General features: G+C 32.5%; 3 protein-coding genes across 4 annotated transcripts; 2 read left to right on the top strand and 1 right to left on the bottom strand.

The window, feature by feature from the left end:
• The first annotated feature begins 18,750 nt into the window (after positions 1-18,750).
• Positions 18,751-45,122, top strand: LOC111631237 (60S ribosomal protein L23). Its single transcript, XM_023375441.1, has 4 exons — positions 18,751-18,835; positions 31,965-32,177; positions 37,668-37,781; positions 44,982-45,122. The coding sequence occupies exons 1-4, from the start codon at positions 18,823-18,825 to the stop codon at positions 45,062-45,064; spliced, it is 423 nt and encodes a 140-aa protein (XP_023231209.1). The 5' UTR covers positions 18,751-18,822; the 3' UTR covers positions 45,065-45,122.
• Positions 45,123-49,606: 4,484 nt separating this feature from the next.
• LOC111631279 lies at positions 49,607-54,600 on the bottom strand. 2 transcript variants are annotated; one of them, XM_023375496.1, is made up of 7 exons: positions 54,460-54,600; positions 51,928-53,278; positions 51,655-51,846; positions 51,395-51,565; positions 51,133-51,321; positions 50,914-51,071; positions 49,607-50,084 (listed from the first exon to the last, which is right to left on the bottom strand). In XM_023375496.1, the coding sequence occupies exons 2-7, from the start codon at positions 53,270-53,272 to the stop codon at positions 49,929-49,931; spliced, it is 2,211 nt and encodes a 736-aa protein (XP_023231264.1). In that variant the 5' UTR covers positions 53,273-53,278; positions 54,460-54,600; the 3' UTR covers positions 49,607-49,928. The 2 variants fall into 2 exon arrangements, with proteins under 2 accessions (XP_023231264.1, XP_023231265.1); XM_023375497.1 differs by having other exon boundaries at positions 49,611-50,084; positions 51,395-51,538.
• A 2,630-nt stretch (positions 54,601-57,230) lies between these two features.
• On the top strand, positions 57,231-60,142 carry LOC111631252 (protein PTHB1-like). The gene has a single exon (XM_023375472.1). It carries the CDS (start codon positions 57,372-57,374, stop codon positions 60,108-60,110), a length of 2,739 nt encoding a protein of 912 aa, XP_023231240.1. The 5' UTR covers positions 57,231-57,371; the 3' UTR covers positions 60,111-60,142.
• The last annotated feature ends 11,947 nt before the right edge of the window (positions 60,143-72,089 follow it).

The raw sequence follows: 72,089 nt of genomic DNA, 5'->3' as shown, positions 1-72,089 counted from the left end.
TAAATAAAAAAAAAATACTTTTTTGAGTTATGACTTGTTTCTATTCATATCTACTTATATTTCATATAAATAGATATTAATATATTTACTTATTTATAGCAGATATATAATAGGCAGTAAAAACTTGATAATAAAAATTATAATTTTTAAAAACATACAACAGAATCAATGTAATATTACTTAACACTTTCACATATACTAAAACCTATTTAAATCATTATTTTATTTCATGAAAGCAAACATTATATAATCTCCCAATTATGAAATCTTTTCTTATTAATTCATATATTTTACTACAATAAAGATTTGATAATAAAAAACAGCAAATTATATAAATTTTAACAAAAAAAAACCAATATAACTGTTTAATTACAACTTTAAAAAAAAAGAAAATAAAAAGAGAAATTTCTATTCAAAAGCACCCAAATTTAAATGTCTTAAGTATTTTCTATGATATTGAAAGATAAATAAATTTATTTATCAATTCAGATACCGCATAAAAATGATTTAAAAATTAATTTCCTTAATTAAAATTTTGTTTAAAGTGTAAAATAATCCTCCGTTTAATTACGATTGATACCATTCATTTAAACCAATAATGAACATGGGTTTAAATAAATAGTAACAATCGTAACTAAACAGAATTTTTGATTTACTATGAAGATCAGAAAACGAACACCGAAATCGATATCATATTCATCAACAAATGAACATATTCAAATAAAGCTAAGGAAAACAGTCGATGATATCTTCTACTCAAATACATCGTACAATTTAATGTTCTTTGAGCAAATAGTAAAATGCCATCGTCACTCGACCTGTCGTTATTTTACGCGTTTAGATGAAGATTTCATATTACGATTCATTTCGTAAGATGATTGTTGAAAAGAATAACAAATTTACCTTATAATATACAAGCGATTAGGCTTAGGAAGTCGCCATTTTCCTATGCGTGAAAAACAAAACACGTTCTCTCAATACTTACTGATTATTCCCTGTATCTATTCAAATAAATTTTCCGTATGCACAAAATTTAATATTCTTTCGGGAATCTTTTCCGCCGAATGTTTGTGAATTTTTAGGAACTTTTACATATATAAATATATATATATATATATCCCAACGTTTTGTGGTTCCCTATACAAAATTCACGTTGCCCGAACTCTTGCGTTTCACCAACGGATAATATCATATCCCTACGCTATGCACTATTTACAATCAGATGTAATTCGTCTGTTCATATATCAAAAAAACTTATTCCCAAATAAAAAGTGAATAATTCGATATCGTCTATATTTGAAAAATCAGTTTCTATATTTAAAAAATATTTTTAGTTATCACTTGTAAAAAATATAGTGTAAATGTTTATAAACTTTTTATAAAATCGTAACACATATGTACACACGTTTATTTACAATATGTATTGTTTATGTAGCCATGCAACATAAAATATATAGGAAAAGTTGGAGTTTAAAATATATTATTTGCGTTTTTGTTTCCGATATATGTTTACATTTTTATATATATGGCCTATATATAAATTCATTCTAATTTTATATTGCGTTCGTCTACTTTAATTATATAACTATCGTTAAAAACTCCATTCTTCTTGTAATTTGGTGTTAAAAATATGTTATCTTTTTACTATACAAAAATGTTTCTTTCTTCTCCGTATGGAGTGAAGATTAGAGCATTGTGTCTTTTCCTGCAATCGCGAAAAAGATGAACATTGGCTTCAGGAAAAAAAATATGACGTAAAGAATCCGTTTCCTGACTGGTCATATCCATATTAGGATGTTTGATCGTCTATTGTATAAACATTTCATCGCAGATTTAGAGTTTCTATGATTTGAAACACTAAAATATTTTCGCAGTTTTTTATAATAATTAAATGATTGTACGTAAATTGTTTTTAAAAATTTATTTGAATGTTTACAGATTTATAATTAGCTTTTGGCTATGATAAAATTTTATGCATTTCCAAAACTTTTAAATTTTACACAAAACACCGAATTTTCTAGAGAGCATCTCTTAAATATATACACTCGTTGAAAAAGTTACGCACAAATAAAGCAAGCATTTTAACCGAACGAAATTTTGTTAGTGAAAACGTAATGACGATGGTAAGGAGTAATTACAATATCATTTGCAGTTCCATTAGCAATTGTCAATATTAATTTCCTGTACAATTTAAATGAACTTATAGTACCTTATAAGACTTCTTGCTTGTATACTTGCGGCAATACGGTCGGGCATGAAGAAAACAGGAAACGTATGCTAGCTATTCTGCGATAGATTTGCCCACAGATATATAGGCTAGTCTCCATATCTTTTAGACTCGTAAATGGCCGAAGTTGGCATCCCATCTGGTTGCACAAATGATCAATGAGCGACAAATCTGAAGACCGGGCGAGACAAGAAAGTATATAGTAACGTGAAGAAACTATTCCTAGAAAATTCTAATTGTGTGCTGCTGAGCTTTGTTTTGATGGAAAATGGCTGAAGCCAGTCTATGAATGGCAACAAACAAAGATAGAGGATTTCCTAAACATAAAGCTTTGTCGTTAATGTTCTTTGTACCACTGATAGAGATACCAACCTTCATATGATATGGCTTCGCAGACCAGCATATCAGCAGTGGAAGCAGTATGCAGCTAACTCAGTCTTTATTCTAAAATGTTTTTCCTACTGCACAAATTTCAGTTTTGTTTTGTTCAAGCCGATAGCGTTAGTAAGCTGTTCTAAAAGACATAAACGGAAAATAAGAACAATAACATAAATCTTATATCTGTATAATTATTCATTTCAATCGCCATTCAACCTTAATCCTTAGACATGTGCAGTATGCACTGTAAGCTTGATTGGGATATAATTTACTACAATGTGAATAATACAGTCAAACCTCGGGTTTCGAACAATACAGTTTACAAACCCTTTGTCATCAAGTTGCCCAAGGAAGCCCTAAGGTTTCATTTTATTTTTGAATTAGTTACTCATTTTTATCACAGAAAACTTTTTCACGGATGACAAAATAAAGATAAAACTTTAATATAATTGAAGTAATACAAGTATATAATTTTTGTTTTAAAGAAGAAGAAAATTTTTTTGCTTTTTCACCCAACTTTGCTGCTTNATGGAAAATGGCTGAAGCCAGTCTATGAATGGCAACAAACAAAGATAGAGGATTTCCTAAACATAAAGCTTTGTCGTTAATGTTCTTTGTACCACTGATAGAGATACCAACCTTCATATGATATGGCTTCGCAGACCAGCATATCAGCAGTGGAAGCAGTATGCAGCTAACTCAGTCTTTATTCTAAAATGTTTTTCCTACTGCACAAATTTCAGTTTTGTTTTGTTCAAGCCGATAGCGTTAGTAAGCTGTTCTAAAAGACATAAACGGAAAATAAGAACAATAACATAAATCTTATATCTGTATAATTATTCATTTCAATCGCCATTCAACCTTAATCCTTAGACATGTGCAGTATGCACTGTAAGCTTGATTGGGATATAATTTACTACAATGTGAATAATACAGTCAAACCTCGGGTTTCGAACAATACAGTTTACAAACCCTTTGTCATCAAGTTGCCCAAGGAAGCCCTAAGGTTTCATTTTATTTTTGAATTAGTTACTCATTTTTATCACAGAAAACTTTTTCACGGATGACAAAATAAAGATAAAACTTTAATATACAATAAAATATAAATACAACTATAAAAATAAAATATTTAAAGTAAAATAAAAATATTTGTTATTAACCGAAAATTTGTTCTAGCAGGTTGTTTTTTTTATACTCTTTCTGCTTTGTGGGCACTAAGAGGGCCTTTTATAGCAGGCCCATTATGGGTTCGGCCAGGCCCACAATGGGGCGGCCGGGTAGTGAGGGACGGGGCCCGACATATCCGAACGGACCACCCCCGAAAAATTCCTGGAGAATCCTGGACCCGTCCGGAATCGATCATGGGTCTCCCAGAACAGTAGGCTGCCACCTTGGCCGTTCGGCCATCTGGCCAATTATTCTAGCATGTGATGATTGTTAGGTCGAGTACCGAAATATCACTGTACTTTATTTGATTAACGCGATTTTGATATACACGGTAGCATCGATGGGTTAACTGTGTTAATCAAGGGATACTNTGTAATCGACACTCTCACCTGTAAACAAAGAAACGACATTTAAAGTTTATTCTTCACTATATCAATTCCTTTTTATTATTTATCTTTTCCCGCTTCACCATGTATCGATTACGCCATATTGTTTTTTCTTATGTCTCATGTCGATGACAGCGCGACGCTGGATAAAGTTGTTTTTTTAATTGAAAAAGAGATTTTTCTCTTTACATATATATATACGAGCCATAGGCGTAGCTACCGTGGAGCAATTGGAGTAAACTGCTCCAGGCGCACGAATCACGAGGAAGTTAGAAAGAGCAAAATAAAAACTTATAAAAACATTTGTAAAAAAATTTTTGGATTTAATAATTAATCAATTAACAATTAGATTTGAATCCGTTGGACAATTATGTACACTTTTCAAGTGCTTATCGCCTGCATATCCTGTCGCGTCATCTGATAAAAAATTTTCTGGAACAATCAGAATTGTTACAATCGGCATATCCCTTTGACATTTGTCTAGTTTTGGACTTCAACTGCTTCGATTTAAAATGTGTTTTTATAGTCAGGTAAAAGAAATTACTTCTATAAGCCAAGTTGCTGAACTACAGTATTATCTTGTCAACTTGATCTGAAGAAAGTGATCGACCGATTTGCAAATGAAAAAGCGAGAAAACAATGCTGAAGTTTTTTGTGTATTATTACGTATTTGTTATTAAACTAAACTTTAACATTAAATTAAACTTGCTTACAGTTTGCCAATACAGTTTATATAATATGTAGTAAATATTATTAGGTACTCTGTACTTAAAGAATTATATGTATTTTGTTTTATTATTATACACCTCGTACTTACAACTGTACTAGCAGATGAGCCCGGCGTTGCTCGGGTAAAAAGTCCCCCTCTTCCGAGGCTAATAAGAGAATTTTTAGATGGATTTAAAAATATGTACGCTCTATTTCTCTCAAAAACGCAAAATACCGCATCTAAAATAGTACAGTAGAAACTAAGCTCGTCAGGGTAATCTTTGGGTGCGTTCGTTAATAGCGGTCGCTCTGTGTCTCTGCTACTATGGAAGTGCGCCACTGACTTCTAACCGTTTGGGCTCTGCGCTTATTATTATTATCAGGGCCGGATCATCGCATAGACAAATGAGACAAATGTCTAGGGCCCAGTTTTTAGAACGGCCCGGTCAAGCTGTCTATTTTGAAAAGATTTGTAAATAAGATAGTTTACTTTTCTGTTGGACAACAGTATATAATAAACAAATAAACAAAAATATATTGTTTTTATATGGTTATTGTGAATTCTAAAATCTAAAGAAAATGTACGTGGGTTGTTCAAAAAGTTCCCGAACTTTTTGAATAAAGCGCCTCCAGTTGGTTATTTTTTAATTCGCTTGGAGGCGTTGTGTCCGCGGAAACCTCCCGAGTAACCTCCTTTAACCCGTTTCTTGATATCTTGTTTTGGTGAAAGCTCGACAAGTTCGTTCAAATGTTAAGGTGATGTTGACTGTTTTTTTCGATACAAAGGGGGTTGTGCATCACGAATACCTACCTACAGGCCAGACAGTCAACACGGAGTACTACCTGGTGTTATGAATCACCTAAGAGACAAAATCAAGTGAAAACAGCCCGAACTTTGGAGGAGTGGCGAGTGGTTCTTTCACCACGACAACGCGCCGGCTCATTTGTCCCTCAGAACACATGAGTTTTTGGCCAAAAACAAGACCGCTGTGCTTCCCCACCCACCCTACTCACCTGACCTGGTCTCATGCGACTTTTTCCTGTTCTCCAACAAACTAAAAAACGCGCTCAAAGGAAAAACATTTGCCATCATTCCAGAGATAGAAAAAAAAAGACGGAGGAGCTTATGAGCATTACGGAAAAAGCGTTCCAGGACTATTTCAAAAAGTGGAAGTGTATATGCTGCGGAGGAGACTACTTTGAAGGGGACCCCGACAAATAAATTGTATGTGAAGTATTTTTTTTTGTTGTAAATAAAGTTCGGGAACTTTTTGAACAACCCTCGTATTCTTATGTTTCTTCTTATTGAAAGTAAAACTCCCAATAATCTAGAATATTCTTTATAGCGATAAGAATAATATTAACTATATGTGTTCTTAAATATCCTGTGAAATATTGTTAAATAATTTTGCTTTTATTTTTTATAAAGCAGCTGCAGTGTCCATATGCAAATTAATAGAAATAATAGTAACTGAAAGAGCCGGAAGGGGACCCGGAAGAAGAAAATGTCTAGGGCCCCAAAGTGGGTTAATCCGGCCCTGATTATTATCATTATCAACCCATCTCGATTATATTATAAGATTTATTAAATTGAATATCTTATTGTTGAAATGCCTTGAATCTCAAATAAATTGTTATTAAGTAAGGTTTTGAATCGAAATAATTAGATATGTTTTTAAATTAAATGTTCAAAATAAATTTCGCGAGATCTCTTCTGAGGAACAAAGGGCGCACCGATTCGACTTGCTCCAGGGCGCTGAATACTTTTTCATGTTTCTGTTTTGAAGAGGTTCTTTTTTAACATAGAAAATCGCTCCTTTCTGAAGAATGTTTTCTATTTAGGTTGGTTTACTTTTTATTTGTGTTCCGTTTTGGACAGGTTTTAACGTACACTTTGTAATTTACGTAAATATTTTAATTTTACATAACCAAAAGAAAGAAATACTTATAAAACCCTGCATAGAACAATTAACTACTGCACAAATATGGGATTCCCACTGCACGATTCAAAATTTCCATTACGCACTTTGTGCCTGGTTCCACGTTAGAATATGCTTTGGTTCGGTGGGTACGCTACCGAACCAAAGCATAAGATAAGATAGAGCGTTTGAAAAATTTGAAAAATATTGAAAAATATTGAAAAATAAGATATAGATCAAAAAAATATTTGAAAAATAAGATAGAGCGTTATTTTTCAAAATAAGATAGAGCGTTTCCACCGAAGGTGGAAACGCTCTATCTTATTTTGAAAAATCTATCTTATTTTGAATTATCTATCTTATTTAACGCTCTATCTTATTTTTCAATTACATTAGACGATACTCAAACACTTTTAATTTCTGATGACGATTAAAATCATAATTTTTAAAAATATTAGTCTAAAAAGTTAGTTTTATCCGATTCGTATTGACTAATGATATTCAACCAGATAATATGACGACCAGAATTAAGCTTCGCCTATCAGCGGAAAGTGGATATCAAAAGTAGTGACACAGAGTCAACTACTCGTTATCAGGGCCGGATTAACCCACTTTGGAGCCCTAGACATTTTCTTCTTCCGAGTCCCCTCCCGGCTCTTTCAATTAATAAATCTTGTTACTATTATTTCTATTAAATTGCATATAAACAGCTGCTTTATAAAAAATAAAAGCAAAATTATTTAACAATATTTTCACAGGATTTAAGAATACAGTGGTACCTCAGGATACGAAATTAATTCGTTCCGAAACTGAGATCGTATCATGAAAATGTCGTAAGGTGAATCATTTTTCCCCATACGATTACATGTAAAACCAAATAATTCGTTCCAACACCAAAACACACTCAAATTAAAGCTAAGCAGTGCATTAAAAAAATATATGTATAGTAAGGAAAACAATGAAAAATGCATTTTGTACTTCTAAATATATAAATAACCATAATAGAATAATAATTGATTAAAAAAATGTAGTTTTATTTGCACTTTACCTTTGACATAGACGACGGTGAAGGTGTAAACTGGTGGCGGAAGAGGGAGAAGGGAAATGATACTAAAAACTTAACTTTTTTTTACATAACATAATGTAACAATAACTTAAAAATAACTTATAAAACAACAGTAATTTTTTTATTATTTTTTTTCTTTTTTAATTTTTATTCACTGCTTTTTGTTTTCTTTCCTTCACTTCCACCAGCACTTAAACTGGATAGAGGTCGCTTGGTAAAATATCTATCCATAAAGGTTTGGCTTTGCCTACTTTTTAAAATGTTTCTAAAATGACTTAGGCAAATGTTATTACTCCGAGCAGCAATACGGCCAGTGTGAACCTTTTTGGAATGTTTCTTTTGAATAAAATCAGTCACTTTCTGATAATACCTCAAGATTTCCTTTATCGAGCGAGATCCTTCCACGACGAAGCAAACACGCGGACTGAGACCAATGAACAGAAGTGAATAAAAAGTGACGCTGCGAACTAATGTAATGTCGTATGGTGAGTTTTTGTTCGTATCGTGGAACAAAAATANTTTCACTGGATATTTAAGAACACATATAGTTAATATTATTCTTATCGCTATAAAGAATATTCTAGATTATTGGGAGTTTTACTTTCAATAAGAAGAAACATAAGAATACGAGGGTTGTTCAAAAAGTTCCTGAACTTTATTTATTACAACAAAAAAAAATACTTCACATACAATTTATTTGTCGGGGTCCCCTTCAAAGTAATCTCCTCCGCAGCATATACACTTCCACTTTTTGAAATAGTCCTGGAACGCTTTTTCCGTAATGCTCATTAGCTCCTCCGTCGTTTTTTCTATCCCTGGAATGGTGGCAAATGTTTTTCCTTTGAGCGCGTTTTTTAGTTTGTTGGAGAACAGGAAAAAGCCGCATGAGACCAGGTCAGGTGAGTAGGGTGGGTGGGGAAGCACAGCGGTCTTGTTTTTGGCCTCAACTCATGTGTCCTGAGGGACAAATGAGCCGGCGCGTTGTCGTGGTGAAAAAACCACTCGCCGCTCCTCCAAAGTTCGGACCGTTTTCGCCTGATTTTGTCTCTTAGGCGATTCATAACACCAGGTAGTACTCCGTGTTGACTGTCTGGTCTGTAGGTAAATATTCGTGATGCACAACCCCTTTGCATCGAAAAAAAACAGTCAACATCACCTTAACATTTGAGCGAACTTGTCGAGCTTTTTGGGGCGGGGGCTGTTTCATCCACCTGTGGGAAGTTTTCGTGAAGGATTTTCCGAGTTTCACACAGAATTTCACAGAACAACGCTGTTCTTTCAAAGAGCTGATTTCCGCGGATCCGATTTTTCTCCGAACCCCACAAACACCATTTCACATAAACGGCCGTAACTAATCACCAAAACAAGATATCAACAAACGGGTTGAAGGAAGTTACTCGAGAGGTTTCCGCGGACACAACGCCTCCAAGCGAATTAAAAAATAACCAACTGGAGGCGCGCTATTCAAAAAGTTCGGGAACTTTTTGAACAACCCACGTACATTTTCTTTAGATTTTAGAATTCACAATAAAAAGCAATATATTTTTGTTTATTATATACTGTTGTCCAACAGAAAAGTAAACTATCTTATTTACAAATCTTTTCAAAATAGACAGTTTGACCGGGCCGTTCTAAAAACTGGGCCCTAGACATTTGTCTCATTTTTCTATGCGATGATCCGGCCCTGCTCGTTATATGTATACCTGCTTAATCGTACACACTGGAAACATGTTAAGGAATGCTCAATGTGCATGCGCAGTATAAACGAGAACTTCAAATAGCGATAAAATCAGAGCTAAATATCTGCAAGAATGCGATTTTCTTTCCCGCAAGCGAGAGATTCTATTGATATTTCTCGCTTGTGCATGATTTTGCTTCGCGAGAATGATATCGCTACAAATTTTTCTCTCGCAACTCCAACCGAAAAACGTAGACTAAGAAGAATAACTCAAAAACACAGAACGTCCAGGTCTCTAGGAAGAGATCGAAGGTAAGCAAGGCCGGAGAAGAAGATCCAAATTAAAAAAGAGAGTGAGGAGTTAAAAAGGAGAAGGATCCAGAGGGAGAAAGGAAAGAAGAGATAGGAGATCTCGTAGAAGGTGTAGTCACAGCAGAAAAAGGATACGGCGTCGATAGAACCGTAATCTTCAGAAATGTCCTCGAGAACTGAAGATGAAATTGTTAGATTTCTGTTAATGTAGCAATCAAACGGCTCTTTTTAGAGCCATTCTTTTATTGGTAAAGAGTAGCCAAGTCGATTTTAATAAACAATACATTATATGTCATTAAATTCAGTTTTATTTTAAATTTTGAAGCGTTTCGAAAAAAGAAATTCGAAGTCGTTCAGAGTGAAAATTAGCTTTTAGATTATTTAATAATTTAATTTTTATATAAATCTCAAATAAGATTTTACTAATTAAAGTTGTCTTGTGGATATATATAAATTGCTTTTGTGTTTACTTAAACATAAAAAATGTTATGTTTAATAGAGAAGATGCAAATCTTAAATAAATGTACAATATATTGCTTAGAGAAGTGAAGGATTTAAGACAGAAGACATTTCGGACTAGATTAATATTTATGAAATAACTTTAAGCTTCAAAGTCGGTGAACAAAAGCGTGTCCTTCCCACACATACTAACATTCATACATACAGAAAAACATCCATACCTTTCGCATTTCTCGACGTTTCAATGGTCCACGACTGTAAAAATGTAAAAATCTTGGCGGTCATTTTTTGACCGATTGCCATATTTTCTCTCGCTTATAGAGTATACGAGTATAACAGAGCCGGGAAATTAATTACGTGTTCAATAAAATTTTATTACTTTCTACGCAATCTAATCAACTATAATTAAACTTATTTCTATATATACAGCTGTTGGCATGATGCTTGGGAACACTGATTTAACCTAGTTTTTCTCATCCTCTAGTTACTGTCACTGATAGTCGTATATTTTTTATTACTGCCTTGTAAATCATTTATCCTCATATGTATCATTTTATCATTATCATTTTTCATCATTTTCTAAATATGATGAAAAATGATTAAACGCTCTTATTGGTTTGCAATTTGAAAAAAAAGTGTAGACCTATAAATTCCCATTGTCGTGCGACTGTCCGTCTGTCCCTCCATCTGTCTTTCTTTAATCTCGAGAACGGAGTTAGATGAAAAACGAGACCAGATATGGAGTCCTTAAGGGCAGAAAGCCCCGATTAACTATGTGCAAACTTCTGATGCAAACCCGAAGTCACGTTATTTCAATTTAAAAATTTTTCCCTGAAAGGTGTTGGATAGATGACCGGTACGACTCTACTGCTAACAGAAAAAGTATGATGTACAGTGGCAAGTTGTACTATCTAAACGGGCCAGTTTCCCAAATGAATTCCTCCCGGGAATCATCTTTTTGTAGCGGATCATCAAGGGATTGCATTGCGATATCCCATTAAACCAAACTAACATCCAAAAGATGGAGAGTTATAACTTTAGAATATCTGCAATTATTTTCAAATGTAATTGGGACGAACATTGCTCAATTGTATACAAATTGATTAATAAAAAAAAATTTTATAAACAACAAACACATCAAGATCAAATACTGAATACTGAACACAATTTTATTTCTTTACATGATTAAAAAATTTGGAAAGAAAATAATTAATAGTTTATATCACCATCGGAGCCATGATTTTTAAGAATTTGTTAGGCTAGGACTCCACTACCGTAAAAACAACGTAAAAACCCCTCGACGTAAAAGCTTTTAACCACGTGACCCTGATATCTTACGCTTGAGCAGGCCGTAAAACCAGCGTAAAAGCGAGTTGAGCTATGTTCAACTTTCGACAGGATTACGACCGTAAAACAGTACCTTCAACCAATCAGAAGTCAGTGGAACTACGTCATCGCAACACGAAGCTAAAATGGCGGAAAACGAGCTTTTGTGTACGTGCCCCCGTGGCTACTGTAGAATAGATCCAGAAAGATATATCGAAAACATCCGAAAGTATTCGTGTATATACGACAAGAGGTAACTCGATTATAATAATGGATATCAAAGGAAATCCTTCAATTTAGAGGCGTATATAATAAAAAAGCTAAGCTTATAAGTGCTGTATATTATCTTAATAATACGATAATAAAAGTTAGTATATGAAAGTAACGATATTATTTTTATTACATTTGTAATTATAGTAAAGAAAATACTCGTAGAATATAATCGTTGTCTTTATATCGATATATCACGTAAACAACCATCTTCCGTTTCTACCAATTCACGTGCGAAGAAGTATTTACTTTCGACACTTGGAGCAGCACCGTCGCCGTAAAAACTTCACGCTAGCCGGACCTCCACCGTAATCCGAGCGCAAACGCAAATAGGTCACGTGATTAAAAGCTTTTACGGCGAGGGGATTTTACGCCGTTTTTACGGTAGTGGAGTCCTAGCCTTAAAGAAAAAGCTAGCACGCTTTACAGCAGCTGTCACGAAATTTTCACTTTTATACAGCTTATACAGATTTCAACCGCACAATGCCCACCAGTGGCCAAACGGTTCCGTTCCCTGAACATAGGGAGTTCGATCGTGGGTCCGTGCTTCGCCTCGGCCCAGTGGCGTACCGTAGTGGGGGCGGCAAAATGTCACAATAAATAATAATAATATCTTGAAAAATTTGAAACATCCTAATCTATACTTGCATCGCGCCTACGATAGTGCTATCGTCCGGGAATCGGCTCGCCGGGTGAACTAGTAACTTTTTCATCCAATAGCTCCTACGAAGCCTGTTGACCATTTTTTTTACTTGTACGATTCATTCGCGTTCATATACACCACTAATATCCAGTAGAACTATTTTAAACAGGTCGCTGCACTACCACCGAATTTTTCATTACTTGTTCTGTGACAAAACTGAACTTTGGTCTTTTAAATTGAAATACCTAAATAAGGGGAGGGCGAAATTTTCCTCCGCCCCGGGCGGCTGACATCCACGGTATGCCACTGCCTTGGCCACGTGGAGTTTTCCAGGTTGCCTTGCCGTAACTTAACTAAACAAACAAGCCAAGTGCACAAACCAATTGCAGAAACTGTAATAAGGATGTTTTCAAATAGAAGAATTTTTTAGTTAAAATAGTATGGCATTTCATTGACACGGAGTGAAGCGAAGGATTCGATCTGTTCACAAGATTTTCTACTTTGTATTTGCTGCAAGGATCAAATTGCCAAGCAAATCCGTACATTGCAGTGCATGAGAAGATAAAAGTACCGGGAGAACCGTACAAAAATGGCGGCTCCGGCCAATAGTACGCCATTGCGAGGGTATTTAAACTGGATGCTATGATCAAATTGAGCAAGAAGCTTCCAAAAACGATCCAAACCGACGCCATTTTGCCAATATCCTGCGGTTCTATGATTATGGTTCTTTGCTTTGGATTTCATTGCTTTCTCCTGTTTGTAACCGCCGTTTCGGATGTTCCGTCCCAATTTACGTGATCAGAGAAGACTATGAAGATCCCTTGTTGTTTCAGCTTGTCTCTAAACAAAGAATTTTATGTTTTAAAATAAGAATTGTTGCAAAGTATGCTTTTAATCCTTGCAAATTTACTTTATCCCTTCGATACTTGTACCAGGAATACTTTTAGAAGCAACTCTCTTTCATCTGCGTGTCCTCTCCATTAAAATCTTGAATGAAACCAAAAAAAATTGTAAATTCATGAAGACATTTTTACATAAAAAGTCTAGAATTGTTGGGTTTTTAACGACTGATGAAACAATTGCTTGTCAGCTAAATGTAACAATGTCGCATATCATAATGATCGTAAAAATCTTTATTTTTACGATCTTCAATTTACGATAAAGATTTTCAAAAAGATCTTTTTCGTTACTCAAATTTCAAAAAATTCTATAATTAAGTATTACAAGTCATAAACAAATATAATTTATTATATAAGTAGCTTATTTTAAAACAAATTTTATAGACAAAATTTTTTCGTTTATAATATAAAATTTAAGAATTCAGTTATCGATACATTTTACACTGATATCAGATAAAGAATAAAAAAGAAAATAACTTTATTTGTTTTTAAGATATATTTTGATGTTTGGGATTCTTTTACCGAAGTTATATTCAACGAGAGTCATGTGTGCTCTGCAATAAGGGCATTTGTCCCAATCCATTAAAAACAAAATTATTGGATGAATTTCACACGTTTTTCAATCTTCCATTTTCTACCATTCCACAAAATATAAAATGATCCCTTTCGGTCTGTGGCATATGTAAACCTAAAACACACAAACAAATTAGCATGATTCATACTTAATAAACAGTTACTATATATACTATACCAGTGTTTCTCAACCTGTAACGAATCGTCGTCCCCTTCAAAAAAAAAACCGTTACGTAGTATCGCCCCCTTCACTTCAAAATTCCGATGCCCAGGGCCAAGGCTAACACCAAATTCGTACTGCATTGAATAGACTAGTGACTAGTATAATGTTATTTGTTTAATTATTGTACGATATAACGAATAAAATATCCAATTATTCTTAATATAATGTTTTACTATTTTGCCTAGAAAATTGTTTTTCGCCCCCCAAAATATAAATTGTTACTAATCGCTCCCTCAACATGGAAAAACGACCACATGGGAGCGATATCGCCCCGTTGAAAAACATTGTACTATACTATATACATTTTTTTTTCATTTTTGACTATTTCCGTTCTATGGGCTCTAAGAAAGCTTTTTTCCAATGCCAATCGTCAGTTGGGCCAGGTCTAAACAGGGATAGGTGGTGAGGGACAAACCCTCAATATATCTGAGACAGACTACATGTAAAAAAGCTAGGAATTGCTCGTCCAGATTCGACAACGGGTCTCCCACAGTAATAGGCTATCGCCTTAATTGCCTCGGCTATCTCACTATTCTATTTTGACTTTAAACAATGTTCTTCCTCTAATCAAATACCCCACTATACAACTCTATTCAATTATAATCAAAAATATTGATATTTTCCTTTTCAGAATAATCTTTACCCTATTCGCAATTTTTTGTGTGGTAAACCTAGGTCTAAGCCAGTATTTTCGGCTGAAAACATTGACATCAATTTATACGCCGGTGTAATACGTTAAATGACCGAGAAGACATTTTAGACTGTTAAAGTATCCGGCGGATACTGTAGCATTGATATTAATTAATGTATCCGATCTTGTGTAGATTGATCCACCCTGAAAAAGTAGTTTTGGTTTTAGTACACATCATGAAGTAAAACTTAGTTTTGGACTTGGAGGAACATGACAGAGTATTAACATATTTAGAAGATAGGCATGGTGGCACTTGTATAAGGCCAGAAGTAGAGCGGGATCCCTTTATCCATTTGCTTCTTTTTTGAAGAAATGAAATACGCAGAATGTTTCTTTATTAATAAAAAGCAGTCTTAAAGATTTTATTTTCGGTTAGTAAAAAAAGGTCTAGCAACAAGTTGCTTAACTTTCCCGGCAACATTTAAAACTGTGTGGCGCCATCTGTTTTGATATCTTACTAAAAAAAACTTTTTATATTTTTAATTATTATAAAATGGCAAAAGGCTTAATTTCGGAGATAGGAATGAGTTTTATAAAAACTTGTAAATGCTAATAAAGAGTAAAATATGACAGTAAAATAAAATAGCAAGGGATATGACACACTATCCCCTCTATCTCCCACCAAGAAAATAATATTATCGATTAATGGTTATACAGAGTATTATAAAATTTGAAATCCCTAACAAAACAATGTCCACAATGGCCGAGTGGATTAAATTACTGAACATTCCACGGCTGTGGAGTCGCGTAAAAATCTACCGACTCCGACTAGGGGCAGACTTGTTACCGAAAGAGACCCGGAAATTCTTATGTCATCACGTGACCTCAGAATAAAATATTCAATAAATAGAGTTGTAATAAAAATAGAGCGTAGAAACTTTTTATTCCAAAGTTAAAAGACTTCTCTAAGTAATATATAAATATGTATTCGATATATGTGCTGCCATGTTGTTGTACTGTACATTCGATCGCGCGCTTTCGGGTAGAGTGGACGTACGTTGGCCGAAATGGAGAACGATCATTTCGATACCGATCTATTTACTGATGAAATCTGAAAGAGACCAACCATCGGCAAATGATTTTATAGATATTCTAAAAGAATTAAACAATTTGGGTTCATATTGCCTTAGTTTTGGATACAACGTCAGAAACATTCCATGCGTCAGTCTATCTCGTAATATTGGGTGCACTCAAAATTCTCTTTGCCTCTGCCATCGTCTTTTATAGCGACGATGGAGGAGGCACACACAAGCAATTACTTTCACGTCCATTTCCAAACTGAGCCAGTGCTAACGCTTCACTAAACGCTCTATTCTATTCGATTGATTAATATGGAGATTACTGCCTTAAATGCTTTTTCTCCGAGAGACTTTTATTGATCGCTATGCGACCGAAGAGCCAGCCGTATCGAACGGCCTATATATGCGCGCGGGAAACAATGCCTTCCGGGAGGACTTTTATGGGGAATGGCCCACTAAACGCTCGTCGAACGCCGAGCTAACGCGCGGTGTGTACGCTGCTAACGCGCGTTTAACGCAACGCAAAACGCCTAATGTGTACATAGCCTTACTTTTCCGGCTGTTATATATAACAGAGGAAAAGTGTAGCGCTCGGTCAAAAAACGACCCCGCCCAAATTTTTACATTTTTGGACTCAGGACACCTTGAAATTTCGAGACATGCAAAATATTCGAGGTTTTTTTTATATGTGTGGATGTTAGACTGTGTGTGGGGGGCATGATTTCGTTCACCCTGTTTGAAGCCTAATAATTTCTGTGGTCAGAGTGGTCAGAATCGGAGTCAGATGGTTTAAATTAACACAGGAGTTAGTTATTTAGCGTCAAAGTGGTTGAACTAAATCTTGTCCCCATATACATTCTAACATCTTAAGCGAGAACATTTTAACGGGTTTTACTGTACTATTATAAAATGGCAAAAAAAGCTTACTTTGAGAGTAAAGACGAGTTTTATTTTATTTTATTAAATTTTGAACGCTAATAACGAGTAAAATATTCATTAAGAGATATGACACATGACCACTTTTATGTCTTCACCCTGTCGACCTTTAATTAAGAACCAAAATTGAATAGTAGTGTATTAATGCCCATTTATACGCAAGCTACAGTGCCATATTTCGTTTCTTAAACTTTACCCGTTCTGAGATATTGTTTAATATCTCAGAACAGAAAATAAAAAAATTAAACAAATTAGACGCCAACACACACACGCGCGAATTTTTCCCCTTTATTGACTTTTTTGAAGGGTTCGGGAGGTCTCCAAATGTGTAGATTTGCAAAAAAAAAAAAAAACTTGGAGGGTCAAATTAGACACGAATTCCAATACTTTTCCGTTTTATATACATAACAAGTTGGTAAGTAAAAAGAAGTCGGAGTCGGCGGATATTTTGACGACTCCGACTCCGGCTAAAACATCAAAACTCCACGACTCCGACTCCACAGCCCTGGAACATTCATAATTGGTTCTGGATTCCTCACTGATCAACAGGTTGATGGCCTGTAAAGTTCACACAGTCATTTGGGTTTTTTCTTCTTCGTATCCAACGGTAAGAGCGTACTTGATCTGTGGACGTGTAGCGTACGGAGAAAGTGAGTATATCGGTATATGCTCACTTATAGTTGCACTGCAATGGCGGATCAAGCGGAATTTACAGCAAAAGAATGAAAGTATTCAGACAAGGCATTTTTTCAGTATAAGTAACGTCCGTGAAGAATTAGTGTTACCTAGCTGATTATTATTAGAAGTGAATGTTGTAAACTATATAATTTTTCGTAGCTTTGCACTACAGAAATTAAATTTGCGCATGCCATGATAAAAGAAATGGCATAAATGACAAAGCTCAAAAAAGCTCAAATCTCAAAAAAGAGATTTAATGAATGGAGATTTTTAAAACTCTTTACTCTCTGTGGGCGCAAAGAGGCACTTTTAGAAAGCCCATTTTGGATTCGGCCAAGTACATAATGGGCATCTGGGTGGTGAGAAACGGGGCTCGATTTATCCGGACGAACTACCATAAAAATTCGTGGGGTTTTTCGACTCCTCTGGATCCGATCTCTGGTCCCCAAGAGCAGTAGATTGCCACCTTAACCACTCGGCTTACCGCCCGTCAAAAGTGCCAAGAGGTTTCGACAGCCGGTAACCTGGATATTGACCTTGTCGATTCGAAGCAGACGGACTTGTCTGCTCGAGAATTTGAGACGGATTTTTTTCTATGCAATCCATCCGCCCTTCCACCTAGTTTCTATACGTCCATAACTTATAATGCAGGCCGCATTTTTGTTCCGTTCTCTCTACCCATTTTGTTTGTCCGTCCGTTCAAGTGTGCCCTTAACCTTAACATCTAAGAAGGGACTAGTTTCTCATAAAAAGAAGTTTGCCAGAGAAGCGTTCTTTCGGCAGATCGCTCGTGTATTGCGTTGTCTTGTATAAATAATAGCGAGGTTGAGACCAAAGTTTTAAACGCTAAAACGTGTACGTCGGACGTTTAGCGCCGCTTTCCTGTAAGCTTAGAAGTTTGACAATGGTGTTTGGATAGTCAGTAGAATCAAGCTCGACTAACACCATTGTCAAACTTCTAGACTTACAGGAAAGCGGCGCTAAACGTCCGACGTACACGTTTTCGCGTTTAAAACTTCTGTCTCCTATTGTATAAATAGCAAAACTTTAAAAAAAAAGAATTAAATTTATTTTAATTATTTACAAATCAAATTATTTATATTTAGTACTAAAATTACTTTTTATTAGCTGATAAAATGTCTTTAATAAAATAGGATAATATTTGGCTATTTATTTTCTCAACGTTGGCTATATTTTGGCGAAAATTGAGAATTGTTTAACGTCGTGTCGTTGCGCGTGGATTGGTCTTGCTTTAACCTGAAAGATGTCTAAACGAGGTAATTATTAATCTTATTAATCCTGTTTTAACATATATAATACATTGAAAATAACTGAAGAATTTTATTATATAAATTCTAGATAACGTTTTTATAATTTTAGTTTTTACGGAATTAGGCTGATCCATTGCTATCAGTCATATGTTTGGTTCTATGTTTGAATGACGATATAAATTTCGTAAAATTTAAAAAGTATGGATTATCGGATATGATGCGATTGATTAAATTATTTGTTTTAAATAGTAAAGTTTTTCATTAATTAGGTATTGATACTAGTATACTGCTATTAACAAGACGTGTTTCTTTTGTTAACAATGATTTGTAATGTTAATTAACATCATTGTAAATTGATTTTTTTAAAGGAAATGTAAAAAGGAAGTACAAAATAGGACAAAATAATAAGATGGGCTCAATTCAAGCCGTGATGGATACGTTTGGGATCTTAACAGATCTATAGAGTATACTCATGGAACAAAAAAGTCAAAAGAACAATACTCTACATGTGACCCTTCGCGAGATATACTCCCACAAATTACTCTGACATATACCTATGCATTTTTTTTCTCAAATTTGGACAATTTTGAAAAAATACAACAGAAAATAAATTGGTATTATTAAAATATGACAATAGAGAGGTTGAGGCAGACGTTTTAAACGTGTAGGACGGACATTCGGTGCCGCTTTCCTGTAAGCCTAGAAGTTTGACGATGGTGTTTGGAATGTCGAGCGTGATTCCACCGACTATCCAAACACCATTGTCAAACTTTTAGGCTTACTGGAAAGCGGCGCCGAACGTCCGACCTACACGTTTACACGTTTAAAACGTCTGCCTCAACCTCTCTAATATAATTGAGGAAGTTACTTCTGCTGTTACTAGGCTTGCCTTGTGTTTTGCACATTTCAAGTGATTTTTAATATCTGAACACCCACCACGAGTTCCTGAAAAGCACAGTTCACATTTCACTTTGTAATACGATTAGAAACTTTTTTCAGAAATGTATAATCCATTTTTAATTCATCAGTAAACACACGATTTCTTTTTGGCATTTTGGAGATTAAATTGATTTAATGTACAATACAAAATACAGTAGAGCATCGTTTATCCGAATCAATTGGGGACTGGAGTTGTTCAGATAACTTATTTTTCGGATAATCGACTATGTGCGAAAAAATATATTAACCTATCCCATCCTGAAATTTTTCTCTGTTGCGTGTCGCTTTGCGTTGAATTTTCGTCAATGTTAAGCCTAACGTAAACTTTTTTAAATAATAATCGATACAATACAATAATAACGATACAATAGTCATATTGTATTGTTATTATCGTTAAAAAATTTTTTCTTTATTTTGTACAAACAAATTAAATATATTGAAAAATATAAAAACAACAAAAAATTATACTTCAGAAGTTAATTTAGTATCAAAAACGTAAAACATTTTAGTAGCCCAAGACATAGCCAAAGATTGCAGTGCCATGGCACTAGCAAAAATTTAAATTTGCCAACTGGAATTCTTTCGGATAAACGACACTACTGTAATTGCAAATGCTGACTAGCAATTTGAACTCGTCTATGATAGGACATGTGCAAAAATGACGTGGTTAGTGTAAAGCCCTGGTCACACTATGCGATTTCCAGCCATGCAGGTGACTACAACTGTGATGGCTGTTCCCGTTAACTAGTAATCCCCTCAAAAACCAGCACGACTGTAACCGCAACTAGAAACAAAAAGTTTCTTCTAACTCGTGACAATTTCAAACACACATCCAATCAATGAACACTTTTGTGCCACGTCATACAGTGACAACATTGAAAATAGTTCATCATCATGGCGGATAGTTAGAGGATTAATACTTTTACAGAATTGAGATTAATTGAGCTTATTCAGGCTCACGAATACCTGTGGGATTTTAATTCTTCATTTTATCGGAGATTTTATATTTTCGTGTATTCTTGCCAGCTTTATCAAAATAATTGCCTTTTCTCTTTTATTCATTCCAGAAAAGGAACTGCATATCCCTTGCTATTTTAATAAGAAAAGTGGCTAAAATTCTGTAAATACTCTGAAGTAGAACATAAAATGTTGGCAAACTCATGAAAGTTGTCAAAAACAAGCTACTTCTTCTTGTAATGTTTATATGGAGAGACTAGCACTAATAGGCTCTTTCTCTAACGAGCTGTCACTCATTGGTCACTGGAAATGTCCAGTTTGAGTGACGTAGGTCTCTAGTTGAAGAAGTTCCTTCTGCTGCTACTAGGCTTGCCTTGTGTTTTGCGCATTTCAAGTGATTTTTAATATCCGAACACCCACCACGAGTTCCTGAAAAGCACAGTTCACATTTCACTTTGTAATACGATTAGAAACTTTTTTAAAAAATGTATAATTCATTTTTAATTCATCAGTAAACACACAATTTCTTTTTGGCATTTTGGCATCCTAACACAAGGTGGCAGGGAGTGATGTTAGTTGATGGTTCATATATAGGAAGCAGTGTACTAATGTTATCTAGGTTAACATTCAATGCCATGCCCAGATTGTGGTGGGCAGTGGCATAATGGGGGCATTTTAGCCAGAAATGGATACAAGCTACTGTAATTTTATTGGTTTATTACAGGGTCGTGTGTTTCAGAGTTGCATTGTCAACAAACAGTGTGTGATCACGAGAAGACATGAACGACTCACACTTGTTGCAGTTGCAGTCACCTGTGCTGCTAGAAATTGCATAGTGTGACCAGGGCTTGAGTTTCAGTGTTGCCTACTCTAATTGAAACAAAATATGTAAAAGATGAAATAAAAATATCTGGATTTTATAGGCTACATACTGCTATAAATTTTGGGGGAACATCTAGACAACATTAAAAAGTATTTTTATTTTTTTTTAAGAAGCAGTAAGATAGTCTCTCTTAGCAAGACCATTATTGGTTCAGCCAGGCCCACAAAGGGGTGACCGGGTGGTGAGGAATTGAGGCCAACATATTGTGTTTATTATTGTTAATTCTTTTATTTTTTAGTCAATCTAGTCACTTCATTTCCTAAATTCAAAAATGCCTAAATGTCTTTCAAATGACAAAATATATTCAGAACTTTAATATTATTATTGAAGCTAAGGATGAAGATTAGAAGTGTGCCATTGGCACAGGTGGACCTAAAAAATTTTAAAAATGCAGCTATTGCAACAAAAAATAATGTGCCCTGTGGCTCCCTGTGTGAAGTTAGATTTGCAAAAGCACCAGAAGGGAGATGAAGTACACAATGCAAATGATCAGCCTAGAAATATCTTGCAACTTTCTAAAGAAAACAGTTAACAAGCTTCTGAAATGGTATACTACAGAAAGGTGCATTTTGAAGGAGGAAATCATGGATGGATAGTCAGGTGTTGTATCTTTTTATGGGAGTCAGAGTCAGTTTTAAAAAATACTGAATCAGGAGTCATGTATTTTTCTGCTGACTCCTCATCTCTAGAAAAAAACATTATTTTTTGACAGCTTGTTGACAGGATTTCTTCTAATCGTTGAATATTTGGGCAAAATTTGCTAGAATCTGAACACAGCCAAGATCTCTTTAATTCGATGGAGGTGTATGAACAGTGTTTTCATGAGTTAACTACTGTAAGGTGTAAACAGTAACGAATTTATTTATGATCTGATTTTTTTATACATATGGATATAGGCAATTATAAATAAGTGTAAGTCTAAGGAGATGAACAACTGGGTTGTGGCAGTGTGAGGAGGGAACACCCACCTACCCTATCTCCAGGCTCCACGTGACTTGTTGAAACTAAGTGGACACTGTTGAGGGCACTGACAGCATTGCCAGCAAATTAATAATGCTGTCTTTCTATTCAAACTGCCTAATTTCCGTAAATAATACCTGAAAATTTAAAAAGAGAAGACTAACAAAAATTAGGGCAAAAGACATTAACTGCAAAAAATAATTTAATTTTTTCTGCCTTTAGCAGGTTGAATAAATGTCCTAACCGATAATGCATTGACCACTTAAAAATGTAATGTTTACCTGTACAGAAAATATAAGAAATTTTGCTTATCTTTAGGGATACATAATACATTGCTTCAACAAAGTATTTTATTTTATGAAATTTGTAATTTTTTTAATACCATTTATAAAAAACTGTCCTAATTCAAGTTTTACTTTTGGGAGTTAATATCATCTGCATTTTTATGGCCATGCATCTTCTGTTATCAAAGCTACATGGAGAATTGTCCAAAATTTATATTTTAATAAACAAATTAGTTTAATAAAATATAAATTTTGGACAATTCTCCATGTAGCTTTGATAACAGAAGATGCATGGCCATAAAAATGCAGATGATATTAACTCCCAAAAGTAAAACTTGAATTAGGACAGTTTTTTATAAATGGTATTAAAAAAATTACAAATTTCATAAAATAAAATACTTTGTTGAAGCAATGTATTATGTATCCCTAAAGATAAGCAAAATTTCTTATATTTTCTGTACAGGTAAACATTACATTTTTAAGTGGTCAATGCATTATCGGTTAGGACATTTATTCAACCTGCTAAAGGCAGAAAAAATTAAATTAATCTGCTTGCAACCAAATCTTCTAAAGTTGTTAACTTATCTTAGTCTTCCAGATTTATATAAAAGAATAAATTATTTTAACAAAATTTATACTTAAAAATATTTTAATTGTCTTTTATAATCTTATTTGTCTTGCCTGCTTGGTCTTTTGTATTTGCCATGCCTCTGCATATTTGAGGTGTCTCTTGTCTTGAATCTTTTGTATTATTTTTGCTTGTTCCCATTTCACTATAACCTCTGTTGGGTCTGCTATAATATACGTTGCTAGTGCAGTGGCTGGTTGCTTGTTCTTACTTTTCTTTTATGTTCTTTTAATCTTCCTTTTAATGACCTCCCTGTGGCTCCGATGTAGTAAAGCTCTTTTTGTCTTGGTACAGGAATTCTATACACTCTGGGAATAAGGATCTGGTCTGTCTTTCTTGTCCATACATAACATCTTGTATACTGTTGGATTCCTTTTGAAAATTATCTTTTTGTTTGTTGCTGTTCCTATTTCTTTGTAAATATTACTTAGGGGAGCCGTGTATTCCATCACTGTAATCTATTTTTCCCTGTTCATTAACTTTGCTATTGTCCATTTTTATTTTATTGATTGTTACCTTTATTGCATTCAGGTTGACTCCGAATTGCCATGCTAGCTCTTTGATATGCTGTAATTCTTTAATTCTGTCCTACACTTTGCTGCAGTGTGTGTACACTGTCTTTATAAGTACCTGGAATGCTGCCAGTTTATAACTTGCTGGGTCGTAAAAAAGTCCATGGTATTAACAGCAGGTTATATGTCAGCTTTCTGTAAACTTTTATAGTAATTTCCCCTTCTCTCTTTACTTCTATTTATTATATCCAGAAAATGTACAGTTTTATCATTCTCTTGTTCTAGCTCAATCTCTAGGACAAAGTTGTTGGAGTTGATGTCTCTTATAAATTGCTGTGTGTCTGGTTTTTCCTTCCAGATAACCAAGACATCATCAATGTAACATGTGAATATTTTGACTTGTACTGCGTATTTCAGTATGGTGGCATTCTCTAATGCCCTTAAGACCATCTCTTGTTATGCACTGGATACAGGACTTTCCATTGCTGCTCCTCTATGTTGAGCATATGTTATTCCTTTAAAATTAAAGATTGTTGAAAATGTGGCTTGATGCATCAGTTCTAGTATCTGATTTTTTTTATCTTCTGCATTTCTGATCCTGCTTATTATTTAAGAAGTCTCTCAGATGGCATAAACATGTCTCTAGTTTGATTGAGGGGTATAAGGCCTTGAAATCTAGTACAGTCATGTAACCTCCTTTTTAATTTCACATTTTTCATTTTCTGGAGCAATTCTAGCAGCTGTTTATGCTGTATTTGGAGGCATGTGCATGTTAATAAAGCCTTTGAATAATTGTTCTGGTATTATTGTAGGTGAGCAGCATTTATCAATCAATGGTCTTATGCTTTTTTCCAGTTTGTGTGTTTGTCTTGGCAAATCCTAACAGTCTAGGAACTGATGGGGAGGTGGCTACTATTTTCTTCATTCCAAGTTCTTTTGCAAGGGTCGTGTTAGAAAAATGTTTTAAGTTAGCCCTTCTGTTGCTTGTTCTACGACAGGAATGATCTTTTTGTATGTGAGTTTAGGCTGTGGTACATATTTCAGGCCAAATTTGCAGACTTTTTTAATACATGGTGGTGGTACAATGTTGTCCCAGCATATGATTGAGGGGGGTCACCTGCAGCCTTATACTGCTTTGTTGATGGAGGAGAGTGAAAACCAAATGACTCTTCAAAAAGCTAATTGAAAATTATTGTTCCTGGAAATTTCCAGGAACAATAATTTAGCTTTCCATTGTAAGCTATGTATATCCATTGTATGCTCACCAGTTGGCTCAAAATGGTGGCATCATGTTTTGACCTTGGGTGGATTCTGAATAACTCTGTGCCAAAAAGAAAATGTGCAAGATGACTGATTTTCTCCCTGCTTATTCATTGTGTGTGCTTATCATGCCACATGTGACACCATTCCCCTTTCCTTGCACTGGACCATGTGACACAGCATGAATGGGTTTCATTTGATCAATCCTAATACAGGTAACCCCCGTATAACACGGCACTTCTATAGCACGGATTCACTCTAACATGGTTCGAGAATTGATACCATCCCCTGTATAACACGGTACCTTTATAACACGGATTCACTCTGGCACAGTTCAAGAAATGGGTAAAATCCTGGTACAACATAAAATGTAATAAATTTTTACATACTTAAGGCCCTGTACACACTAGGCGTTTTTCAACGCGCATTAGCTCGGCGTTCGACGAGCGTTAGTTCGGCGTTTAGCACTGGCTCAGTTTGGATGAGAAAGTAATTGATTGTGTGTGCTCCTCCATCGTCGCTATAAGGCAGCACATATATCGTAAAGTGCCCGCAAAACGCGCGTTTTAACAAAAATCTATAAACGCGCGTTTAACGCGTGCTTGTCGTTTGAGTGTGTACGGCTACATAGAACTCTTGGTTCTTTAAAACGCGCGTTGAAAAACGCCTAGTGTGTACAGGGCCTAAGTACTAACAGTTCACAAAAATAATAATTGTCTAAACTATTAGTACTTCAGTGTGTAAATTTTCTTTTCTCGTCTCCATAAACATGGTTTTTCGCAAAAATTGTTTCAATTTTGCCATATTTTGACGCTTCTGCTTCTGGTGTTGCCAGATGTTTTTTCCTTATTCCATAAGTGCTTAGCACCATATAAGGAAATTTATAAAGATTTTTTAACTAGAAGCAAGCAATCTAAAATTACATACACTTTTTGCAAAAGGTAAAGCATGAATCTGAAAATAATGCAGAAAAATACTCAGAGGATAACGATAACTTGCCAAAAATAAAACACTCTCGGTTAATAGTTCTTTTAGTGATGATAAAGAAAACATTGTTTAATTTATATTAATACTAACTGCAAGGACCCGCTTCGCTGGGCAAAAAGTAACAATAGTGAAGATTAAGATAATTACATTATAGCCAATCTTACCCGTTTTTGCAGAATGCAAGAATTAGGTCCCCCGTTTCCAGACTAATTAGAGAATTTTTACGTCCAGTTGAACGAACTATTTTCAACGTTTCTGGAACGTTTACAATTGTTCTATAATCGAACCAATATTCGAATTTCATAACATTTGAACATAACATTCGAAATAGAAAACCACTTTCAACTACTTTCAGCCCCATATCTCCCGCACCCTTATAGCTATCGAGACGCAACCCCCATAGTGCACAAATGGAGACTTGGGGCTACTACCACATACAAACACCATTCATGTGTGATGTGTAGTTTTGGTGGAAAAGTGAAATATAGGGACATACACGTCCATTTTTATATATAGATATAGATGTATCACTTAAGAAAATTTTAATAAAGATATTTATCTTAATTATGAAAATATAGTATCATGTTTTTTAATTTTTGGAACCTAACCCTCCTTTTCGTACTAGTTCTTTGATTCGCATAACACAGGAATTTTTTGGAACGTAACTACCGTGTTATACGGGGGTTACCTGCATATATAATGTTCATAATCATATGACATTATTGTCTCGTTTTAATATTTAACTTCTTTTCCAGTGAATTCTGATTGCTTAGGTCACTTTTTCTCTCAATACAAGTGTCTTGAGTAGAACTGACAAGGGGACCTTACAGTCTAGGAAATTCAGTTCAGGATGAGACTTTGCAGGTTAGTAGTATACCTCAAGAGTGTCCACCCAGAAGAATTGTAAAGCGCACTAGCCAGAAGATTCTGAGAAAAAAGGCTCTAAAGTTTTAAAGTAGGGTGAATATGAGCGGCACGTATATTTTTAAAAAATTAAGATTTTAATTGCAATTTCCGACCCCCCTAATTAAATAAATTAATATATAAAAAAATCGATTAATTAAAAAAATTAAAAAACTATCGGAAGTCGTTTCTGACATCAGAAAGTAGCTTTAAATAACTTTACCGAAGGAAAATCCGTGTGCTACAACTTAGGAACCATGAAATAAATTTGATAAAAAACTCCCATTAAAAAACAATTAAGCCTTAATTGAGCCTTATCAAAGGCTCATTAAAATTGCGATAAAATTTTTTCGCGTGGACAAAAAATTTTGAAAAAATTTGGAAACCTAAAAAACATTCCAAAAATTGAAAAAAAAAATTGTCAAAAGTGGCCTTAACTACCGAATTTTAGGTAACGCTATGTAATCTTGACAAGTTATCTCGTCATTGGGTGTTAAGGGTTAAGTGCAGCTCATATACTGATCGATTTTACAGTATTGCAGCACAGCGAAATGGCTGTCTGTAGCGAACTCGCTTGCCATGTGGACGATCTAGGTTCAATCCTACCTACAGCAAACTTTTTTTTTTTTTTTTAATTGTTTTAAAAATTGTAACAACTTTTAAATAAAGTTAATGACCTAAAAATATTATCAATTAAATCATAAATAATTTTATTTTATTTATGAAATGACTGTTACAGCTAATTAAAATGTGCATTAAAGATAATATTTCATTTTTAAAAAGTTGAATAATTTCAAATGCATTTTTGTCCAATAACTGTCAACTTTCACACCTGGGAGCTAATCATTTGGTGAGGTTTCACAAGTCAGCAGCAAAAGTGACACTTTTACATAACTTTCTGACATATCCTTTTAAGTTCATCTGTTGAAGATAACAAGGAATTGAAAAATTCTTCAAATTTAAAACAGAATATTTTTATACAGAAGTAACCTTAATAATATAGATCCGTTAAAAAAGACAGGTATTGTATACAAAATAGAATGTAACTGTATGAATCCATGTAGTTATATAGGTGAAACTGGAAGGGTATTAGATGTAAGAATAAAGGAACACGAAGCGGCTATCAGATTGAGATATAAAAATTCGCCATGGTACGAACACACGGAAAATAAAAAATGTAAAATTAATCGCAATAATATTAAAATTCTACACCATGAAAAGGACATATATAAACATAAATTTAAAGAACACTTAGAAATTAAAAAAAACCAAAATAATTTAATAAATATTTCTGATGGGATGCAAATAGATTCTAGATGGTACAAAATGACAGAGGGCGCTATATAGTAATAAAAGAATGAAGTTATTGCGATTGATTTAAAAGTGGTATTCTAATGTATTGCTAGTTAGTTTGATTGTTCGTATGCTATTTGTATTTTAAAGGTATGTAATGTATTGATTATTGTATACACTTGTTAAGTTTACAGTAAAGTCATAATGTATAATGGTTTTTAGAAGAGATGTTATGCAAACACTTCAAGTGCATTTTAAATGGAAAACAAATGGTTGGTGTTTAGATATAGTGGTAACCCACATACACAACTTTTACTTTAAGAGTAAGTAAGGAATGATATTTTGTAATGTATTTATGTCATGTATTGATTATTGTAACCTTTTATTGTTTTTTGAAAAATTAGCACTGTAGAGGGGTTGGATGAGTATACCAACTCGAAATGCACATGTCATTTTTTAAGGAATAAAAGTGAGTTCTTAACTAAAAGTTTTGCTGTGAGTCCGTCTACCAAAAACCTTTTGGATTACAGAGACGAATTATATACAAAGATAGGCCTTAATTAGCTACCTCTAGTCCAGTGTTTCTCAACGGGGTGATATCGCCCCCATGTGGGCATTTTTCCATGTTGATGGGGCGATTAGTAACAATTTATATTTTGGGGGCAAAAAACAATTTTTTGGGCTATAGAGTAAAACATTATATTAAGAATAATTAGATATTTTATTTGTTATATTGTACAATAATTAAACAAATAACATTATACTAGTCACTAATCTATTCAATGCAGTACGAATTTGGTGTTAGCCTTGGCCCTCGGCATTGGAATTTTGAAGTGAAGGGGACAATACTTTGTAACGGTTTTATTGAAGGGGGCGGCGATTTGTTAGAGGTTGAGAAATACTATTCTAGTCAAAATAATTTTATTTCAGTGATTAAACTTTAATCTAATTATAACCCAAAACAAATCTGGTTCCTGGATACTTCAATATTAAGATTTAGGCATGATTGCTACATATTATACAGTTCTTTTGTTAAGAACTGTAAACGTTGCTTACAATTTTAAAAAACTGACAAAAAAATTTTCAACTTGTTTTTTTTCTATTGCTTTAGTATTTCATAATTTATATTTCTAACTCAAGTCCATAATTTGGTGGATTTTGTTGCAAACATACATCGTAACACAATATTTAATTAGTGAAAGACCTAAAGCCATATACAGATTTACAGTCTATAATTATACTAATTTTTAATTAACTAGCAAAGAATGCTCAGTATTGACTGGGAACTCAGGAGAGGGTTGAGTTGTCTTTGTTATAAGATAGCGTATGTTTCCCACACGGTTAGAGAGTAACTATACAAAATCAGGTTGTTTGGTGTAAATTAGAGTTTGGTAATTTGTAGGGAATTTTTTGGAGGAGTAACTATGCAAAATTCGTCCACATTGCTCAAAAGGTTTTGGATTTTGGTGATAAAGTCAGAGGGGAGTGAGGTGTTCCAAGTTTTATGGTAGTTCATGTTTCCTGTAGATAACAAGAATAACTATGTGGAATTTGGTCTTTCTTGGTCAAAGGATTTGTGAGTTTGTAGGAGAAATGAAATCAGCAGGAAGGAGTGGGGGAGATATAATTTGCTTGCCTTTAACATGGCTTTATTTTGTAACAATTGTAACTTTCTTTACGTCATTTTATTGTTGATACAGCTCACTTGCACATGTGTATATCTGAAAAGTAACTGAAAGAATCAATTTATGTAGGTAGATATCTTATAATATAAGACTAAATCTTATTTTTAAGTAATAGTACAATAGGATTAATACTAAAACAATGAAATACTATAATAAAATACTATAGACCTATGTACAAAAATTTAATTTCATTTAAGGAAATAAATTTGCTCTTTATAGTTGTATCTGATAACATAAGAGTATTATTATAAGAAATGAACAACCAAGACAATATAAACAAAGCATATCATAACTACCTGAACTACAGAAATCAAAATCAAAACTGAATAAAGAAACAATTATTTATTGTGACATTGACACAATGCCTGGCTGCAATTGTTAATCATGTTTTAAATTAGAAATATGCTCTCCACCTTGAATTATTAGTGTCTTGCCTCTACATCATACATTTCCATTAAGAATAGTCATACAGGTCATCTAACTTCTTTTAGGGAACAATTTTTGAATTGAAATAACGTGACTTACAGTTTACACCAAAGTTCATATATAATAAATCTATGTTTCCCTGACTCTAATCTTTCCATATCTGGTCTCGGTTTTCATCTGTCTAACTCTTCTCGAGATTAAGGAAGGAAGGACAGACAAATGACAGTGGGAATTTATAGATCTACAATTTTTTCAAATTCAAAAAATCTCTGCCCTAAACACTTAAATTGAGTTATTTCAGTTAATCAGAATAGCAAAAACTAAAATATATGCCAATTAAAACTTTTTATAAGGATTTTTCTAAATGGCGTATCAAAAGCATTGGTTTGTGATGTGTTACCATTATAGGCCATTGTTTTGTGTCTTTACATAATAATACAATTATTAAGTTAAACGAAACAATTGATATCCAAACAAAAAAAATCTGAGATGTAAAAACACAACAATTTAGACAACAGTCAAAATTTTTTAAGGAGTTTTCCATTGGTAAAGATAAGCTTGGTGCTTTGAAGCAGTATACACAAGATTTTATCTGTATTATTATTTTCTACATTTTGCTTTCAAGTGTCAGGTTTATCAAAGGAAGTGTTTTAGGAGTTTACCAAAGGAAAACTTCTTTAAAAAATTTGACTGTTGTCTAAATTGTCATAAGTTTTTACGTGGCAAAATTTTCTCAGATGTTTTTGTTTGGATTTAAAAAATGGTTCAGTAGATTCTAAGATTACCTTCAACAAACAAACATTGCTTTATATTTTAGTATAGATCATATTGAGATTTGGCTTAAACTTAGGCAGTTAGTCTGCCATCTTTTGCTAAATTACTAAATTAATTTGGAAAGAAAGATCAATCTCTAGTGATTATTTAGCTTGCAACTGCTGCTTACTGTGTAGATATATTATCAGTTACACTGGATCTGTATAGGATTGTCCAGTCCTATAGAGGTTATATATATAATCCTATACGGTTATATAATATAAATGAATGTAGGTCTGGAAACAGAATTTGTTGNTTGATATTTTGGACCTCGTGTTATTACAGATGACTGATGTTAGTGTGTCCAAAAGTATAGGAAAATTATAAGAAAATTCATTTGCTGTAACAGACTTCTCTATATACAAAACAGTGTCCTTCTGTTATTACAGATCTTTAATCACTGATTTATTTACTTTATTTTTATTTACAAAGTGGTTTTGTTATAGGACGTGGTGGAACAGCTGGAGCAAAATTCCGCATTTCTCTGGGTTTACCAGTAGGTGCTGTAATAAGTAATAGAATTATAGTTTGGCTTGTAGATAATTCAACTTTGAAGTTTTGGATTTTGTTACTTTATTTTTATTTACATTGTGGTTTTGTTATAGGACGTGGTGGAACAGCTGGAGCAAAATTCCGCATTTCTCTGGGTTTACCAGTAGGTGCTGTAATTAATTGTGCAGATAATACTGGTGCAAAAAATTTATATATAATTGCTGTCAATGGCATCAAGGGTCGTTTAAATAGACTTCCTGCTGCAGGTGCTGGTGATATGATTGTTGCAACTGTTAAGAAGGGAAAGCCTGAACTGCGAAAAAAAGGTAATTGATTTTTAATTTCATTCATTGTTTTTATTTATATTTTTAAACTTTAAGAAGAGTTTTCTTATATTTTAATGTTTCAGTCATTGTTTTATCTATGAGGAATAATTTCATTTTTGACAAAGTTTTAATTTAAAAAATGTATTTTCAAAAATTAAGAAACTTAACTTTCAAGTTTTTCCTATAAAAAGACATCAGAAAAAATATGAGGCATGTCCAGAAAGTAAGTACTGTTTTGGAAAAACTTTCATAAAAAATCTTTTTTCAAAACAAAATTTATTTTTACATGAAAGAGCATGTTGGAAACTATTTTTCTACATAGTTACCACCATTGTTCAGACATTTGTCATATCGGGAAACCAACTTGTCTATACCCTCTTCAAAGAAAGATGCCACCAGTGAAGACAACCATGCTGAACATCGGTTGTCACATCATCATTGCTGGCAAAGCGCCTCCCTCCAAAATCATACTTCAAGTTCAAGAATGAATGGTAGTCTGCAGGTGCAAGGTCGGGGCTGTATGACAGGTGATCAAACCGCTCGCAACCGAATTGTTGAATAAGGTTTTGAGTGACACCAACAGTATGGGGGCATGCATTGTCGTGAAGCAACACAATGCCTTTACTGAGATTTCCACACTTTTTGTTTTGAATTGCACTATGAAGTTTTCGCAACGTTTCACAGTATCATTCCGCATTGATGGTTTCATCTCTGGAAAGGAACTCAACAAGCAGAATGCCCTGTCTGTCCCAGAGTGCCTCCGCTCCATCGACTGTTGTTTTGATTCTGGAATAACATGACAAACCCAAGTTTCATCACCGGTAACAATTTTGTTTAGGAAATCATTACCCTATTCACTGTATTGGGTAAGAAATGTCAAAGCACTTCCAAGTTGCTTCGTTTTGTGGGCATCCATAAGCATTTTGGGAACACAATTTGTGATAATTTAAGCGATTTGTGACAATCTCATGCAAAACAGTTTTTGAAATTTGTGGAAATTCATCACAAAGCAATCTTATTGTAAACCGTCTGTTTTCAAGAATTTTCTCATTCACTTTTGCAACCAAACCATCATTGACAACAGAAGGCGAGCCACTCTGTGCTTCATCATGAACATTGGTGCGTCCAGAATTGAATTGTTGAACCCACTTTCTTGCCATTCCATCACTCATTACATGTTCACCATAAATCTCTACAAATTGACGATGAATTTCAACTAGCTTAACATTCTTTGCATTCAAAAACAATATTACAGAACACACTTCACAGTCAGCGGGATCAGCAATTGTCTTAAACATTTTGAATGCTCACTAACACGTGGAAAAACAACACAATCCGGCTGTAATGGCATCACTGGACTGACAATCAACCAGAGACACGTGTGTGCAGGTGCTGAACTGCGATACTACCACTACGGTAGTGGTAGAACAAAACAGTACTTACTTTCTAGACATGCCTTGTATTTTACAAATTATTTCCAAAATCATCAATGGACACTGATTGATGATAAGTGAAAAAACGTTGGACTCCAACAATGCCTGTTGGAGTCCAATGTTATTTCACTGACTTTCTCCATTCTGTTATATCGGGGGTGCTTTGGGTGAGCTTGTATGGTTCTGCATTACATTATTCTTTAACATGTTGACTGCTGATCACAAGTTAATTCATAGGTGACTGTTTCTTTTTTGACACCTATAAGTTATCTCATGAAACACAATCTGGCTTACAGCATCTGATACAAACATACTGATAGAAAATAACTGTTAATAATGAATAATAGGCATCTGGATTAAGAATTAAAAATAGTCATGGCCTCATGGAACAAAATATTTATTTTGGGAAAAAATGGAAACATTTACACAATAAAATAAACAGTAAAATATCAGATAAAAGTTTAAGATTACTGTCTTTTGGCATTAATAAAGTTTTGATGAGTAAAACAAAAATATCCTGCAAGCACTTTTGACATGTATAGAATGTCTTCTTCAGGTGAAAACAAATTGCAGTATGTTGGTTATAAATTTTAACATTAATGTTAATATGTTCTAATTTGAGTGCACTTGTTATTTTTAACTGTTTAATGTTAATTTGTACTAATTGGAACATGTGTTAAATTTAAATGGTGCACTGTTAAACTTGCAGGTTTAATTAACAGTCAAACTATGCATTGAAAGTGCTTGTGAGATACTTGTTTATTTTTGTGCTTTACTCATCAAAACTTTATTAATGCAGAAAGACGGTGATCCTAAACTTTTATCTGATAAAAATCATGACAAAATAATTATTTATTTCATACGGTACAATATACAAAATCAAAATGACATCAGAAAAGTGATCTGAGCAATAACAGGTTTGCAACCAATGTGTTAATGTTATCAAACCACTCTGAGGTTTTTTCTTTTGTTTTGATCACTTGTTTTCATTCTACAGATGTGTCCAGAGAGGCTAAACTTCCTTTCTATTAATTTTTGCAGTAATAGCTTTTTTGGTTGGATTCTTTTGTAGATTTTTTCATTTAATTTTTCCAGCTGTTTTGTACACATAACAAGGGAAATTGATGGAATCGTACCAAAATTGACCCTCTGAGTTTTTGCAAATCTCTGCATTTTGAGACCACCTGAATCCAAAAAAGTAAAAAAACAACAAAAAAATTTCCTTTATGTACAGGTATACCTTGCCTTACGTCGATAATTGGTTCCAGGAGAGGCGACATAAGTCGAATTTACTTGTCACTAGGCTAAACCACAAATAACCATTCCCAGTTCTGTATTTTATTTATAAATGAATTTTTAATAGTATATGGTTAATAAGAATCTATTTTAAGCTTACAAGCAAATAAATTTTAGTTTTTAATATAGTACAGAAAAAAGTATTCTAAATTTACGAATTCATGTACAGTACATACTTGTAAATGTACATGTTTCCAATTTGGCGATGTTTACAGTACATCACAGACTCTTTATTTGTGAATGTGGTTTGCTCTAAGACATTATAAAATAAGATGATTTTGTAAGGTTAAATAACAAATACAGTTATTAAAATTATCTCACGACAGTAGAAAACAAACTAATTTATATTAAATTTACTAATATCGAGTGGCACTGACAACAACGCCAAACGGTAGTTATTGGAGCTACCGTGGAAAACATCAATATTGAGCGCTTAAAGACCACTAAATAAGAGGATAACACAGAAGTTTTCGTGTTTCGTTCTCTAAGATTTATGATGATTATATTAACATTTACTGTAAATGTATATATTTTAATATGATTTTATGTGCTTTAACGCTTTTATAGTGATATTACGACTTCAATATTTGTGGCGGACAGACATAAAGTTGAATAAAATGACTTAAACTTGATTTTTATTATTCCATATATTTTTTGACAAATGACGTATAATTGAGAACGATGTAACTCAAGGTATACCTGTATTTGTGTTGGCATCTATTTTGCTTAATATCTCAGGATGGGGTAAACATTAAGAAATGAAATTTGACATGGTGGCTTGTATATGAGGGCATTGATACTATTAAATTTTGGTAGTGAAAGATCCAGGGAGTTGGAGAGATAGATAAGGGTTGTGTGTCAAATCTCAACAGTCGTAGGAGTTAATGAAGATTTTATTTGCTAGTAACATTTACACTTTTTCATAAAAACTTGTTCCTACCCTCAAAATTGGGCCTTTTGCCATTTTATAGTAATTAAAAATATAGAAAGTTTTTAGAACAAAATCTGTTAATAGATGGTGCCACGCAGTTTATTTAGTTTGCTTAATAACATGAGTTATTTTTTAAATAAAAACTCATAACAGCCAGGAAACTTACAAAACTCATTGTTGGATTTTTTTTACTTTGTCTCACCAGTTTCTCAGTATCTTTCTGTAGCATTTTCTTTCAAAGGCTAAAGGTCTTTTCCTTTATGTATCACCATGTTTCACAGCCATATAATACACAGCTGAAAGTACAGGACTTTATATATATAGACATGGCTGTATATGTATCCAGGACTTTAGTTTTGTCTGATATGTAATATTCTGACTTCATGTGTTATCCATTTCTTTAATGTTTGAAAACTAATTTTTATACAGAGAATGCTTTTCTGGTTATATTTTTTTATTAGTGAAGTACTGTGATTATTAACTTAAGATGTTTTGCTGTAGAAAGTATATTTGAAATCCAAATTCTTTAACTTTTCCTAGTTGTTTAAATTAATGTGTATGATTGATTATGAAGCTTAAACAAGCTTCTTAAATAATTTAAAGTTTTGTTGAGAAGTTGTGTATATAATTTTTCTATTTAGAAATAAATTTCTTTTAGTTTTCCTGAATTTAAAAATTACATAAAGCATATTTCAAAAATTCATTATTAAATTTTATAAGTATGAAATGGATGGCCAGCTACACTTACTTCATTCAGGAGATATATTTAAGCAGTCAATCTTAGTATGAGCAGATTATGATACAACAGAACAGGTTCTGTTACTATATCATCAGTCATGTATTCTGTGATATTAATCATATTACAATTTTTACTCTGTGGATATTGATGTAATATGATTTATATCAAATTGTTCATAAGTAACCCAGAAAAGGAAAAATTAAATAAATTTTAAAAATCAATTAAAATATTTATTAAGTATTGTCTGCATAGTTGCACTTACCTGTTTTTTTTTGTTCATAAAGTTTTTTGTAAAAGCTGAAGAATTAAAATGTTTGTAGAAATAACATTAAACGTAAAAATAGAAATTAAAATATCTGAATAATATATACCACATCTATACTGACAAACTAATATAAATAAGTAAATCTGCCTAACAGATGAGCAAGCAGTGCAAAAAAGGCTATATTGACTTTGTGCCAATTTCTTATGTGCACCTCAGTTTTGGAGACCAGAAGTCCAAAAACAGGTGTGCATTAGAATCAATGGTAGCATGGTATACTCATTCAGGGCATTTTATAATTTAAGATTCTATTCATGCAAATTACAAAAACTAACTTATAAAAACATTTTTTATTAATAATTTTCATTCTTGAATTTTTTAAAGTACAATGAGAAATTTTGTAAAAAATTTATTAGACTTCTTTTAGTAGATTAAATAGATGATTTTTATATGTTCAACAGACTTTTCTTAATTAATGCACATTTAAAAGTGGTGAGATTTGAATAACAAAGCATTTTTGGTCTCAACCAGGCCAAAAACACTTGCATTATTCAAATTTTACCACTCTTATAGAAACTCAAGTTCTTTACAATTCTTTATTGAAAAGTAATTGTACCATTAATTCTAATGATTTTATAAATCTTAATTGTAGAAAAGATAATATCTAAAGCAAGATATTTAATATTTTTGAATATATTTTTATATAGAAAATTATGATAAATATCAATTTTCGATAGAATAATTTGATTGAAGGAAACAAAATTGTATTTGAAAGTTGATGTGCTTAAATTTTATTTTTTTGCAATAACAATTAGTTTTCTAATTTCAGTTATGCCAGCAGTAGTGATTAGACAGAGAAAGCCATATCGCAGGAAGGATGGTGTTTTTCTCTATTTTGAAGATAATGCTGGCGTAATAGTAAACAATAAAGGTGAAATGAAAGGTAACAAATTTTTTTATTGTTACTAACAATAATTTTAAACAATTATGAATATATGTGTTTGACACAATCATGCACTAATACCATATTTACTCGTATAGAAAATGAGGTTTTTATTCATTTTTCACTACTTCAAAAACCTATGTCATCCTATATGTGTGAGCGAAGGATTCTTTGCATTTTGCAATAATTTCTGTGAACTGTGTATACGTCATACTGTCATTATAGGTCTACAGTCTATCAATACTAATATTATAAAGTTATATTTGTAAGTAAGTTTGGATGTAGTGGGTAATCTCCGAAACTACTCATCCGATTTCAAAAATTCTTTCACCAATATTTAGAATGGAACTTCGAGGTGGACATAGGCTGTATATTATTCCGGTAAACATTTATATAAATTAAAAGATATCATCTAAGGTTAAGGCTTTTATGTCCAACAGATGGTGCTATGCGTAGGACGACCTAAGTTTGCTTTTCTGTGAGGATGAACTAAAGCAGATCATCTTCTATCTATCTATCTATCTATCTATCTACATAAATAAAAATGTAATGTTTGTTCTTACCGATTCCTTTGAAATTTTGACACATTGCTGCATTTGAATACACACGTGTTTTTATATAATATACATGTCGAAATTCCCCCCACTGTGGGGGAGATGGTTAGGATTAAGGCTTACTGTAAAGAACGCTACTTCTATTTATACTATTTTAGTATAAGTTAAATTGTTATTTTTAATGAATATTAGCACATTCTGAATTATTAAAAATAAACTCTTTCCAGTCATGCTCATTATAATGTTTTGGTTTTGTTTTCCATTTATCATGTATCAAAGCAAATATGGGCATTTGGTAATATTTTATTTGTGATTAAATGAAATAAAATTAGAATTGCATTAATAAATCTAATTTTCTTTATTTTGATCTCTAAAGTCACACCTCGTCCTATATGTAAGAACATCTTATATTCGAGTAAATACGGTATATCCATTTTTAGTTTGTATTAAATTCCTTTTATGTTGCAATATGAACTATATTTATTTTCATTATAGCTATATACAGGGATTCTATGCACCTGAAAAGTCAGGGAATTTTTCCTTGAATGCCTTGTTGATTTTTTTCCTCGCAATAAGGTTGACTAAGTGTAGCTATCTGCAGTAACAAAAAGTAATGTGATGCAATGCAACTTACAAAATAGGTGCAGAATATTTTTAGGACCCAAAATTTCTCCCAAACATGCACACAACTTTCCCAAAAATGATTGCATGCATAATAAAACCATTATTTATGAAACAATCGATAATTATTATTACATAGTTTGAAAAATTCAAATTAAATCATACATATAATTTAATAGACCTACCATACAATTTGCAATGCAACACTAAACTCATAAGCTAACATAAAAAATATTTCAGATTAAAAGAATGTTTTAATTTTAAGCAATGCCATTATTATCAAAGGATAGCATATGCAATTATAAATTTGATGCAATATGTTGATTAATAGAAATAAAATTGAAGTTAGTACCATAAATGATTATTTTTATTTTTAGTGCAAACAGAAATTATTGGACCTTTTGACATCCAAAAATACAAAATTTATTGATGACAATGGCTTTAGAATGAATTTTTATAAGGCTCAAAAATTTCAGTTTAGGGTGAACTTCAAGTAATGAATGCCAAAAAGTGCTTTAAAAAGGAAAATTTCAGATTTGGCAAGAAAATGTTTGTATTATTGAAATTATTTTCCCACTATGGCTGTTTTATCTAACTTCTAAAACATTCCTTTACATTATTTAAGTTAAATTATTTTAACTAAAGTTAATAATTTAAAAATTGTAGTTAAAAAGTTAAATTGTGAATGTATGTAATTTTTTCCTATTAAATAATTTCATTAAAAACATTTATAACTTTTTGAAATTACTTAAAATTTTAAACAACACAAGCTGAGTCTGGGCCCTGGTAATTGATACTGACTTCCTTATGTGCTTAGCCCATCAATGACTGAGTGGATAAAACATTGTAAGTTGGTTGCAGATTTGCATCTTACCAATGGGCTGGCCATATGGAGTTTTTTTTTTCCTTTATGGACCAAAATAAGATCAGTTTCCTAAAGAAACTGGGAGGCATTTTTCCTTGGCAGATTGTCCAAGTATTATATTGACTTCTCCCATCAATCTATTCATTCTGAGATACTTAACTGTTTTCTTTATCTGGTATTCATTGAAAGCATCATCTGAAAACACTGAAAATTTTCACATGGTCTATAGTGTAACTGTACATGGTGTAACTGTAGAAATGTTCATATCCAGATATTTGAAATATTTCGGATAACAGATGTCTCAACAATGTGTGATCCACAGATCCCTATGGGCCTGCAAATATGTTAATAGGGATCCTTGAGTTTATAGAAGAAAAAGAAGCCTATTGTGCAAATTTAAAAAGTATCTTGTAATATTTATCTTTATAAAAACACGAAATCATTTAAATTAAATGAAAATGTTTAAAACCAAGACATTATTTTAAAAACACTTATTAATATTTTATATTTTTAATTTTACTCTAGGGAGTCTGTCAAAAGTTTTCTTTTAATAAAGGTTATTAAGTACCAGAAGGTGAAGTTTGAGAAACATTAGGTAGAATGCCATTGGGTATTTATACTTAAAGGCATATAGTTTCAATTTTTCAAAAATTGTATTATTTTTCTTTTACAATTTAAATAAAGATAAATTGTTGTTGATGAAGAGTACTAAAATTATTACAGTGAAATAACTTAATGTGTGGGGGTGTATAATACGAGTAAAAATGTAAAGAATACATAAGTACTATTCATCAACATCATTTTTATTTATTTTTTGTTACTATACCCAAAGACCAAGTTATGCAATTCTTTAAACTTTGTAAAACCGTATCAAATTAGCTAATTTTAACTTTTGCAGTTTTTAGTTGGTTTTGTTCTTCTTATGGTTTTGTGGTTTCTTTCCCTACATTTTTTTTTTAGCAAGTTTTAAATTTTAACTTTTACAATTTTATTAGTTTTACCCCTTTTAATTGGTTGTTTTTTAATATTTTAACTCTCCAAATCCTTTCCAATTACTGTTTAAACTCTCAATTTGAAGGCAAGTGTTAATGAACTAATAAAAAATGATAATACCATTTAAATTAAATTTATAATTTTTTGTACTTATTTTTCATTTTAAAAATTCAGATTGCAGGCAATTTCTGATTTTTTCCAGTTTATTAATATTTTATAAAGTAGAAATATTAAGGGATAAATTTAATAAATGTATACTTTTGTACATGGATTCTACAGGATTTGTTAATGAAAAATAAATAATGACGCCTTTTTTTATTTATTTATTTAAAGAAAAAAGAAACTAAAATGTTTAATTAAATAAGTTTATCCTGTTATTAATCCACAACCTTATGGTTATGGATTAATAACAGGATAAACTTATTTAATTAAACATTTTAGTTTTGATTTTAATGATTTAGCAGTTATAAAAAAATGTAACTGTTAGTTTTTTTTTTCTAATTAATGAAAAAGTTGAAGAAGCAAAAGCATATGTGCATTATAAGTCAAATGCTGTTTTACTTTGTCAGTGTGCTATACTGTACATTGACAAAGTAAAACAGGGAGGTTCCAACATTCACAACATTCCTTACAGTAAAACATACTGTAAGGAATGTTGTGGGTCAGGGAATTTGTACAAAGTTGGTCAACGGAAATCATGGATTTTAAAACAAAAATTTGAATAGGAACCCTGTATATATTTATAATGATATTTGGAATCAGAATGTGTTAATAAAATAAATAATTATTTAAAAGTAATGGCATTGATTGGCTATGCATGAAATGGATATTTATGGAGAAATTTATATAATGTAAAAATTTTAATTAAAGAATTAAGAAACTAAATTTTAAAGGTAAAATATAACTTCTCAACCACACACCCTCAGAAGTAATGTAAATCACATAAAACACCTTATTTTGACAAGGAAAACATTTAATTAATTAATAACCATAAACATTTTCAGCTTGCTTTACAAGCCATCTTCAAGCATTAAAATTACATTCTATTGTTAGAATATAACATTCTAATGGAATTTCGAATATAACAAATTTAAATATGAATAAAAGAACACACACACAAAAAGTTACACAAAACCAAACTCAAATTAATAATAAAAGATGATAAAATATAACTGCACTGCAATTATCATTTGGAATAGAAATTGTTTTTGTCTGAAACAAGTATAAACAAAAAACTAATTAGGAAAGTATTTAATAAATAGATAACTACTACTAAGCAACAATAGATCACCTTTCTCATTTTTTCTAACAAATTTTTATTATAAAACAAACATTTTTTGGCCTTTACTGGTCTGCCTCAGGTTATTGAATGTAAAAAAACTGGAAAATAAAAGACAGCATTTTAAATGATCTAAAGAAGACTGAATGTATTTGTTTTAAATAAAAATTTGATAGAAACGTGAGGAACATGATCTATATTGTGGCTTAGTACTCATATTCCTCCAAGACTTTTCTCCCTCCTTTTTTTACTATCAAAAAATATGAAGATTATGGCAAACTTTTAAATTAAAATGTGCTATAAATACTTGAAATTGTTTATTAAATCTTCAAAGTGAGAGAAAAATAATGGCAGCAGTTCCAGTTTGCTGGAGTGTTAAATTACACACTTATAATTGGCAGAACATGGTTCATATGCTATACATAAAACTTTGACCAGATTGGCTGTGAGANACAGTGAAATAACTTAATGTGTGGGGGTGTATAATACGAGTAAAAATGTAAAGAATACATAAGTACTATTCATCAACATCATTTTTATTTATTTTTTGTTACTATACCCAAAGACCAAGTTATGCAATTCTTTAAACTTTGTAAAACCGTATCAAATTAGCTAATTTTAACTTTTGCAGTTTTTAGTTGGTTTTGTTCTTCTTATGGTTTTGTGGTTTCTTTCCCTACATTTTTTTTTTAGCAAGTTTTAAATTTTAACTTTTACAATTTTATTAGTTTTACCCCTTTTAATTGGTTGTTTTTTAATATTTTAACTCTCCAAATCCTTTCCAATTACTGTTTAAACTCTCAATTTGAAGGCAAGTGTTAATGAACTAATAAAAAATGATAATACCATTTAAATTAAATTTATAATTTTTTGTACTTATTTTTCATTTTAAAAATTCAGATTGCAGGCAATTTCTGATTTTTTCCAGTTTATTAATATTTTATAAAGTAGAAATATTAAGGGATAAATTTAATAAATGTATACTTTTGTACATGGATTCTACAGGATTTGTTAATGAAAAATAAATAATGACGCCTTTTTTTATTTATTTATTTAAAGAAAAAAGAAACTAAAATGTTTAATTAAATAAGTTTATCCTGTTATTAATCCACAACCTTATGGTTATGGATTAATAACAGGATAAACTTATTTAATTAAACATTTTAGTTTTGATTTTAATGATTTAGCAGTTATAAAAAAATGTAACTGTTAGTTTTTTTTTTCTAATTAATGAAAAAGTTGAAGAAGCAAAAGCATATGTGCATTATAAGTCAAATGCTGTTTTACTTTGTCAGTGTGCTATACTGTACATTGACAAAGTAAAACAGGGAGGTTCCAACATTCACAACATTCCTTACAGTAAAACATACTGTAAGGAATGTTGTGGGTCAGGGAATTTGTACAAAGTTGGTCAACGGAAATCATGGATTTTAAAACAAAAATTTGAATAGGAACCCTGTATATATTTATAATGATATTTGGAATCAGAATGTGTTAATAAAATAAATAATTATTTAAAAGTAATGGCATTGATTGGCTATGCATGAAATGGATATTTATGGAGAAATTTATATAATGTAAAAATTTTAATTAAAGAATTAAGAAACTAAATTTTAAAGGTAAAATATAACTTCTCAACCACACACCCTCAGAAGTAATGTAAATCACATAAAACACCTTATTTTGACAAGGAAAACATTTAATTAATTAATAACCATAAACATTTTCAGCTTGCTTTACAAGCCATCTTCAAGCATTAAAATTACATTCTATTGTTAGAATATAACATTCTAATGGAATTTCGAATATAACAAATTTAAATATGAATAAAAGAACACACACACAAAAAGTTACACAAAACCAAACTCAAATTAATAATAAAAGATGATAAAATATAACTGCACTGCAATTATCATTTGGAATAGAAATTGTTTTTGTCTGAAACAAGTATAAACAAAAAACTAATTAGGAAAGTATTTAATAAATAGATAACTACTACTAAGCAACAATAGATCACCTTTCTCATTTTTTCTAACAAATTTTTATTATAAAACAAACATTTTTTGGCCTTTACTGGTCTGCCTCAGGTTATTGAATGTAAAAAAACTGGAAAATAAAAGACAGCATTTTAAATGATCTAAAGAAGACTGAATGTATTTGTTTTATAATAAAAATTTGATAGAAACGTGAGGAACATGATCTATATTGTGGCTTAGTACTCATATTCCTCCAAGACTTTTCTCCCTCCTTTTTTTACTATCAAAAAATATGAAGATTATGGCAAACTTTTAAATTAAAATGTGCTATAAATACTTGAAATTGTTTATTAAATCTTCAAAGTGAGAGAAAAATAATGGCAGCAGTTCCAGTTTGCTGGAGTGTTAAATTACACACTTATAATTGGCAGAACATGGTTCATATGCTATACATAAAACTTTGACCAGATTGGCTGTGAGACATTTTTATTAAAATTAATAATTTTTACTAGAATTATTATTTATTTATTTATTAAATTTTATTTCAAATTTAAAAAAAAAATTGAATTATTGCATCTTTCAATGACAATTGAGGATTTTCCAAATTTTTCAGGTTAAATCAAGGTTTATAGATTTAATTGTGCTATGTGTAATTACAGTATATGTATGGTATATATACACACACAGTTAAGTGAAATTGCTAGAATTATGTAATAAATGAATATATAGTATATAGAAATAATTCTAAACCTTGATTTAACATGATAAATTTGGAAAATCTCCAGTTGCTATTGAAAGATACAGAAATTTAAATTATTGCTTCAATAGTTACTAATATGAATATTTTAAAATAAAGGAACCTTTAAATTGTCAATTAATAATAATATGAATACTAAATTTTTTTCTTTATAGGTTCTGCTATTACTGGTCCTGTTGCAAAGGAATGTGCTGATTTATGGCCCAGAATTGCATCAAATGCCAGTAGTATTGCATAATAATGCAAATATATTGTAATATTTCAAGAATTTAAAATAAAATGTTTTAAAATTCTCATTATTTTTATTCAAAAACTACAACTCTACTGATTTTAATTGAATGAAAATAAGCATTACACACACACAATATCCAGCAAGAAACTACAAAACATTACTTCTGTAATGCTTATTTACATATACACAGTTTGAGTAGTTTATCTAAAAAGTGTGGATTTTAATTCAAATTATAGCTATTTTTCTGTGTTAGATAAATAATAAGAATAGTGAGGAGAAAATTGAAGATAGTTGTTAGAGTGAAAAGATTTTGTTTACTGGAAGATAAGGAAGTGGAGTAAGTCAGTAAATTTAGTTAAATCTTAGCTAAGAGAGTCTATTTCAAATTACATTTGAAATAGACTCTCTTAGCTAAGATCACTCTCTTGACAAGTGCTATTAAACTTTATAAACTAAACCTGACGAAAAGCACAAAATAATTTGAAAATTTCAATACTGTATTCTGTATTCTAAACTCCATAGACAAGTTTGACAGGGAGGACATGTGCGCCTACTCGAATAAAAAAAAAATCGAATAACGAAGTTTACACTTAAAAATTGGGAAATTTTGTACGGAGGATTTGCAAAACCATGTTAGAACGAAACTGGAAGTCATGTTGTACTTTTTTTTACTCTCCGCCCTGTGGGCACTAAGAGGGCCTCTTATAGCAGGCCCATGGGTTCGGCCAGGTCCACAATGGGGCGACCGGGTGGTCGTGTTGTACTGTACGAGGGATACCTGTATTTTTAATTTATTTCTTTTCAACTAAAGCAATTAAATTACTTTAAAAAATAATATTAATTTCAATACTTATTGGTTACTTTCCCAGCTGCTATGTATACGTAACAAAGGAAAGTATTGGAATTGTGTCAAACTTGACTCTCCGAGTTTTTTACAAATCTCCACGTTTTGAGACCTGAACCGGCGAACCCAAAAAAGGCAAAAAAATTGTGGATATGTACCATACCGAGACGCTGTTAGTTGCTTGTTCAAAAAGTTAAAACTTTCTTATAAAACTACAATTTCTTCGACCGTCAGTAGCGAGGAATATTCTGGTAATGAAATAAGAGCTACTCCTGTATGATTTTTTAATTTTAATAATCTTATCATATTTAAATAAATGTTTCAGCAATTTACTACTTCCCGAGTTACTTTTTTAGGCGTTGTTCGGTTTGCATATCTTGAAGTTTATCCCGGAAATTTCAATGAACCGTCTTGAAATTTCCGGGAGTTTTGCCATAAGAGCCAAAAACATGGATTTGTTCACCCAATAAATTATGCTGGTTTTAAATCAGTTACAGTTAGCGACTAGGGAGACTTGGATAGGAGTAACGCAAGTGACCTAGCTGTATTGGATGTTGGAGGTGTATATATATACGAATAAATCGTACAAGCAAAGAAAAAAAAGGTCAACAGGTTGCGCACGATATCCCCGGACGGCGAGTCGATTCCCGGACTATCCGGATGGATGGTAACACTATTCCGTGCTCATTTCAATCGGTCCGAGTCGTAGGTGGATAAAATATGGAATAAAATGGTTCGAATTCTTGCAAGATATTATTATTTATTGTGAAATTTTGCCGTCCCGCCCCCACTACGCTACGCTACTGCGTTGATCCTCCAACAGGTTTCGAGTTGTTACCAGGTGACGATGAAAGACCAATGAAAAGACAACTTTGGGTGCAAAACTTATAAAACCTCGCGATTCAAGGATGTGACGTTCTTGGTGCGCCACTTCAGGATTTTTGCGATCCTGCAGATCAGCAGCGACAGATTTGTCGACTCCTGGGACTTACCGTCGCTCTTCCGTGACGTCTTGCTTCGCCCAGATTCACCCTTCTCCCGAGACTTTCGCCCGAAGCTGTCGCACGCCCCGAGGCCGTCGATCGCAACATCTGTCATCGAGGGACAGAAGGAAGAACTTCGTACTCTTGTATGGACTTTTAACTCGCTACCCGAACTGTGTTACGACGAAACTTTGCAAAAACGTTGTAAGAAACTTTATGTGATATAATAAACGAGTTAAAGGATGGAAAGTCTGTCTCAGATTCTAATTACGTAAAAAATAATGCCAAAATATCGTTAACAATAATGAATTATATAATACTAATTTAATTATAAGGATCCATCATTAGCCGTTATATAGTCAATATCAGTTTAACAGAGAAACTTCATCAAGGATGATTATTTTCAAAGGAATATTCTGAAAAGGAATAAGGAATCCTCTGTGTTTTATACTACTGTAATAACTAAATACGGGATGCATTTCTTCGTTGTTCGGAATAAGTCTAATATTACCATAACAATTCTGGATAAAGAAAGATTCTGGTTTATAAATTCTCGTCATTAGCTCGACCCGAATTTGCTAGAATTTTTCAGATGCAAAGTCGGATTTTTTGGATTGAATCTAGCTCAAAGTACAAAACTAATACAAATAAATTATTCTTGTTGTCTTCTTTCATCATCACAGACATTTTTTAACCGCTCAGCCATCCGGCTTTCATTATCACAGACTAGACATAAAACTAGTTTTGTAGAACTTACCATTTCGTAGATGATACACGACCGAATCTGCGTAGGCCTAAAAAGAATAAATCAGCAACGAGTTGCTCAACTATCACTAGTAACATTTAAAATTTTGGTTTCTTCATTTGTTGTTATATTTTATTTTTAAAATTTTTTAATATTTTTAACTATTATAAAATGGCAAAAAACTTATTTTGAGGGTAGGGATGAGTTTGATAAAAATTTTAAATGCTAATAATAAGTAAAATCATCATTAAGTCCGACCCTACTCGAGATACACCCGACCCAATTATTTCCCCGCCCCTCGACCTTTAAGCATCAAAATTTAATAGCATCAATCCCCCTAATAAACAAACTTCCTTGCAAAATTTCAAAAATTTTTCGACAAAAAGCACGGTAGTTATTAAACTTCTAACAAAGTGAACAAAGTCGCGCCACACACAGACATATTCATATATACAGAAAAAACTTCCGAATGTTTTGCATTTCAAGATGTCATGAATCCAAAAATGTAAAAATACTGGGTGGTCATTTTTTGACCAATCGCCTTACTTTCCCACTGTTATATATAAAAGCCAAGAAAGTAAAAAATTCATTGTTACGCATTCTATTGCAATTAACCACAAATTATCATTCGAAATTTTGAAAAGTTGTTTAATTTAATTTTCGCATGTGCAATTGATTACGCGTCTGCTTTTTTTTCGAATTTTGGATAAACGCGCGAGAACTTTTCGATTTTATTAATGTTTTTTTAGAAGCACTTTTTCAAAATTTCAAACCAATAAATTTATTTATACACTAGCTGTTACCCGCGGCTTTGCCCGCCAGGATTTTGCAAGCAAACCCTATTTATATTCAGTACAGTCGACCCCTCTATAACACGGTAGATACGTTCCTGTTTTCATGAATCCAGCTTCTAGGAATCCAGCCAATCATAGCCCGGCACATGTGAAGTTTATAGACTACGGCTGTTTGAAAGGTTTCTTCCATAAAAATTAATCGATTCTAGAATAATTCGACTCGACATTTCCAAAATACGTATAATTTTTTGGGAATAATCCATATAAACTATGCTATAAACAAAAAATTGTAGAATTACTTACCGAGTGTGCACCGTTCGACTACGCCGTTCTTAAGCTTGTTTTCGTCGTGGAGATTGTCATCGAATGGCGCTCGCGTGCTTCCTGATAAATTAATTTTTTTTGCGAAAAATTCGCCGAACTTTAGAGACTTCATTAATATAAATATAATTTTTATTGACGTTAAATAATAAATGGTTTTTGATAGGTCCGCTGCTCGTTTAAACTCAACGGTTTGTGCAATCCTGTCGCGACGCAAGTCGGCGATAACGTTTTACCGAATTTTAGGAGTTATTTTTAGCATGTATGTACGAATACTGTCGCAATTTTTTCGCCGTGATATAGGAATCCGAACTATAGGAACCCGTGTTATAGGGGGGTCGACTATATTTCAACAACTATAGTAATTGTTATATAACACCTACCGCTGAGAATGATGAGAATTGCCGAGAATCAAACGAAATGTTTTCAATTTGATCAATTTTCTGGAACGTTTACAATCGTTCTATAATCGAACTAATATGCAATAACAAATTCGAATTTAAAACGGTTCGAACATTTGGTTAAAAAATCGAAATATATCAAAATATTTATGACAACGTCTGAAATGTTATCAATTTAATACACCTAAGTACTCAATGAAGACTAAACGTAATTAAAAACAAAAAAATCGCATCTAATATAGTACAGGAGAAGCCGTTCTTCTGGTTAAGCCTTAATCCTTTCCCTCTCCCCTCCGCCTAGGAATTTCGAAAAATCCCTTCTTAGTGCGCGTTTTCATGACGTACCCTAACTGTGTACCAAATTTCATCTCTTTAGGTTCAGCGGTTTGCTCTGGGCGATGATGAATCAGTCATTCAGTCAGTCAGTCAGTCAATCAATCAGTCAGGACAAGTAATTTTATATATTTAGATAAAATTTTACATCGAAGTATTTAATTTGTTTTTTTTTAGTTTTGTTACACCAATTACACACTTAAAACAGCCAAAAACGTCAAATACAATAAACACAAACTGAAATTTTTCAAACACAATGTTGACAATAATTTAATTATTATAAAATATATGTTATTTACATAAATTAAATTATCCATTTTCTTACAAACAGGAATAGGAACAATATAAATATATTTTACATTAAACAAACATTATTTATTATTTAAACATTAAATAATGAAGAGAATGAACTTTATATAACTTAAACTATTGTGTTGTATGGAGTCATATTATTTGTCATTCTCTAATTTATAAATACCTAGAAAATGGTCTAGGTAATTAAGAACGTACAGGTAACCGTCGAAAGTTAATGTAATATCCGAAGGCCTACGAATGGGATCCGAAAACAGCACTCTGCCCAAATATTCTCCGTTCCAACTGAAGATCTGTAAAACGAAGGTACAGTATTTTTAATTTTTCGACGATTATCAAAAATTTTTATTACAGTAGATGCTCTCTAATCCGGCCATTCTTTGTATAAATGGGTGCCAGATTAGCGCGACTGCTAGATTACTGAATGTATAGGCCTAAAGGCAATATATGATTCACTTGTTCCCTTTGATACTATTGTTTTTCGGTGACGGAAAGCAAATTATATGGTTCGCTGGCATGTAAGACTACAAAGAAATAAAACCAAAAGCACTAGATCATCATAGTCCAAGCAATGTCAACCAATGCCGCAAATAGAGTCAGCTAGCACGAGTCAGAGAAACGATGACCTGATCTGAATTGCCTTTAAGGTGCAATTACGTAGGCAGTTATACAGTAGTTTAAACGGATGGGATTGTGCAAAGTATATCATAGGGATGTCGATGCATTTCTACATATACTTTCTTTAGCAGTGTCAATACCTACTTACTTGCTTTTACTAGTAATGCGAATAAACTCTATCAGTTAAAAAAAAAAAAAAAACATTTGCGGAACTTTTAAAGTCATTTGTTCAATGTCAGGGTTCACAAACTATCGTACACAACAAGAAGAGTGATCAAAACGTGTATGAGTAATTAATGGACAGTCCCCAAGTCATGGAAGTTTGGATAAATATTCAAATCAAAATCCCATAACAGCGGACTTAACATCTTACTGTAAGACCATCTGGCCAACACTTTCCACTCACTATATGAACACTAATACACCAATTGTTGACTAAAGTTGACGACAAAGCAGCTGAGATGTAAAAATAGATTTCACATATTAAAGAGACTGAATACTAACCTGAATTCTATCATTCTTGCTATCTCCTATCAGCATAGTATCACTGGAATCTAATGTGATTCCCGACGGTTCATTGAAATTTCCGGGAGTTTTGCCATAAGAGCCAAAAACATGGATTTGTTCACCCAATAAATTAGTCTTGTACATCTTGCTTAATCCTAACACAATGGAAATATGATTAATCTACTTATTAGAAAATAAAAATAATCTTAAACTCACCTAAATCGGATACGACCAACTCGTTATTGTAGGTGGCCATGAAACGACATTTCGAATTTTCTGGCCTGTCCAATATTGGCTGATAAAGGCAAATATGTTCCAGCTGAGCGTCTTTGTTAAACACAAACAACTTCGGCGACCTACTCTCGCTTAAAGTCACCAACTTTTCATTTTCCGTCAGCACCAATCCTTAAAACATTTTCAACTAATTATATTATAGAATCACTTGTTTCATACTATAATTATAAGTGTATATACATACCGAAAGACTTGTTTAATATTTCATTGCCAGTACTTTTGATAAATGTCCCATTAGAATCGTAAAAGTGAAGCGAATTATCATCTTTGATAACTAAAATTCCATTTTGAAGCATAACGGCTGCCGAAGGCCTGCATAGTCTCTTACCTGAAAGTTCAATTGCGTAATTTAAATCTTTTAAACTTTAACATTCAATTCTTTTTCTAACCTACTTAGGCCCAAGGTCTTAGATTTATAAATCTAAGACCTTGACTTAGGCCTACCTTGATCTGTGGTATTAAATAGTGCCTTTCTCTTTCCAGTTTCGTCGAGGATCCAAACTCTATGATTTCCCGTGTCGCATATAACTATGTCTTTATTATCACTCACGACGACGCCGACAGGATATTTAAGATCCACTCCGCATTGCGAAGAAATCACATGTGTGAGTTTGGCAGTGACTGCAGCAAAATTCTCTGAATATTTTAAAATAGAAAAGATTAAATAAGCATGATAAACAAATATAAAATAAATTTTGGATGTGTATGCATTCTTACCTTCATCATCATCATCATCAGTATTATTCAAGCTTTTACGAGCATAAGGGCTATTATCTCTCGTCGAGCCATCTAAATTCTCAACTGTTTGTGAAGACCAGAACACATTATCTGCAGTAGTACTGATCTTCGATTTATCCTTTCTGTTAGCACTTGTACTTTTGTCCCATTCAGATCTCTCAGTTTCATTACTTTTATACCAGTCAGTCCCATCAGTTCCATTACTTTTATTCTGAACAAATGGTGAAAGTTTATTAGCAGTAGGCATGTTTATTAATCCCTCTGCTTTTATATCACTGTTACTGTTTATCCTTTCTACGGGTGAAAACCAATCTTTACCATTTATAACAGAACCGACGTTCAACCCCTCAGTTAGAGAAACCTTTACCTTTCCAGTGCACTCTCCGGAAGAATAGACTTTTCCTCTGGTAGCTAGAAATTTTTTCGGAACTTCTTCCTTTGCTACGAGACCGCGTCCCATTCCAGTAACTTTAAAGCTTTTCTTCTCGTCATTTTCTGTGCAGAATGAGCTACAAATGCCGCCTTGGATAAAAAGCTTAGGAATAGTTTCATTCTTATTCGGCATTTCGACTGTTTTAGATGCTGACGTATCTAAACAGTAAGATCCATATTTGGGACTTCTAAGCAGAGGATTTTTTATTGTCAATGGACTGTTTCTTACATGACGAGCACACAACAAAACAGAGACTTTAAAATCAATACCGAAATTGTTTTGAAAAGTAATTGAATAAAAACCATTCTTTTTATCAATGACATTCCCATAAAACTTTCTACCTGCAAAATTTTCTGCGAAAGTAGTTAGAGAATATATTAAAAGAGAGTGCCAAGGCTTGCTACTTCTCACTTCTAACCAATACTTATCATCCAATTCGAATAAGGTAAGAGTCAGTTCCTCTGGCAAAACTGCACACGTTTTAAAATAACCGATTGCCGATTTGGCTATCGAAATATCTTCTGGTATAAAATCCAGAGAAATATAAGGTAGAATGCAAACTTTGTTGGAACTATTCTCTATAATCCTGACGATATCGCGCAAACAATGGAAATCATTGAAGACATTTAACAAGTTTGAATAAACGTATTCTTCGACTTCTTTCTGGAAATCAAGCAGTATTTGAAGTTTTGTTTGATAAGCGACATCCAATTCACTGGTGAGCTCCTCTTTAATAGCATTTATTAATGTTTTTATAGACTTTCTTGCTTTCAGATATCCATTTTCTAGCAACACAATGGTATTATTTATTTTTAAACGTTTCCTTTTATTACTGGTTTTATAATCATTAAGAAATTCGAAGAAATTTATGTATACATTGTTCGTATCCATCTCTATCTAAAAAGAGGAAAAAATTACGCTTAATAATAATAATATCCCGACAATTAACAAGTTAAATAAGTTCTAAAAAATCTAAGAAACAAATGCAAAAAGTTTTAACTTTACAAGTCTGATTAAAGAAGCATCATCTTTAAGCATTAAATTTGTAGACCTGAGGCTACCAGGTTTAATGCTTTATTAGAACATGGAAGCATATAAATCTTAAATGAATTGCATTCAGACCAGCATATTATAATATGTTTGAATAAAATTTGCGTTGTGTGAGACTGGACTTCTTGCATATTCTCCAGATTTGAAATCTTGAGACTTCTTTCCATGGTGTTATTAGAGTACGTATTGAACTGTCCCCATCTTTTGTACATAGGCTATGTAGTTTATTTAACTCCCGTTATATTGTTCTGTATTTTATTTTCATTTCATTTTAGTTTCCTTCAACATTCTTTTACGTATGTGACCTCCAAGATGAATTTAACGAGTTCTATTTTATACAAATTTTTTAAAATTTTGTTTTATGTAACATTCCATAACTTGAAGATAGCTGTTGAAGACTGTTGAATACGTTTGTTCTTATAATAAAGTGGATCATATTAACTGGAATACAGGCGTTATTTCGTGCTTTTAATATATCTCATCCAGTTTTGCAGCATCTTTTAGAAATTTGTGTTGTTTGCAAGCTGAGAATGGCCATAGAATAGTCAGAAATACCTCTGAATAAGTAAAAACTTCGGTTTTTTGAATTTAGTAGTTTGGTCTTTCAAATTGTAACATGGGTGCCAAGCATAAAGCAAGCATACATTAGTATTACATACATAATACCATAACTACGGTGCCATGTTTCATACATTTTCATAAAAATTAGTAATAAAATGCTATTAAAGGAAATTAGAGTATTTATTGGTATTATAACTTAAACCATAACTTTTATTTATGATTAAACTATAAAACATTTATAACTTAGTAAAAGAAAATCGAAGAATCTGATAAATTACATGTTTTGTAGCCTAAACCTAAAAATTTTACATATTTTGTTAGGCCTAAATCGTCATCTTCATAAATCGCATAATTATTAGGAAATTCGCCTAATTACATTATAATCATTTTTATTTTGCTTTAAATTTGATTAATTTAATGTTAATTAATTAATAATACGCCAGTATAATGTAGTTCTTAATACTTACTTCTGTAGCAAACTTCACATTCTAAGACGGCGGCGTTTGTAATGGTCGAAGTTCGTCTGCTAGAATTGACGCTTGTAATTTTCATTTTAATAATGTTAATTTATTTATTTATTTTAATTTATATTGCTGCGAATAAATAAAAAATAAATATGATAATTAGAGAAATTTCACGTATTTTTTATTTAAAAGAATTTTGCTCTTATCTAGCCTCTTGCTGGAAGTTGTCATTGGTTGATAACAAATGTTCAATTAAGCGGATGGTACAGAAAATTAAAATTTAATAAACACTAAAATTTAAAAATTTGGCAGATGTTTTCACTTAATCAAATTTCTTCAAGCAGAAAACGGATTTAAAGTAAAATATTCCCGAAAACTCATTTCGATATGGCACCGCTTATACTCGTTATTGTAACCAGTGTTGTGGAGTCAGTCAGTAAAATTCTTTCGACTCCGACCATTGAATTTTACTGTGAAAAATACTTTTTAACTAATCTATTAATATCTAAATCTAAAGAAATTTCTTAGAAAACAGAAACTTCGATAAATTTAGATATCAAAATGATATTTACCTATAAAGACCATTTCACACCAAAATATTTTGTGTATCGCATGCGATATGCTCTATACTTTCAGAATTAGCTTTTATTAATTTAAGGCCCAGCAGTGACCGAATGGATAAAACCACCAAACACTGGTAGCTGGTCGAGGGATTGCGCCTCGTCAACGAACTGGCCACGTGGAGTTTTTCGTGTTTTCTCTACGTTAGAAATACCTAAATAGAGACCAGTTTTTTTAAATAAAAGTCCCCTCAGGAGGTAACCCCGCTCAGCAGAATGTCTATGTATTGCGTTGCCGTAGCCAAAAATACGAAACCTATTAATTTAAACGAATATATTCACATTGCCTAGAGCTGTACTCTCTATATAACATATACAGTAAACCTGTCTATGGCAACCACCCACGGTTCCTTCAAAAAGTGGTCTTTTAGACAGGTGGTGCTGTAATACCGTATTTCCGTACGTATTTTGCGCACTTTTTAGCCATTTCTACTACTAAAAACTCGAGGTGAGCAAAAATAAGCGAAGTTTTTCAACGATAGGGCTATATTGGTACTGTATTGTATTTTATTCTTATCGGATAACTCGATTTACAGGAGTCGTCGTGATTTTATAAGACAGATTTAATACCAACATTTTAAAGATTAATACAATAGTCGCATTTTCTCGATTATAATGCACACTTTCTTTTTTCCGACCTAATTCAACTCGGTTGTTTTCGTTCGCTCCTCAGTTACGTGTATTACGTCATCGATATACAAAGCGTGTCGTATCTCTACATCACTTTGGTTTTGTTATTCGTTAGTTTAATCTTATTTTAACTTTAAAAATATTGTATTTTTTAATATTTAATATTTTCTTAAGTACAATAAGAAAAATTATTTATTAATAATAAAACGATTTTATTATTTTTACTCATAATACGATTTCATTACATTTCGCGATTTTCCGGAATCGAAAAAGGAAGGTTGCCTGTAAAACTGATTTTTGCATTAATGCGTTTATTGTTTTTTGAATATTTTGCCTGCGAAAATTACTTGGATATTATTTTTCTAAAAATATCGTGGAAATAAGGTAGGTTGATACAGAAACTATTTATCGCACGTGTACTGTATATGAGCTTCAAAATAAATAAATAAAAATAGATTTTATCAAACGATGAGATCAGCCGATTAATTGTATCGTGTACAATATTTTACACCCCCAAGGAAAATACTGTAGGTCTAGGGTAAAATAAATTTTGTTTTCCCACAGTTAAACTTCGCCGCTAATTGCTGTTGTGATAACTTTAATACGATCTTCTAACGACAGCACTTTGCATTTCGGACATTTTCCAACAAACTGAAATGAATTTCCTTTGTTGCTAGACTAATTTATTAACACCTGCACCTAATTTCAAGGGTGGGAGAAGTGCCCGGGATGGGTTCGAACGAGAGTTTAGACTAATTCATTATATTAGGAGGTGGAAACGTTGTTGAGATGGGTTCTTACAATAGTTTAGACCAGATACATTCGCGAAAGTGGTCGCTTATTACAGGTGTTGTATGTTGTTTCGGACCAAAAATCGATGCCCGCGGTCGCGTTACACAGGTGGTCGTTTAATACAGGTAACTTATACGAAGACTCTATGGATAAACTATTCGGTGCCAGAAATTTTTGCCCGTTTTGGCAGGTGCCCGTCGAATGCAGGTGGTCGCCTAAGCAGTTTTCACTGTACCGAGTTTGGTATGTTTTTGCTATTACAGTATTCAAAAAAAAATTAGAAAACATCGTGCAATAGATCTTGACGAATTTATAGTTTCACCTGCAGTGGTAGTTTCAAGGACAACGGTAGGAATAAAATAGCTTATTTCGTTGCAAAAAAAAAAAGAAAAAAATTCAATGGCAATTGATAATTTAAAATTTATTGACTCAAATGCTTTTAAAATTTGGAGAACCAAAAAAGTGTTTCTTATTACAAATGCGAACAATCTCGATGTTTTTGCAGAACGATTAAAAAAAAGAAAAGAAAACACTTTTTGAAATGATAAGAATAACTGAAAACCAAGAATACGTTGCATTTTTAGATAAGCAAATAAATTACTTTCAAATAAGTAGTATTCGATTATCAAAAACTATCATAAAAACTAATTGATTTGTTTACTCGCATTTTTCGTATTCAACGCGCTTTGTTAATGATAACAATTCTGCTGATAGATGGCGTTGGCGATTTTTCTTCGGGACTTTGCTTATTTTACGTCATAACCTGACAATTTCCTTATGAGACGGTCGAATCGATATTTTGTTAATGGATGATTTGTATATTTCTTTATTTGTCTACATTGCATTTCGTTTTTAAACATTTTGAAAAAGCTAATGTCTTTATTTAAAGCGAGGGATTGGTGGACTACTAATTGCGGTAACGAAGATTTCGATAAAGGTTGTTTATGTGTAGCTAATATCGATAATAATAACGATCAAAATGACAAAATTATTGTGGGAAGTCACAATGGAACTTTACGTGTTTATCAACCGCATCCAGAAAAACAAGAGAATGGAAAGCTGAGTTGTTTTCAACCGGATGAGTTATTATTAGAGAGACAGCTTAATTTTCCTATTATTGATCTAGCCGCTGGGCGTTTTACAAGTGCCTCTGAAGAAACTCATTTAGCCGTATTGCACCCTAGAAAATTATCTGTTTATGCAGTAACCATAACACCTGGTGCTGTTGATCATGGTACGTATTATCATTTGTCCCTTCTATATGAACATAAATTACAAAGAAGTGCTTATTGCTTGGTTATTGGTCCATTTGGAGAAGTTAAGGGGAAGGATTTCATGTGTGTTCAGTCTCTTGATGGTACGCTTACTTTTTTCGAACAGGAGAGTTTTGCATTTAGTCGTTTTCTACCTGGATTTCTTTTACCTGGACCGTTGAAGTATCTGTCAAAGACAGATTCATTTGTCACGGTCTCTGCCGGATGGAATCTGGAGAGTTACAGATTTCAAATATTAGCGGTAGCGAAAGATGCGACTGAAGAATCTGAGAATATTACTTATGGAAAGAGAGTTATGGCAGATTGGACATTTAGTCTCGGTGAAGCTGCATTGGATATAGCCATTATCGAGTTCAAGACTGCTCCGTCCATAATATTAGTTTTGGGTGAAAGAAGTATATTTGCCTTCAAACAAAATGGAGTATTAAAATATATAAAAAAATTAGATTATAATCCATGTTGTCTTTTAGCTTATCAAGGTGCTATTGAATCAACTGTAATGATGTTGATTGCAACATATCAGTTTACTTTATTGATTTATCAAGATATGAATCTTCGTTGGGCTGCACAATTGCCTTTTAATCCTGTATCAATTTGTAGAGGAACTATTTCAAACATACCTGGTATGATGATAATTTTATCTGATTCTGGGGAACTTGCCTGTTGTTATTTGGGAACTGAACCGTCATTGTTCATTGTTCCAGTTTTGGAGTCGAGAGAAATTGATTTCATGAAGGCTGAGCAGGAAATGCATGAATTAAGAAAAATTATAAAAGCAACAAATAATGCTCTGCCAGGAAATAAAAGGATGGAAAGTGAATTGTCAATTGTTATTGTTATTCCACCACATTTAGATACAGTTACACCTAATGAAAGTTTTGTATTATCTGATGATGGGGAACCAGTTCCGTCCATTACTGCTAAAATACAATTGAAAACAACTATACCTGTTCAAGATGTAAGACTGATTGTAAATATTCAACAACCATTAGTTTTATCTCAGAGTGAATTTACATTTAGCACTATATCTGAGTATTCACAAGTGATGGTGTCTATCCAAATGAAAGCACCATTTATTCCGTCCAGTCTGAAATTACATGCCTTAGCTGTTTATACAAACAGTAGTGGAGCTCCAAGAATAACTGAAAGTATAGTTGCATTACCTCTTCAGTTAGTTGCAAAAGTTGCTGTGCCAATGAAAACTGCATCGTATAAAGTTACTATTGATACAAATAAACAGACAGTTTCTTTACATGAGTTATTTGCTGAATTTTCTGATCCACCTTCAACAGTTGGAAATGTAATAGGATTTGAATTTCATGGAGGACAACAAGTGTCTATTCTTGCCTCAAAAACATCACAACGATACAGAATTCAAAGTGATTATTTTGCTGCTTTATGGCTTTTCACTTCAGAATTAATTCAAAGACTTTCTACATATTTCAAACATGAATATGGTACTAGCAATGGCATTAAATTTTCTTACACTTCAAGTATTCCTTTATCAGATTATTTTGAGATTATAGAAAAGCATTTTGAATGTCGAATGAAATTAATGCAATTGGAAGAATTATTGGGTCAGAGAACAGCACAGTTTAGAGTTGTCCAAAAACGTTTACTTACAAAAATGAAAGATAAGACTCCGACACCTTTAAATAATTTGGATTCTCTTTTAGAAGCAACTCATAGACAGATAATAACCTTGACAGAGTCTATAGAAGAATTTACTCAAGAACTTGAAAGTTGTTGTTGTACTTTAAATTCTGCTACACTGTTAATTACATTATTAATTAAATTAACAACAAATATGACAGATGATGAATATTCAGTTTTGCAGTCTGTATTTTTTCCTTTTTCTGATGTTGACTCTCACAAAGAATGGGAAGAAACAGTCAATGCAGCTATTACACATATGCTTGCAACTTATTTAATACAGTCAGGAAAGGAGTCATCTACAGTATCAGCTGAGAAACTAGAAATAATGAAAGATATAAATAAATTTAAAAAACATATAACTGTTATTGTGGATAGAATTTTAAAGGGTGCAAGATTCAATGAATCAGAAAAAAGTTCAACTGACAATAAGAAATATAATAAACAAGAAACTGTGGATTCACAAATCATAGAAGAAGAAACGTCTGTTCCAATAGGAAGTAGATTTGCAGAGAGAAGTGATAAATTTGATGGAAGAGCACCTAGAATTTCTGCACAAAATTCATTATCTCCACTAAAAGAAGTGGAAAGCAAAGAATCATTGTCAAAATCTGAATCTAACATATCTAATTTAGATGATTTAATTGAAGAAAATGTTTCTAAAGATGATATTGCTTTTTTTTAAAATTCTAAGAAATTTTCATTTTTTATCCTGTAGAATTATTTATTTGGAAATCTTAAAAATTAATTTATCAAATTATTTAATTTATTTTTTAATTTTGAATTGTTTTAATTTTATAGAAAGAAAAATTTATATTAATAATAATTATTATTATTAGTTTTTGTGAATTAAAATTTTATTTAAAGTAAGTTTTGAATTTGATTTTTTGTTAATGTGATATAGCATATATTATTTATGTTTCTTTAGTCTAGTTTTAATTCATTAAGTATTTTGTATAAAGAAAATATACAGGATCTTCCAAAAAGAATGCTACCATTTTAAATTACTGTAATTATGTTAATTATTATTATAATATATGTGATGTACACCAATCAATAGAGTAAGTTTTCAAGTTTCATCTCCCATCTGCATTCAAACATCTTGTCACATATTTCCTCTAAGAAGCTCCGTAAATGAAAATGGCAACTTTGCAACAGAGAAGGCATTTTGTACTCTGCAAAATCTGAATCACTTATCATTGTGCAATATGAGTAGTGTAGAATTGTATCTGCTGTGAGGAGTGACAATGGATAGGCTGTAGTGAGCATAGGAAGAATGTTTCCAATGTTTTAATGTACTGTCTATTAAAACATTCTCAGTTAATAACTAACACAATTACAGTAAAATACATAATTAATTTAAAATAGTAGCATTCTTTTTGGAAGACTGTATTTAAATATTACATAATCATTGTTATTTTACAAATGTACAGTGGGTGATCGATTAATGAACATAATCCGTTCCAAGACTTTGTTCGCTATCTGAATTGTTCATTAACCAATTATCGATTTACCATAGGTTTCTATGGGAATTTAATTAATTTGTTCTGGAGACCCCCAAAAATAAAAAATATATACTTTCTTACTAAGTTTATTTATATGTAATAATAAAAATACATACATACACAGTCTTGCATTTTTATTAGTCATGTTTTTTCCGTTTGAAAGGGTTAAAGAATCTGTCTAATGTCGATTGCTTTTCTCTCTTCTTCAGGATTTTTCGTAAGTAATTAATAGCATTGCAATTGTAAAAATCCCCAAGCCTCAACCTGGTTTGGATGCCATTCTAAGACCATTGTTCTGACATCCTCCCACTTCTTCAAAAGATCTTTAATAGCAGATATCAGAATTAATCCTCTTTTTCAAAAGAGAACATATCTCGCCGAGTTTCTTGGTGTTCTTAGCGTTCTTCTGTCATCAAATTAGTTTCAGGTTCCATTATGAGCTCTTCAATGTTCTTTATTTCTCAGATGTGATTTTTGTTACTCCTTTAGCTGCTTGAATCTTCTTGACTATACAGTATTTTTCTTAAATAAGATTGAACTGTGGCCTACTGTAGACCTGTTCACCCCATACTGCCCAGCAACATTAGGCATCTTCTGCCCACTCTCACCTTTCAAAAAGAAAAACCAACACAAAACTTAACGAGTACCCACCAAACAGTCTCGCAAATACATAAAAGAATTGTTTTGTCAGAAAAATAAAAGGCTGGAATTACAAGGGAGAGTTTCAAAGTTCAGAGGAATACTATCCGATCGGTATATACTGGCTTGAGCGTCAATGGCAACGTCTCACACACTCCGAAAAGTTTCGAATTGTTGCCTGAAGACAAGGGAAGATCAATCGGTATTTATTATTTTACGTTGCTGCTTCTTGTGTTTGTTCTGTGGGGTGTTCATTATCCGATCATGTGTTTGTTGTCCGAACATAAAAATCTTTCGCGAAAGTGTTTGTTATCCGATCACTCACTGTATTTGTTTTTGCACTCTATTCTACTATACCTTTAGAACCTCATGATTTTATGATGTAAATATTTTGAAATTAATTTTTAATTATAGAGAGATTATATAATTACATCTGAATTTGAGTGTTAATGCTATAAAGTTTAAAACAGCATATTGTTAACAATGTATGTGCAGTCTAAACATGTTAACATTTCAAATTTAAAAAAGTGTGCTAAGCTAGTTAAAAAATGTTCACTAAATTTTTCAATTATTATCAATTTTAATAGCTCTCAATGGATATAAAATTTTTTCTGTTTTATTTATTTTTTTATGAAATTGATTTTATCACCTTAAAATATGAGTTCTGTAATATTCATATAAATATAAGATTGATGTTTTTTATATATAATCATCATTTTTTTTCATGTTAAACTTGAATATTGTGATATATATAGAAAAATTTTTATATTAGATAGAATATTATTAACAAATAATTAGTGCCTGTTTTTCGATTTATATAATTTTGTAAGAAGTTTGAAGCAAAATATCATATCAGCACTTGAATATGAAAATTTAACTTTATTCTCACATCAATAAAAGAAAAATTGTAACTGGTGTGTGTTAAAATAGTTTAATATAGTTTTTGCTGATATTTTCATGAAATGAATATTTGATAAATTTATAAGGGTACTTAATATTAAATTTTGTATTCATTTACCATAATATTTCAAAAATTCTGTAGATGGCAGAAAAGAATGTTATATGTGTTATATAAACTGATATAAATAGTAAGCAATTATTTCCTTTAATGATAGAAACAAAATATTTTTGTATAGTATTTATCTGTTACAAGAATATGCAGATATAGAAAGATTGCCTTAAAATTTTAAGTACAATTTGCTTGTCTGTATCTGAAATTTTATTGAAAAATTTTTGTCATTTCTGTACTGATGATTATATGCTTTTTTTAATGCAATAATGATCTTTATTTGAAAACTTATATTTGTAAATCACTTAATTGAAATGCACATTATGACTACTAGTTACATTGAAAGATTGATTTTTTGTAAAATGTTGTTGTTCATTTTTTTTTTTTGTTTTTTACATTTATTTGCATTTTCAGATATGAATTAAACTAAAAAATTTTAAAGATGCTTGTTATAAGTGAAAACTTTATAAACAATATTATTGAAAATTTATTTTTTTAAATTTTATATAGTATATTTTAAATTATAAACAAAAAAAACAAATGTTGAGAGACTTGGGAGTCTAATTTACTGATTCCTGAAATCTCTGAAAATTTTTTAAATTGGGTTTTGTGATTTATTTCAAAAGGAGTTTTGTATGAACAGGTTCATACAAAACTCCTTTTCAGTTTCATAGTAGATTTTATAACAATTCATTAGTTAAAAGTTTTTGAAAAGTTATTGTTTTTAAATCACTGTCTAACAAAACTGCAATTATTAACAAAATTACTTATAACACTGCATACTTTTCCAGCAATAGAATGTTTGCTTAGTTGGATATACAGTAAGACCCCACTTAATGCTGCCTTGATTAATGCTGATTTGATATAACATGGTCTGCTTGAAACCTTAAAAAAAAAAAGCTCAAAATTTACACCAATTTAAATTATCACAGCATTTTATTGATTCATATACTGCATAATACGATTATTTATGAACATAAACCAATCAGCAAAAGGTGTCAGTAAGTTATAACATATTGCCACTTTTCGCTGCACTTTCCTTAAATCTATGTTTGTTTTGTGCAATTTTGGAAAAAATATAACATCATGGATGCCATAGGAAATATCTACTTCACTTGGTAAGAATTAACTGATAAATGCATGAAGGAAGAGGGAAGAATTATGCTTCTAACACAATAAAGTGTTATAAATTAAGACACTTGGCGACCCGCCAAGTGTCTTAATTTATAACACTTTATTGTGTTAGAAGCATAAACAAATTGTAAAGCACGGTTTCATATCAAAATAAGAAGAGGGAAGAAGTTATAGCTGAAGGTATCCAAAAATTCTCAATGAGAAGAGCCTATCACTGTATTGATAGGTTGACCAATTTGTCAACCTAATTGATAAAGCAGGATTTGGAGATATAGACAAGCAGGATATTGAGTTACTGCAGGTTTCTGGTGAGAGCCTTACGAATGACGACCCTCAAGAACTGACAGAACAAGGAATTCACATAGAACTGGAAAATAGAGATTCTGAAAACGAAGAACCCAAAAATTTCTCTACAGATTTCCTTAGTAAAAGTTTGGTAACAATAACCGAAATCATTTATCAAATTGTAGCGAATGATGCAGATTTTGAAAGAAGAGCAAAAGCAAAACGAGGCATTTTGGATGCAATCTTCTGCTACCGACATTTGCTTAAGGAAAGAAAAAAGCGACAATGAAACTTCACAACTTTATTGTGAAAAAAACAAGAATTTCATAAAAGTCAGGACCTGCGTCACAAAAAATGAACTTTACATTTCTGTGTACATATGTTTGTGTGTTATTTAACATACATTATGCAAACTAATATAAAAATAACTTAAAATTAAAGTAAAATTTGTTTATTTTTGGTCAAGTGTTCCCCTTTCCCTATGTACTCTGTGTTAAAATGATCTTGTTTAACGCTGTTTCGTTTAGCACTTTGTCGTCTAGGAACACATCCCCTGCATTAAGCGGGGCCTTACTGTATTTGTATGTATAGTATATAAAAATGTTAAATTGCTGGAAAAGCATGCAAGATGTTAAGCCATTTTGTTTTTGAATACGCTACCCCGACTTACGCGAACCTGGAGTTACGCGATTTTCAAATCTCATAGATTCGTCTTTTGTTTGAGCGTCACGCAACCCTTGATTACTCACTCTCCCCACACTATTGTTCGGCTTACATGTTCGGATGTGTCGCGCGGAATCGACGCATAGCTACAATTTATTTTGTGTAATTTATTTCTGTTTGTTATATCTACGGAGACTTGAGAGACTCTATGTGGTGATTTCTTGTAACTGTGAACGAACCAAAAGGCGAGATAAGATTAACAAGAACATTTATTAGCTTACATACATCTGACTTGGATTTTACACAAAAAGCATCTGCAATCGTAAACAATTGACGAAAAAAGTATACATTTATCAGATAATAAACAAAGACTCATTTTGTAAACAATTTACCTTTTGTATATACAACTGACAAGATTACCTTTCAAATTATAAACAGACTCGATCCCAAGCGGTCTTTTGATCGTCGGACATACAAAAGAAATGAACAGATGGCGCCTAACTTAAGCGCGGTTTACAATAACGAATATGATTAATCTTAACACTCTACTATGTCATCCAAACGAAGTAGAACTGATTCTTCTGCATCAAACAAGAAAAGAAAAACTTTATCTTTGGAATGTAAAGTTAACATTATTAAAGACTTCGATACAAAAATGAAAATTTGTAAATTGGCAAAGAAGTTTGATCTACTGGAATCAACGGTCAGAACAACTATAAAAGGTAAAGAAAAAATTCTCAAAGCTGTAAAAAATTCTCAATCTTTAAATTCAATCATCATTCGTAAACGTTACGGTATTATCGCTGAGATGGAACCAATGTTAAAATTATGGTTTGATAATCAAGTTAATATGAAAAATTGTATAATAATATAATTTGTTATACATATGTATTATCTAAGATTTTATTAAACATTTTTTTCTAAATTATTGTTTTCTTTAGTCTCCGGTCCCAATTAAAAATTATTTGTATGTATTTATATGCAAAATTATACCCCGACTACGCGAATTCGACTTATGTGGTTACCGCTCGGTCCCACCTATCGCGTAAGTCAGGGGTATGACTGTATATAAAGAGCTTTCTTTATATCCAAATAAACTATTATTCTACTATCTATTATTACTCAAAATCTATATATATATATCACACGTGTGTGTGTGTGTGTGCGTGCGTGCGTGTTTATACATACTGATTAATTAAGTAAAACATGACCATCCTAAGAGATGTAATGAATGGTAGGAGCTGGCAGATTCCAAATGTCAATAAGCAAGAAGCTGTCATGATAAACAGTTAGTCTGTATGTGTAGTGCAACTGAAATAGAATTGCAACGGCAAGGCTGGTGGGGTGTTCCCATGCAGCCATAGTGAATACCTACCAGGTGTGATCTGAACAGAGAGAAATTTCTAACTACTGGAAAAGTTTAGGGCCATCATGCCTTGACACCAGTGGGAGAAAAAAGACTGAACCAGCTTGTAGAAAGAAAAAAAACTGCAAATGATATACAAATTGCAAACAAATTTAATATAGATGACAGGAAGGTGTTCTAATGCATAGTGTATTGTACATAATACTACGTTACAGAAAGGGCAGGGCCAGATTTGGGGCGATTGGAGCAATTTGCACCAATCAGGCCCCGTGCTTGAAGGGGCCCTGCAGCACATCAAAATTTATATATTTAAAAATAGTACATATTACAAAATAAATACCAAGGTATATTATTATTAAAAATATAACAACAAATTTTTTCTCAAAAAGTTCATGTGGATCGAGAGTCAAGAAGCAATCCGGATGGATTTTGATACTATTTTAGAAGATTTTACAGAACAAAAACTTCGGGTTGATTGCAACATATCAGTTTACTTTATTGATTTATCAAGATATGAATCTTCGTTGGGCTGCACAATTGCCTTTTAATCCTGTATCAATTTGTAGAGGAACTATTTCAAACATACCTGGTATGATGATAATTTTATCTGATTCTGGGGAACTTGCCTGTTGTTATTTGGGAACTGAACCGTCATTGTTCATTGTTCCAGTTTTGGAGTCGAGAGAAATTGATTTCATGAAGGCTGAGCAGGAAATGCATGAATTAAGAAAAATTATAAAAGCAACAAATAATGCTCTGCCAGGAAATAAAAGGATGGAAAGTGAATTGTCAATTGTTATTGTTATTCCACCACATTTAGATACAGTTACGCCTAATGAAAGTTTTGTATTATCTGATGATGGGGAACCAGTTCCGTCCATTACTGCTAAAATNAATTAAAAGACCCACTTGTGACTCAGATACCACAGAACTTGAGATCTTATTGAGTCTGCTGTGAGTGTGGGAGCAACATAATTTTAGGCACATGGTTATAATGTTTTGCTTGATCAGTGTATATGTCTTATGGCTAAAGTGAATCAGAAGAAGCAATTTTGAACTTAACTATTAAAATTAAGATAATGTTACTTGCTTTAATTGAAAACTTGAATAAAGTTAGCATTAAATGGTTAATCCTTGCTTCGTCTTATGCCAGACCTAAAAATATTTTCAAATTCAAGCCAGTTGGCAATGTGGCAATGATTTTTTTCATTTCTATGATAAAAAAACACTTATAAACTCCAGGACTACATTATGTTAATAAATACATTTAGAGACGAATACAAAGATCTTAAAAGCTTTTTCAAACACACAGGCTCCTGTCTTTGAGGCTAAGTGCTACAAAAGAAGTTAAAAGCTTCACCAGAGGATCTTTTATTTCTTTTACAATTCTGTGGCTCCATGCATGAAAACCATGACCCACAGGTGTGTTGAATAAAATGAGTATAAAGTTAATGAACCATACCTTTGTTATGTAACTGCCATTGCAGCTAAATTCAAAATAATTATTTTTAACATTTGAATTCATCAATTTATTGGTAAAATTTGGATACTGTTAAATTATGTATACTTAAAAAATGATTGGCTTACAAAAAGCTAATCTCCATGCAAAAAATCTATATCCCACAGGATACTATTAAAACTTATCTTAAATTACTAGGTAGCACTCTCCATTAGTAATCAGTTGTCCCTACTAGAATTGGATGACTGTTCAACATCTTTGAGTCCCTGTTGTGACTTTTAGTGTTCTTACATAAAGTTTTCTGGTGTCTGTCTGTGATGTAAGCTCTGCATAGGAGTCATGATACTCTGCAGGAATGTATGTCTCTAAAGTTAGGAGAAGAAATTGGCTGCCTCCCATTAGAGGCATGAAAGTGCAATATTGCTTCTTGGAAGTCTTTCCCTTTTCCTGCTAGATGCTTCCTGTAAATGGCATTGTGAGTGTACCCAATGAGCATTGTCTTTGGACTTTTTATTCTTGCAGTTTTCCATAGTCAGGCTAATGAATGCCTTTTTTCTTGAAGCTCAGTACACTTCACATTTCCTGTATAGACAAAAAGTGTGCTTGCTATGATATTCTGACTACTTTGAAGGGATTTTTCTTTATGGCTGACTTCATAGATTTGTACCAAGATTCTGGAACATACACAACAGACATTCTTTTTTCTTTTGCTCAATGACTCAAAACATCTATCATAATCAAATAATGCATGATCATGAAGGAAACTTATGTTCTGCAGAGTCAACATCATCTTGATGTGAACAAGCTAATACCAAAATGAGAGTACATTCCTGGTTTTGTTCTGGCCTCCACAAGAATCAGACCATGCAGCTAACTTGCAGAAATTTTCATCACCAGTATCTTTGATTTTGGTATTTATGCTCTTCAGATAGGATATGATTTCCTCAGAACCTCAGCCAGCTTAGTCTTCTGACCACATATGCATGTATGATTGGTTTTCATGATTTTGAACACAGACATTATAAGTGCACAACTGCCTACTGTAAAACACTAAACTAGTATTTATGTGAGAAGTGGGTAATGCCTGTTGAAGATCAAAGACAATTGCCACGGTGAAGGTGCCATTCAGAAGCTTTATGAAAGTCAACTTTTGTTGCATTTTGGGTAGCCACAGCCTTCCTTAAGTTGAGATCATGTTCACTCTAGCTGTTTCTTTTTATCCCGCCTAAACCTTCACCTTATATTTGTCATGTTTTACGTCCATCTAAGCTAGGGTGACCAAAATTCAGTTTAAACACTGTGGTGAATATATCAGAAAATGTCCTGAAGAACACTGGTTCTTCTGTTACTGTTGAGCAATCGTCAATGTAAAGGATCTAATTCCAGAGAAAAATGATCTATTTGGATTGTCTCTGCATATGTAGTGACTTCTGTATTTTGGAATTTTGTTGGTGAATGCTCTTGTAATATCTTTTTATTTTCAGGAATCTTGTAAGGCCTTTTATTATGTTTCTCATGTTATGAGGGTCTTTAATAAATCATAAAAATTTAACTTATTTGCAGCTCTTCATAAACAAATGCTCTTGCTGTTCACCATTTCTGCTGGGATTGTGGTGTAATGCAATATTGTAAATCTCAGTCTGAATGTTTTTGACATCTGTCATTCAAATTGGACCCTATATACACAATCAATAATTTTGTAGAAGGAAGATGACTTGAAAACTGGTTCATAAATGGTGAGAACATGCAATTTGACAAAATGTGGGTTACAGGTTTTATGCATGGGATCAGAGAATTGTATAATATTATTACCATGATCAACCCATATTTAGTATCTATGTAGCTGTACTATAAATTATAGTACTTTTTGTTACTTTAAACATACAATTTTTAGCTTTAAAGCTATGCTTTTTTGTTAGCTAAATCAGGTGATAATTGGTGAGATAACTGGCAAAATTTATTTTCATTTATCTCATTTTTTATGCAATAGAGAAAAAATAAATTCTAGTTGATTTAAAAAACAAAATTTCTTTATCCATGCAACTTACATTGTAAAGATTGTAGATTATCTGACTACAGTGTAACATTATGTTTTTCTTGCTTTATCCAAAATGGGGTGGATAAAAACAGAATTTAAGTTTCATCCTTACTTCACCCATCCGTTTTTGAATAATGTCAGCTTTATCAGCTTGTAACTTGTATAAAGCATGTTTTATACAAAGAAAGTTCAAAATTAATTAATAGATAACTTGCTATAACCAAAGACAAGAATAGAATTAGCATTAACCTGTTAATTGTAGCTTAAAGTGACCAAACTCCCAAATTAAACTGGATATAAGTTGATGTGTGTAGACTAATATTTGGGCATCGTGGATTCTACTAGTTACACCACCCACAAAGGAGGCAACCAGTAATGAGGGGCAGGGTCTGACATATCCAGGACAGACCATCCCTGAAAAATTCCTGGTGTTTTTTTTCAATTGCCTGGATTTGATCCTGTGTCCCTAGACCAGCAGGTTGGAGCCTTAAGGAAAAGTTGACATTATTCAAGAAACACCTTTGATCCTAGTATTACTTTCCTGGCTGTTATGTATACATAAAAAGGAAAAGTATTGGAATTGTGTCAAAAATGATCCTCAGTTTTTGCAAATTCTGCGTTTTGAGACTTCCTGATTCAAAAAAAGTAACAAAAAAAAGGGCAAAAAATTCTGTGGATGTGTGTGTGTGGGCGTCTATTTCGTTTAATATTTCAGGATGGGGTAAAGATTAAGATACGAAATTTGGCATGGTGGCTTGCATATGAGGGGAATTGATGCTATTAAATTTTGGTGATAAAAGGTTGAGAGGGTGGGGAGATAGAAGGGGATCATGTATTTCGAGAGGGGTAGGACTTACTGAAGATTTTATTCGTTATTAACACTTTTTAATAAAATTGATCCCTACCCTCAAAATTAAGCATTTTGCCATTATAGTAATTGAAAATATAAAAAGTTTTTATAACAAAGTCTCATAACAGATGACGCCACAAACAAACGTCTTTTGTCTCGAATCGGCTAGTTGGGTATGAGCTGCTAGTCTATATCGCCCCGTGGTAAAGTGACGTAATTGTCATGTAATAATAATATGCGTTTATGATGGTAGTTACGCGGGGAATAATGCCTTCCGCGAGGTCGGTAACTGGCCCGTATTCGGGCATTACAGACGTAGAGAAAACCTGGAAAACTCCACGTGGCCAGCAGCCTGTCCGGGCGAGGCGCAAACCCTTGACCGAATTCCCAGAAAAATAAAGACAACCAACATATTTATTTACCAATACACAAACACGATCGCTGTAGCAAGCTCGTAATCGCTTTTCTTAGAAACTTCATTGCAGGTACTGTACTTACACAAAAAGCGCTCTGATATCCAAAGTCGCAAAATTCTCCGAATTTTTTATTTCACTGATTTTCCAAAATATATTACTGTCAGATTCAAAAATCAGATTGGACCAATTTTGGCATTTTTACTTACACTTATTTTAATTTTTTCTACATAGTAAGTTAATCTACAATCTGATATTTCCATATAAATAAGTATATTTTAGCTCATTTGTGGCAGTGCGGCGGCGGGCCGGATGAACTGACTTCGCGGACTGGATTCAGCCTTCGAGGTTGGTCTATCCGGGTCGTAGTTTGATGACCTCTGTACTAAACAAACAAGCAAACACTTTAATTTCTGATATATTTGATGGTAATATGTGAGAGGCGGATAAATTATACCTTCATCCATGCAAGACAATCGGGTTTTGAATAATTGTAACACATTTCTGATATTTACCTTATATTAATAGTAATAATTTATATCCCAATTTCTTATTTTTATTTATTAATATTTTTGATTTGATATATCCAGTAAAAATATTCTGTAGCATGTTGGCGAAATTTATACAACGTAAAATTATATAAGTTTTTAATCAAAATTAATATATTGATGATTAAAAACATATATAAATTTATTATTTCACCAATTTATCGTTATATTTCGTAAGAAACTAGTGTAAATACTCTGTCAGTAGTTGAAGTTTTGATATGGACGATGTCGGAATTCAAAATTAGCGTTTCTGTAGAGCAGCAGGACTTAGCCCAGGGGTGGCCAACAGTTTTTGCCCCAGGCCGAATTGGAAAAAAAAACTTTTTCCACGGGCCGAACCAGAGGCTACCCTAAGAAGATTTTGAGGTGGTGCGAGATCTCATGTGGTGTCACCCCGTACAGACTAAATTATAGATAGATTACAGATACATTTTTCACATTATCATGCTTTATCATCATTCTACGCTGTACTTACGAGATTTATAATGGAGGGTTAACTCTAAACGCACAGTGAGTTGTTGACCTTTTTTTTTTCTTTTTTAGGCGTCGGAGTTTTTTAATCGAGCTATTTGGATTTGAGTAGCTAATATTGAAAGATTGATCGCGGGTCACATAAATTCATTACACGGGCCGGATCCGGCCCGCGGGCCGTATGTTGGCCATGCCTGACCTAGCCGCTCGTGATCGACGGCCGGATGGCCGAGCGGTTATGATGGCAGCCTGTCTCTCTGGGAACTTGAGATCGAATCCGGACG

Source organism: Centruroides sculpturatus, unplaced genomic scaffold (assembly GCF_000671375.1).
Source record: "Centruroides sculpturatus isolate CEXI.00-Female unplaced genomic scaffold, Cexi_2.0 scaffold50, whole genome shotgun sequence".
NCBI classification, from domain to species: domain Eukaryota; kingdom Metazoa; phylum Arthropoda; class Arachnida; order Scorpiones; family Buthidae; genus Centruroides; species Centruroides sculpturatus.
The sequence above is the reverse complement of the archived record's forward strand: the minus strand, read 5'-3'. Positions and strand labels throughout refer to the sequence as shown.

Bases quoted from the DNA above. Each gene is read 5' to 3' on its own strand.
- LOC111631237 (XM_023375441.1), top strand. The intron at 32,178-37,667 runs GTAATTGATTTT...TTCTAATTTCAG, and splicing joins GCCTGAACTGCGAAAAAAAG to TTATGCCAGCAGTAGTGATT. The intron at 37,782-44,981 runs GTAACAAATTTT...TTTTCTTTATAG, and splicing joins CAATAAAGGTGAAATGAAAG to GTTCTGCTATTACTGGTCCT.
- LOC111631279 (XM_023375496.1), bottom strand. From the start codon at position 53,272: ATGGATACGAACAATGTATACATAAATTTCTTCGAATTTCTTAATGAT. The intron at 51,566-51,654 runs GTAGGCCTAAGT...AAAGTTTAAAAG, and splicing joins ATTTAATACCACAGATCAAG to ATTTAAATTACGCAATTGAA. The intron at 51,072-51,132 runs GTGAGTTTAAGA...CCATTGTGTTAG, and splicing joins GTTGGTCGTATCCGATTTAG to GATTAAGCAAGATGTACAAG.
- LOC111631252 (XM_023375472.1), top strand. From the start codon at position 57,372: ATGTCTTTATTTAAAGCGAGGGATTGGTGGACTACTAATTGCGGTAAC.